This window comes from Poecilia latipinna, unplaced genomic scaffold (assembly GCF_001443285.1).
Source record: "Poecilia latipinna isolate Pla-1442-1.1 unplaced genomic scaffold, P_latipinna-1.0 Scaffold338, whole genome shotgun sequence".
Taxonomy (NCBI): Eukaryota; Metazoa; Chordata; class Actinopteri; order Cyprinodontiformes; family Poeciliidae; genus Poecilia; species Poecilia latipinna.
Genome location: NW_015112954.1, coordinates 305,552 through 356,823, shown reverse-complemented (window position 1 = coordinate 356,823; position 51,272 = coordinate 305,552). Strand labels below are relative to the sequence as shown.

The following is a 51,272-nucleotide window of genomic DNA, read 5'->3' as shown; positions in this document are numbered from 1 at the left end:
GTCTCGATACACTCTGGTCTTGGTCTCGGGTTGGGTGGTCTTGAACACAACACTGGGTGGTTTTGAATTCATTGCCCAATCTGAGTTTAAATATTTTAGGAAGATTCCCACTTTCCTAAATCCTACATTGTTTTCTCTTTTCTTTTTACACAAAATCAAATTGATTGTAATATTCCTGCAGCACTGGCAGGCAAATTAACTTGTTTTTTTGTTTGTATCCCCTTAAATCATGTCATTGTTTCTCAAAGTTTTGCAGTGTCCAGTATTAACACAGCTGTCAGGTACTTTCAAATTAAAAACACACAGCTAATCCATCCTGAAATTATTCTCTCACTTTTAATTAATGTAAAACTTCGAACACTTTAATAAGGCTTAACAAAAGTCCACTTCCACCTCCGACTATTTTAACAATCAGAAGTTCAGCCAGAGCTTGTCTCCTTTTGTCTGAGGGCAGCAAACACAAAGTCTCTGCGGTCAGGACCTGAAGGGCAGATTCATTTTTAACAAAATGCTTTTTAGTAATTTATTACAATCATAAGCTACAGGAGATAACAAATAAATCTTCTTATTTATTACGAAACTTTTACTTTATATGTTCAACAGATTATCAGAATGCAACAGGAGACTTATGAATAAAACATCCAACAAAATACATGTGATTTGAACATAGTTTTCTGACATGACTGTTTATTCTGGATGAAAGAATTTTAGAATAAATAATGTGGTGTGTTTTGACAGGTGTAGTGCAATCAAGCAGTTTGTGATTAAATGTAGATTTAAGAAATGCAAATTATCTCTGGTTTATTCCAATAAATCATACTTGAAAAACATCACTTTTTCTATGAGCTTACATTGTAAGCAGAAAATGATGATGATAACGTGTGAACATAAGAAAGATGAAGCCATGGTCAGTGGTTGCCATGGTGATTCCCGCCTTTTCTGAAAACACAGTTATCAATTGCTCTGCATAAAATGTGACACATAAACTTTGTTTTTTCTAGAAAATAATGTGAACAACTTTCTAAAGTTGTCTTAGAAAAAACTTAAGGAAAAAATCAGCAGGCAAACAAAGAGTTTCATGTTTTTTTTCTTAAAAAAATTAAACGTTTTCACCAGCGTGGTTTGGCCCACATAAGTCTCCCTGTGATGAATCAGAACTGGGTGTAAAGGACATTTAGACATTTTGCAGTCAAACCAAAAGGTCATTCTTGTTTCTGACGGATGTGTGTTGACTGATGGACATGTGAAACTTTGTTGTTGCTGACCTCGTATCATCTGTCGCCGCTGCTAAGTTCTTTCAATCTCAGTTTTCCCATTTCCTGTTTCTGACCTCTGAAATGTCATTTCCTGTAAATTCACACATCTCATCTCGTTTTCAGCAGTTTTAGTTCTGCTTGTGATTCAGCAAATAAAAACTTCCCCTTTTCTGTGCCTAACCCAGGAAACTCCAGAAAGTTTTGTGCATCTGTGCCCAAAACTTTCGCGACGAGCTTGACGATGCATTTTCATCTCTGAGAAATGTTCACTGTAATGGAGGCAGCGATCTGTACATTTCTGGAGAGTTTCTCTAATTCATCTGTATTGGATGGAAATCCCATAGGCAGGAGTGGAGGAAATGGTTGTTCCAAATGAATAGTTTCTATTTATTTCCACTGAAAGCAAAACCCATCTCTAGACTTACACACATGGTTGGTAAAGATGCAAAAAGCCCTAAAATTAAATCCATATTTAACTGCAGAAGAACAATATCCTGCTGGGGAATGTAGAAAATCCAACCTTTAATTTGCTTACATTAACATTTCCATGTGAGTAAACAACATATTTATGCAGGGAACATTTGCAGCACCTGGACTGATTATTCACATCGTCCCCAAAAACAATTCATAAATAAATTAGGACAAGACTACGACTTTTAAATCAAAATGTTAGATGCAACACAAAGTGGTCATGTTTTCTAAACTTTCTGGTTTCCTCCACATTTACTAATCGACTACACAAATAATGTGTTTAGTTCATGCTTAGTTTAGCAGGTAAAAAAAGTTATTTTAGTTTTTGAAAACGATATTTTCATTCAGTCTCGATGTTTGTCTCTTCCAACCAAAGCATTGTTCAACACATTTCTGTCTCATGTTAATGATTCGTTCTCTTGTCTTTCCCATTTTGAAAAGTGTTGTGTTATAAAACATGACCATGTTTATAGTTGGAATACCGTCAGTGATTAGTGAATAAATATTTATAGACACTTGGATCAACTTATAAAAGTATAAATAAAACATGAGTTACATTTATTTCAGAGGAAACACCGTTGCTAAAAACTAGATCTGGGACTTTAAGGCATTAATTTTGATTAATTAGCTCCATTGATTTTATTGATATTACACATTAAAATAATTGTGTTGTATTTAGAAACCCAATGCAGTAACTATGTTTACCGTTTCACCTCAGATCATGTTTTTCAGAATTTTGAGAATAAGTCAAAATTATTTTTGGCAATAATCCTCTTCCATAGAAAACTTGAATAACTGATTAAAAATAAGAAAAATTACATTTTTATTGATATGTAATTTTCACTTAACTATAGTCCCATAACTAATTTTCTCCTTGATTTGGGATTTTTTCACCCTTCAAATTAATTTTTCTAAATTTCTCACAGAGGGATTAAGCTGCTACAGAAATAGGAATTTGTTTTAAAGCTTTTCTTTCTTACAGCCAATAACTGTGAATGTAAACATTCAGGAAGTTGTAACATCTCCTCTTCACACTTGGAAATGGTGAAATGAATAAATCCCCCACAGCGATACAATGGCCACAATAATAAGGAAGGAAGAACAGCAGACCGACATAAAGCACGTTTATATTTAGAGGGACAATCAGAGCGAAATCCTGCAGCAGGAGAGTCTGTCCCTGTCTCCTGCAGAACAATCTGGGAAATGCTGCTTCACATTCTAATAGAAATGAATAATTCATTCAGATTTCAGGAGGAGAGATGTGAAAAGTTGCATCACTGTGGAAATTAAAACGTGGCAGTGGAGGTGGATCCGGATGATCACCATCAGCCTCAGAAATGAGGTGAGCTGGTTTTGTCTTCCTGGATCCGGCTGCGTTGGACGAGCTCTCTGCAGGATGATTTGTACAAAAAACACTTACAGCTCAGACATAAGAGGAAAAACACAACACTGTTGATTTGACGGCCAAAATACACACTTTAAAAAATCACTTCAAAACACGCTGCTCAGTTTATCGGAGTCAGAAGTTGGTAAACAACCCGAGAGGGAATTTCAAGGACCTCCTTCAGATTCCTTCGCTCCCGGTTGGACGTCTCTTAAGGTTTTAATCACGGTGCTGGGAAAGTTTACACATAACAAGACTTTTGAACACTGCAAACGATCTAAATCTATAATCCTACTTTAGCTTCCTGTTTTTGATGGTTGTACAAATGAATGCTTCTACATTTCTTGCATAAATGAGAGAAGTTTGCATATTTTAAATCTGGATCTTCTTGTGTTTCATTCTTTCATTTTATCTTTAAAGTTTATCTGGTTTCTGATAAAAGCAGAAAGAAATTTCTGAGCTCAAAAAGTCAAAAGTTTGTGAGAAAAAAATTCATACATTTTTAGATTAAGCTCAGTGATTTTCTAGAAAAAAACTAAGAAATTTCTGAGCTCAAAATGTTGCAAAATTGGCAGAATAAATTTTGAGATTAATCTCAGGGGGAAAAAATATGGAAAGTCCTAGAAGATAATTTTCTACTTTTGAAACTCAGACAATTTACAAAAGTAAAAAATTTATGACCTTACGAAAAGTTTTTTTTTTCTAGAAAATGTGTGAAATTGTTATTAAAAAGTCTAAGGTTTTTGACTTTTCAGGATAAAGTGGCAAAACCAGCTGACCAATCATTATGGAGCTCTGCTTTGGTTGCTAGGTAACGGGCTGGGGTTGCTAGGTAACAACGCAGCACCAGGTTGTGATTCAACAATTGGAAGATTTTTCAAACGTCTCATTTTCCAGACAACAACATGTAATAATTGCCAAAAAACGTCTGGTGATGTTTTTTAAGCGTTTTTAGAAGCAATTGAGACTCAAACTGAAGAACAGAAACGTACAAAACCTGATTTTCTCACAAAGCGATGACCCATTTAAAAATCAAATGGCTCTAATCAAGTTTTCCATCTTGTGTGAAACTGCAGTTCCAGCTGCACACAGCAATGATCACCAGCTGAAGTTTATGGGGTTTAATTTTGCGTTCATTTCGCCTCACTTCCCAAAATTCATTTGGCATGAAAACAATAAACATTTGCATCTCAACAGGTTCTTCAAATTGCCTCCAGTGTCTGGGTGAAATTAAAGTGCCAGAAAAACAAACAGCACGGTTGATACTTGATTGGATATTTTCACATTATGCATAATAAGGTAGAAAGTTTGTCTCCAATGATTTAAAAACAAAAAAGTTGATTGTGAACATTTTCTCCTTGTTTTGATCAAGAATTCAATATGAAAAAGATTTCAGTCATCGAGATATGAAACAATAAACATGTTTTCATCTCAGCAGAAAGACGACGCAGACCAGCAGCTGTTCATCTGTGACTTCGCCCGTTAATCCACAGGAAGTAAAGACGAGACCAATCATCACAGAGGCAGGTCTCACTTCATTTCGTGGCCTGACCTCCTTTAGCTGTGGAGCGTCAGCTGGTGGGACGGCAGGTGTGTGAGGAGCTAAAATGAGCTCTGAAAACAAAACCGACTCACTGCGAGTCGCTGCTTTTCCATTAGAAATCTCAACAAATCTTCATCTTTAGTCCTTAACTTTATATTTTGGTCCATCTGATGACATAATTTTTAAATAGCCAATGATTGATTATTTGATCAGTTACTCAGTACTTTAGTTGACTTTTTACCAAACACTTTTTACTTTTACTTGAGTAAAAATATTTTGAAGTATTGCTGCACTGTAAAAACTCAGAATCTTACCAAGTATTTTTGTTTTAGTTTCTAGTGCAAATATCTTAGTTCTCCTGAAAGAAGACAAAACTAACTTAAAACTAACTCATCAGCAAGATATAAGCGCTTATTTAAGTAAATGTTTTTAATATTGATGAAAAAGTTCTGGTTCCGATGGTAGATTATTTCACTTATAAGACATGTTTCCATGTTATCAGTTGAATAATTTGACATTTGAACGAGAACGTTTTCATCAATATTAAGAAACTATTTCCTTCAAACAAACCTTTATGTCTTGCTGAAAAGTTACCTTTCAGTTAGTTTGTCTTACTTCAAGTCTGCTGCAATATTTTCAGTAGAAACTGAACCAAACTTACTTGGTAGATTTTGTTTTTGTACTTTTCTTACTTGATTATAACTTTCTNGTTGCTAAAAACTAGATCTGGGACTTTAAGGCATTAATTTTGATTAATTAGCTCCATTGATTTTATTGATATTACACATTAAAATAATTGTGTTGTATTTAGAAACCCAATGCAGTAACTATGTTTACCGTTTCACCTCAGATCATGTTTTTCAGAATTTTGAGAATAAGTCAAAATTATTTTTGGCAATAATCCTCTTCCATAGAAAACTTGAATAACTGATTAAAAATAAGAAAAATTACATTTTTATTGATATGTAATTTTCACTTAACTATAGTCCCATAACTAATTTTCTCCTTGATTTGGGATTTTTTCACCCTTCAAATTAATTTTTCTAAATTTCTCACAGAGGGATTAAGCTGCTACAGAAATAGGAATTTGTTTTAAAGCTTTTCTTTCTTACAGCCAATAACTGTGAATGTAAACATTCAGGAAGTTGTAACATCTCCTCTTCACACTTGGAAATGGTGAAATGAATAAATCCCCCACAGCGATACAATGGCCACAATAATAAGGAAGGAAGAACAGCAGACCGACATAAAGCACGTTTATATTTAGAGGGACAATCAGAGCGAAATCCTGCAGCAGGAGAGTCTGTCCCTGTCTCCTGCAGAACAATCTGGGAAATGCTGCTTCACATTCTAATAGAAATGAATAATTCATTCAGATTTCAGGAGGAGAGATGTGAAAAGTTGCATCACTGTGGAAATTAAAACGTGGCAGTGGAGGTGGATCCGGATGATCACCATCAGCCTCAGAAATGAGGTGAGCTGGTTTTGTCTTCCTGGATCCGGCTGCGTTGGACGAGCTCTCTGCAGGATGATTTGTACAAAAAACACTTACAGCTCAGACATAAGAGGAAAAACACAACACTGTTGATTTGACGGCCAAAATACACACTTTAAAAAATCACTTCAAAACACGCTGCTCAGTTTATCGGAGTCAGAAGTTGGTAAACAACCCGAGAGGGAATTTCAAGGACCTCCTTCAGATTCCTTCGCTCCCGGTTGGACGTCTCTTAAGGTTTTAATCACGGTGCTGGGAAAGTTTACACATAACAAGACTTTTGAACACTGCAAACGATCTAAATCTATAATCCTACTTTAGCTTCCTGTTTTTGATGGTTGTACAAATGAATGCTTCTACATTTCTTGCATAAATGAGAGAAGTTTGCATATTTTAAATCTGGATCTTCTTGTGTTTCATTCTTTCATTTTATCTTTAAAGTTTATCTGGTTTCTGATAAAAGCAGAAAGAAATTTCTGAGCTCAAAAAGTCAAAAGTTTGTGAGAAAAAAATTCATACATTTTTAGATTAAGCTCAGTGATTTTCTAGAAAAAAACTAAGAAATTTCTGAGCTCAAAATGTTGCAAAATTGGCAGAATAAATTTTGAGATTAATCTCAGGGGGAAAAAATATGGAAAGTCCTAGAAGATAATTTTCTACTTTTGAAACTCAGACAATTTACAAAAGTAAAAAATTTATGACCTTACGAAAAGTTTTTTTTTTCTAGAAAATGTGTGAAATTGTTATTAAAAAGTCTAAGGTTTTTGACTTTTCAGGATAAAGTGGCAAAACCAGCTGACCAATCATTATGGAGCTCTGCTTTGGTTGCTAGGTAACGGGCGGGGCTGGCGTTGCTAGGTAACGGGCTGGGGTTGCTAGGTAACAACGCAGCACCAGGTTGTGATTCAACAATTGGAAGATTTTTCAAACGTCTCATTTTCCAGACAACAACATGTAATAATTGCCAAAAAACGTCTGGTGATGTTTTTTAAGCGTTTTTAGAAGCAATTGAGACTCAAACTGAAGAACAGAAACGTACAAAACCTGATTTTCTCACAAAGCGATGACCCATTTAAAAATCAAATGGCTCTAATCAAGTTTTCCATCTTGTGTGAAACTGCAGTTCCAGCTGCACACAGCAATGATCACCAGCTGAAGTTTATGGGGTTTAATTTTGCGTTCATTTCGCCTCACTTCCCAAAATTCATTTGGCATGAAAACAATAAACATTTGCATCTCAACAGGTTCTTCAAATTGCCTCCAGTGTCTGGGTGAAATTAAAGTGCCAGAAAAACAAACAGCACGGTTGATACTTGATTGGATATTTTCACATTATGCATAATAAGGTAGAAAGTTTGTCTCCAATGATTTAAAAACAAAAAAGTTGATTGTGAACATTTTCTCCTTGTTTTGATCAAGAATTCAATATGAAAAAGATTTCAGTCATCGAGATATGAAACAATAAACATGTTTTCATCTCAGCAGAAAGACGACGCAGACCAGCAGCTGTTCATCTGTGACTTCGCCCGTTAATCCACAGGAAGTAAAGACGAGACCAATCATCACAGAGGCAGGTCTCACTTCATTTCGTGGCCTGACCTCCTTTAGCTGTGGAGCGTCAGCTGGTGGGACGGCAGGTGTGTGAGGAGCTAAAATGAGCTCTGAAAACAAAACCGACTCACTGCGAGTCGCTGCTTTTCCATTAGAAATCTCAACAAATCTTCATCTTTAGTCCTTAACTTTATATTTTGGTCCATCTGATGACATAATTTTTAAATAGCCAATGATTGATTATTTGATCAGTTACTCAGTACTTTAGTTGACTTTTTACCAAACACTTTTTACTTTTACTTGAGTAAAAATATTTTGAAGTATTGCTGCACTGTAAAAACTCAGAATCTTACCAAGTATTTTTGTTTTAGTTTCTAGTGCAAATATCTTAGTTCTCCTGAAAGAAGACAAAACTAACTTAAAACTAACTCATCAGCAAGATATAAGCGCTTATTTAAGTAAATGTTTTTAATATTGATGAAAAAGTTCTGGTTCCGATGGTAGATTATTTCACTTATAAGACATGTTTCCATGTTATCAGTTGAATAATTTGACATTTGAACGAGAACGTTTTCATCAATATTAAGAAACTATTTCCTTCAAACAAACCTTTATGTCTTGCTGAAAAGTTACCTTTCAGTTAGTTTGTCTTACTTCAAGTCTGCTGCAATATTTTCAGTAGAAACTGAACCAAACTTACTTGGTAGATTTTGTTTTTGTACTTTTCTTACTTGATTATAACTTTCTTTAACCAGAAGTAACTTTATTTCTCACCACTGGAAGAAGACAATACTTTTAAAATATCAGCTTATTAACAACACATTCAGTAGATTATTTTGTCCCTTGTTTATGTTTCAAAGTCAAAGTCTGCAGTTGAGACTGATGACGTTATTATATCTGACATTCTGATACACATATAGCAGCTCAGACCATAACATCTATCAGTAGACTTATTTGTTTAGGTCCAGACTCAACATTATAAATTACAGTCCGTCTGGACTGGGAACGACTCCAGGAAGCCAGCTCTGAAATGGAACGGGGCGAAGTAAATGAATGGATGGAGATTAAATTTGAATTCAATAAATCAAATCTGTTTTGCCAGCAAAGAGAAAAAAATGGCATCAAAACGGAGCAAAAGATGAATCTGAATGTCACTGCCGGAGAATAATGAAGCATTACGCACAATAAACGCAGCTTCAATTTATTTTAATACATTTCCAACATGATTGCTGTTCCAGTGCAGCTTCATGTTTCAAGCCGGCAGAGGATTAATGCAATTTTCAATTTAAGGGCTATTTTTCAGGGCAGTAATGGATGCCGTCAGAGAAATCACGACCTCATTAGGAGAAAACAAAACGCAGCTGAGATCCGGCTGCAGCGCCGCACAACCCGCCACCTCTGGGACCAAAACTCTGCCGGCCGCACGCACACGCACACACACGCACGCACGCACACACACACACACAGGGTTTGTGAGGAAGGAACAATGTCAGGAAATGTGAGTGACGCCGCTGCGTGAAATCCTTTATAAGGGTCGGTTTCCAGGTCAGGAGTGAAAATGTTATTAGTACATAAGGTGGAAAATGAAAGAGTAAACTGTTAATTCATGAATTATTTATCAAACAATGATGATCAACAGATCTACAAAAATCAGACCTGCATCGCAGTATGAGAAACTATTATAAAGAAAGTGTGGTCAGAAATTTACATACACTCATCCCAGACATCAGTATTATTGATTTATGTATTATTGATTTATGGGTTTAATTGTTGCTACAAACATCAGGATGGATTTCCAGGCAGCGCAGGGCGCAACACAAGATGTGTAAAAATAAATGTAGGAACAACAGAACCCAGCTGAAAGAGCTAAAGGGATTTACAAACTCAGAGTTTCACGTTTGGGACGTTTGACGTTATTGCCCAACATCAGCGTCTGACCTCACAAAGCTCATCTCCACAGGAAGAGTAGAAGCTTTTATTATAGTTTCCAGCTGCGCTTTGGGAGTAAAAACATTTCTGGACTTAATTACATTTTTTTCTGGCTCCTGATTGATAATCTGGGGATAAAATGTGAGAGGAATCTGTTTTCCTGCCAGGCGTTCTCTAGTTTTGCTCAGTTTCTGTTTGAAGTTTGCTCCTATTTTTCTGTCATCTTCATATCTCACCGTTGCTGTAAATGCTTTTATTTCTACAGTAAGTTCTTCATCATCTGCCTCCAGTTGATTTGCATCTGGGACCTAATTTTCCTCTTCACGTAGCACAAGCAAGTGACACACGATTAAAGTGATGCGGCTTGAACTTTAATTCCCGGGAGAATGAAGCCTGTCTCCTCTGAAACTACATGACAGGATCCCAAACACACAGCATATCCACTCAAAATCCACTTTACTTATTGCACTCATTAACGTTAGTGACTATTCATCTTTGCTTTTGGAGCTAAAAAGTTTACTTATTTGGTATCTAACTAGTTTTGAATTCGTTTAGTCTCCATGGAAACAGGATGTGTGTTTTTAGAGGCAGGAGTGTGTCTGCATGTAAACAAGCCTGTGTTTTTACTGTCACTTCTCAAAGCGTCTGCTCTGCTTTCTCATGATTCTTTTTTTTTCAGTGATTCTGCGGCGCCGTCTTCCTCGCTGCCTTTTTATATCTGGAATAAAAAAGTTTTTCTGAAGTTTGTCGGCACAGCAGGAAGAAAGTTTTGGGTTTGAATCTCAGCAGGAATTTGCATGAGTTGGTTTTCTCTTACAATCAAAACAATGAATTCAGTTAAATAAATGGAGCGATGCCCAAATTAATTAACATATATGTGAGCTGGACTTTCAGACAAAGCTCACTTTATAAGTTTAACTTACATGTTTCAGTTAAAATATACTTTACTGATCCCAAACAGAAATCAAATTTATTAAATTTACCTTAAATTTTTGGCTTGTTGGGGCAGAGTTTCCAAGGGCAGCAATACTTCAACATATCTTAGTAAAAGTAAAAGCCCTCCAATAAATTACTCAGGAGTAAAACAGTATTTGGTAAAAAAGTTTACTCAAGTACTGAGTAACTGATCAAATTATCAATCATTTAATATTTAAAAATTTCATCATCAGATGGACCAAAATGTAAAGTTAAGTGGAAATTTTGGTATTTAAAGGACCAAAATGACAATAATTCATATAAGTAACAAAAAGAAAATAACAAAATGCATTAAAATCAGTTTCTTTCAATAAAAACTGATGAAACTTTAATATAAACTGCAGGTGTGTTTCTGAATCTGGTGGATTTTTGGTTTAAATGTGTTTGTTTTTCATTCAGTGGGTAGAAACTCCAGAAATTTTACTCAAGTAAGAGTAGAAATACTTTATAGTAAAATAACTCAAGCAAAAGTAAAAAATGCAGAGTAGTACAAATACTCCTACAAGTTACTCAAGTAAATGTAACTAGTTACTACACAGTTCAGTCAAAAACACTTTTTTAAAATAAAATATAACAAAGCTGAGTGAATTCAACAACCCAAAGTTTGGTCTGATTTTGTGTTAAGAAGATAAAAGCTCATTCTGTAAAGTAATTTAGTGGTGAAACCGATTTTATGAAAGTATTTGTGGATTGTAACTGAAGTTAAAGTTGTAGAGAAAAATCCTGGAGTTTTGTATTTTTCTGTATTTCACAATTACAAAACAGCAGTTACACCCCTTCAAATTTCTAAGTACAAGACTTTTTTTTAAACTGCTGGTTTGGATGGTTGTTTAAACATTTCAAATTAAAAATCTTCTGCTAATCTGCTCGTTGTTTCTGTGTTTTCAGCGCACATCGTGTTTGAAGTTGCAGGAAACTGGACGCTGGTGATTCTGGGCCTTCACGGTCGATGAACGTGTGCGAATAAAAGCGTCTTCCTCTGAAACAGACGAAACGAGAACAAAGCCTTCGCCAACTTCAAAGATGAAAGAACAAACTGATGTGTTTGATTTTTCCGCATGATGAAATCAGCAGGAAGGACTGCCGACGGGTCGCCGTCCGTCACGCAGCGCGGTCCAGACTTTTAGCTAACGTTTTCCATACCGGCTGGCTTGGAGGGATTTTTTCATCCTTAAAAGAAACCATCAGTGTTTTTTCATCCACACTCGCTATTTTTGTCTCATTTTATCGTTTCTCATCTGTTTATTACATTTCTTTACAGGGACCTACTTCATGCTGTCACACCGGTTCTGTTTAGGTGATCTGTGAAGCTGCTGGAACAGAAACATAATAAATCACATTTTATTCATGATTTAACTGTCCCAGGATGCACATTCTAACCATTTTACCCGTTTTACAACATTTTATAATAAAATCCTTTAATGTCAAAATAATCTTTAACTAATAATGACAATTAAATAAATTGATGTAACATAAAACAACTGATTGCATAAATATTCAACCCCTTCCAGTTAGTACTTGTTGTATTTACTCAACAAAATTAGTTTTTTTCACTAAAATTTACTAAAGTTTACAATAAAATTCTTTAGTCTCAAACTGAAAACATATTTCTGTCAAATAATGACAATGAAATAAAAATAACATAACATAATACATATTAATTGTATACATAATCTCTCCATTCCAGTCAGTATTTGTCATATTTAGTCGTCAAAATTTGACTTTTTTGACAAAAATGTGCAATAAAATTAATTGCAATTAAATACTTGCAGTCAGTATAAATGAGGCGTTGATGAAATTGATTTTCACTTTAGTGTCAAAATGAAAATTAAATTCTGCTTAATGTCAATTAAATAAAAATAAATTACATAAAATAATTGATTGCACAAATTTTCACTCCATTCCAGTCAATATTAGTTTTATTTACTTAACAAAATTTGAAAATAATGACAATTAAAAATATGTAACATAAAAATCTAATGGTATAAACATATCTGAGTCTGTGGATCAGTTAGGCTGCACATCAGGTCTTGCCTTTGACTAGGCCACTTCATCAAAACATAAAAATTACTCAACAACCGATTTAATACTTTTTTGATCACCGACTGGCTAATCATGGAGTTAAGTCTCTATAAACTATTTGTGAGGAAGTGATTTGCTGTCATTTTTCAGGTTTGTGATTGGATTTTATAGGCAGCAGCGTGGAGAGGACATCTGTAATCTGTAGCTCCATAAAGAGTCTGTGCTGATGGTTTTTAATCATCCCAGCCTTTCCCTCTATTGTCCTGATTATAATGAGGCTTTAATTTGAAACGACTGTTTCTGTGCAAATCAATCCGGTGAGCAGCTTCCAGCCAAACTCGTTCATTTCTGAGCCGCCAACAAAACGAGTCGCATATTTAAACTGCAGACAGAGAGGAGATGAGGACAGATCCACAGGAGACTGGATAATTAGCAAGCTTGGGTTTTCTTCAAACTTTTTGTCATAAAAACAAAATAAAATAAAATAAAATAAAATCAAAGCCAGAAAATCGTCTGATTGTATTTTATTTTTTGTAGAAAATGGATGTTATTCATCAAAGGTCCAACACTTAAAAAGGATTTTGCAAATTTGCTGCATTAAAGAAAATATATCTAGTTTTCAAGCTGTTTTGGGCTTTAACAGATGCAAGTCATTTAGCCAAGTTTAATAAAGTACATAAAGGCTGATTTGGGTGCAGAAAAGTCGGATTTTCAGCGAAAGTCTCTGCATAAACATCACTTTGCTTTTCATAAAGCTGAGTTATAAAAAGACAAATACTTTGTGTTTTTCTTTACAACGGGTCAAAAAAAAGAAAAACTAAATAAAGTCAAAATGTGATCAGAATAAAGTCATTATATCTTTATTGTAATATGGCTGCTACAACCTGTGTAAAAATAGATGAAAGTGTTGCTATGGCTGTTGAGCCTCTGTGTTTGTTTTTTGGTGAATTTGAATAAGAGATTAAGAAAATTACTTAACAGATTAAAACATTGGTTCCACATTTTGACAGGCTTTCCGTGTCAGTGACTTATAACCATTTTCTTTCTTTTGCTGGTTGTGTTTTGCAGCTATAGAAACAGAAATAGATGCACAAAACACGCTCCGGACTGGAACCAGGATCTCTGACTCTCCATGAAGATTCATCCATGATTCTCTGAAAGGTGACCTGCTGTGCTTCCTTGAACAGGCTAGCATAGCTCTCTGTATGCTGCAGAACGTGTTCAGTACATTTATGCACAAAGTCGTTCTTAGTTGAGTTCTGCCCTTTCTGAGCTCCTTTCTGAATGGACTGTTTTAGGGTCTCTGTCACTTTAAATCTCCCCCCAACTCAAAGTTTACACTCACACCTGAAAAGGGCTGCAAACAGAAGTGAAATTACACAACCCCACATCTTTGAAAAGCATTAGTGGAGCCTCCTGTACAACTATCAAGAATGCAGCAAGTTGTTTCTGGATGGGAAAGCAACAAGAATGTTTTCCAGCAGGCATTGTGCAGCGCAAACAGCAGTAAAACTAGCTGACCAAATGTGCTGGAGCTCAGCTTGGGTTGCTATGTAACGACTGGCACCTGCTGATTTGTGACATTACATTCTGAACGTTTTTGAAACAGAACATTTCTTCATGAGGGTTGCTAAGTAAGGGACAGTGCTCCTTCCGGGTTGCTAGGTAACAGTGCAGTGCATGTTGAATGTGACTTAAAAACTGGGAGGTTTTTAAAAAGGCTCATTTTCCAAACATCAAAAACCCATTAACTTACTGCCAGTAAATGGCTGAGTGGTTTTATTTAAATGCTTGGGTTTCTTAGAAGCAGTAGAAACCCAAATGAAAGCATAAAATCATGCAAAAGTACATTTTGCATAATATGTCCCCTTTAATAAAACTGACTACTCAGAATTCCTCACATCAGATAATTAAAATACATGAAAATAAAAGCGTTTGGAGAAGTCATCATCATGGAGGAAGCAGTAATTTTGGGTTTGGTTGTTTCTCTGAACACTTGGGCTTCAAAGCGCCAGTGATTAGAAGAGCCGGCCTCCTGCTGCGGTGCTTCAGCAGGAGTCTAAAGGTGAAGATGAGTGATACCCACTTTGGATTCTGACCCACACCTCGGAGAAACACTTGGACCTCTACTGTCAGACAAACATGCCGTTTTCTCCGTCTAAGCCCTCCGCTGGTTGTGTCATCCTGTGAAACTGTTGTCTTTCCTCATCTATCTGTTCTTTTATCTCCACCATATTTTTTTCCAACTCATCAAAAACACTTAAGCAGGAACTTTTTGTACTTTTCAGTGACTTGCAGTCAGTATTTACCAGTAAATGAGGCTTTGATGAAAAGATGCAGTCAGATTTGAGGGTTTTCTGAATGTACACTGACTCAATCATGAGGCGATTCTCTGCTGCTCGTTTTCTTTCATCAAACGTTCAAACCCGTAACGTTGCATCCTTGGAAAATCAGCATCTTTGCATGGTTCCCTCTCCTACTCAGGGCTCATTCATCATGAAAAGGTTCATTTATTTCCACTTCTGTGCTTGTTGTATCAAACGAAATGAGTCAGAGGGATGTCTGCAGAGTTACTGTGTTTCTAATCTAAAAACCTGCAAGCAAACATTTAATAAAGTCACGTTGACAAAACAGGAAATTATTTATTCAGACAACTTGAACTTCCTCTGGCGTGATCAGAGGGATTTATTGATCTTAAATTGTAAATAGCATCTCGTTATGATGAGAAAACATTTTAAAAACAGCAGGATACAGCAAATTATTTCTGTTTTATACTAAACTCGTTTAAAAATAGTCTTTTCCTAGTTAGAGGCATCAGTAAACCAGCAAGCAACTATCCGTTTGTTTTATTTGTTCAGTTATTTCATTGTAAAATTTTATTTATTCATCATAAAATCAAGTATGCGTTAAGGCCACTCTGAAAAATGTATGGTTCTCGCCAATGTCAACAATTGTCATTTGCTAATTGTCCACTTGGAAGACAGTTATAATCCAGAACTTTAACCTCTTTTAATCCCATTTCAAAATGCACCATTAAAAAGGTTACATATAACTTACTCAAGTTAATTTTATGGTCTGCAATTAATTAATCGCATTTTAATCAAAAACTGTACATTTTCAATTAAAAAAACATTTTTGAAAAGATACAAGCATGAGCTCAACAACAAACATATTTATTGTCTTGTGCGTCAGATATATGACAGATATATGAAATATGTACTTACAAAGGTTCCTACTGGAACCTTCATATGTAAAAAAAAATATATAAATAAATAAATATATATATATATATATATATATATATATATATATAAATTCAGTTAAACTTTTGAACGTGTTAAAATCTATGTATTTAATTAATCAAAATTAACATTTTAGAATATTACTTTCTTGTTGGATTAATTAAAGATTTGGACGTAGCTAACTGCTGGATGCCTGATAAAATCATCAGTGGTCTGAGTGAAAACAGATACTATATGTGCAAAATATTTACTTTTATCTCTAGACATGTAAAGATATTATTATGGAATTCTGGTCATATTTAAAAGTTTTCCAGGGAAGCGTTGGTTTGTTTTAGTTGACCATATGTGTTGAGTTTGGTTAAGTTTCTAGAGTTAAAGGTTGTCATAAAACACAATTTAGGACAGAAAACTGCAATAAAACCATAAAGCCGAGGAGAGAAATGAGAACTGCACAACTTAAATTTACTGATGGACAAAATGGACCAGAAGAGCTAATCAAAGGTGAGTAGATGCAGCTGGGAAGAAAGAAGAGGAAAACCAAAGAGAATGAAAAGGAAAATTCCAAATATTTTAAAAGTCAAAAATAGGTTAATTGCTCTCTCTACATTGCTGCTAGTTTGTGGATGTTTGTGTTGTGACGGACTGTTTATCCTCCAGAATAAGACTCTGGTTTAAGACATTGTTGTGGTTTGCAGCGGTGAGGTTTCTCCTAATTTAAAGCACAGCAGCTGCTGTCTGCTGAAGGAGCCTTCGTTAATGAGTTACCTCATATTGACTAAATGTCTTCCCAAAGTTTGACCAAATTAAACAAAGTCTTTTCTGTTTGTGAGACCAAATATTACTGTTAAATGATTCATTTACCGCCTCCAGGGAGACTCAAACTGTCTTTGGTGAGTTTATTGATCAGGTCAACAGAGGGACTCAGTAATTTGGTTAAAACATCTATCAGCTGAAAACTCGCTCTGTCCTTCTCTGTGTTGCTAAATGTGAATCAAGTTCCTGATTCTCAGCTCTGGCTTATGATTCATGTTCCTTTTTTTTTTGTCTCCGTTTAATGTTCTCATGATTTTCCAAACCTGTCGACACTTTTACTGCTCTGAGTGCAGTTTGGGTTCACATGATTGGTGCTGTTGTGCAATTCTGCGGTCTCATGTTGCTGTGAAAGCTTTCATTATGATAGAAAACAAATGCAAGTCACTGTCACACTGTATCAGACATCTTTGATGAGTCACTTTTTACAGTTTGTCTTTTTCCTTTCAGACTGTTGCCCTGTTGTTCCAGTTTGACAGTATATTAAAACCAACTTTAAGCATCTTATTTACATAAGACGCTTCATACTTTGCAAATTGTTTCAATAATCATTTAGCTACAACTATAACACTGAAACATTAAGCTAAATGTTTAAATACTTAGCTAACAATTAGCTACCAGTTAGCTAACTATTTAGCTACAGCTTTAACACCGAAATGTTAAGCTAAATGTGCAAATATTTAGCTAAATAAATGGTGAACATTTAGCTAATCATTTAGCTACAGCTAAAACATTTAACACAGCATTTTCTAAACTCATTTAAACAGAACTCCTTCATCTACATCTACAGTTATGTTTTGCTTTGTGTTCAATGAAGTTTTCTGAATTTTCACTGATACTGTTGCATCAACTCCAGCAGATACAAGTGATGGATGGCCGCTAAATGATACAGTAGCTAATATTCTTTTAAATACCTGGGTGTCTTTTTAATATTACAGAAAGATTCTGTAATGCATAAGAAACCATTCAAGCAATCAGATGATTTTGACACTATACAATGAGATGTATCTGTAGGGCGAGGCAGCCACTCGCTGTTCAGTCCACAGCATTACAAGGCAACAGCTTCACTCTGAAAAAACTGCAGCTTCAGCAGTGCTGGTTAGTGATTTACATCCCTGCTGATAATTTCACCCCAAAGTGCTTGAGATAAAATGTTTAAAATAGAAAAGGTAGGTCAAGGATTAATTTTTTGCACCAAACAACCCGTTTGCTCATCTTACTATAAAAATGCAGCAGAAAATGATTCAACAGTAAAACAGACAAGACCTTACTGAATAAAACATGAAGTTATCTTTGTCTTTGTTTATGATAATTCTTGATCCTAAACCTAATTCTGCAGCTCTTTTTATCTTGAAAAGACAATCCTACCAGATATGTATTGGCTGTTTAAATAAATAATTGGAAAAGAAAAGAAAAGCAGCATGAGACATTACTGCTTTGTCTCATGCACACATGCCTTTTTCTATGTCTGCATATAATTTCCCATATTGTTGGTATTTCTCTGGAGGAATTCGCTGCAAACATGTCAGATATAATATATCATGTCTTTTATAGGTAAATGAATTTTTTTACCATGCTTTCCCACATATTGCTGATTTTTTAAATTAACCAAATATTTGAGTTTTATCTTAGTGACATTTTGTGACATATTCTGATTGTTTACAATCAGAAAGTCTTAATAGAAAAACAAAATTAGTTGAATTTGGCAAATCGCATATTTTTTATAGTTCACTTCAAGAAAAAAATTGTTCTACGGGGTAAAACAAATTCCCAAAAAACTTTTAAATATTTTCATTTACAATTTTCTTTTTCATTTATGTCATGTGTCATGATATTGAGAGAAACAGAAAATTTGGTCAGGCTAAGAAAATGAGACTTCAAATAAAACAAATACAATATTTAAAAAAAGCCTTCTCATTTATTTTTGCCTTTCAGGGCTTCCACAGTTTTCATAACTTATGTTGAAAAAAATTGGTTTGGAAACAAGTTTCTTCCCTGAAGTAGTTATTTTGTAATTATTTTATTTGCATCTTTTTTATTTTACTCTCTAAATTTTTAATTTGCACATAATTTTAAATGTTTTCATTTGATTATTTTGTACAAATAAAGTGTCATTAGCTAACGAGTACTTAACTAGTTTCTTTAGAAAATACTTTACTGTGCTACTCTTACTTGAGTAAAATGTTGGGGTACTTTACCCAATTGAGGATTATGTTGCGAAATTGGGGTGCTAATTCCTGGCGATACAATGTGGTGTCAAAGGTCATTGCAGTTAATCTTTCTAACTTGGAAGTTGGAAATATTCTCTCTCAAGAATATTTCCAAATTTGGAAAACGGCATTTTTATTTTGTGCCTGTATTTTCGCTAATTCTGTTTACTGTTTTCATACAAACAAATAGAATTAATTTGTTTTAGCTGTTACTTTGTTAGTTCGATTGTGTTATATTCTAAATCACATAATTTTGTATGTTTTTTTACCCGTCCTGTTGGCTTTTCCCAGGTTTTTTTCCTTAGCTTAAAACAGGAAGTAAAAAAAAGGGAGAAGGACCGTTAGTGACGTCACCGCCGTGCTGTTCCGGAGGCACGTGACGCTGACTGGGTCAGCTGATAAAAGTCGGCTGTTTGTCGACAACAAGCTCGAAGTGCTCAGTCATTGTGGTTCTGCTGGTCCCGGTTCTGGCACAATGAGGAGCCTGGTCGTGTTGGTGTTGGCGGCGTTAGCCTTGACGAATGACGCCCTGGTTCGGTAAGAAAACAAACAAACAAACAAAGAAACATTTAATCCGTTTAGTCTATCAGTTTAAAACGACCTTAAAACCTATAAAGTTAGAGCTAACAGCGTTAGCAGCAACTTACACAAGGTTAACTGTGTTGTTAACCTTGTGTAACGGTCACGCTGGTGGTTTTAAAGCTTTATTTGGAGAAGGGTTGTCTGCTAATGTCTCCCTCTGTGATCACCTGACCTGCTGTTTGTCTCAACTAGCCCAGCTAATCTTGTGACATGAAGCCGTTAGCTGACACTTTGTCTCACAGTTTCAACAACGAAACTCATAAAGTAGATTAAATAACATCAAGCAGGTGTGATTCTTTAAGGGGAGAGTCTGTTTCGGTTTATTTAACTAAATATGGTTTTCAATTTACAATAACGGGCGCATAGGGTGTTTATTTTCAATCTAGAGCTGCAAAACACCCACAAGAAGGTGTTATCGGTCCATTCTCTGCGTCATTTACGGTTGTCTAGTTACTGAAGTACCGGGTCCAAATGGGAATCTCCAACATCCCTCTCCATGGTACCAGCCTCTAACCCATCTTTCCAGGAAATTCAGTGCCTGCATCTTGGGTTATTCCCAGTTGGACCTACTTAGAAATGGATCTCTTGGCAAAATTTGCTAAAACGATTATGTTGGTACACAAGTTTTAATCTGAAAGGGCATTAACAGATCTTGTGTGCTGATTAAAAATGTGTTTCTGTGACTAATAATGAGAATAAACTGTAACCAGGGACACACCAAGGCTTGTAGGGGCTCAGGGCCCCATGTCCTGTTAAAACCAACACCACAAATGTTGTTCAATTCATCTTTGGTGTAATCTGGAAGAGGAGTCTGAGTTTAATTGGCTAAGCCTAAAATAATCAATAATTGGTTATTTGGCTGAGATGTAACTGCAAACCAACTGAAGTTCAAACACAAAGAAAAGGTTAAACTCATATTAGATTGTAACTATGGAAACAACAAATTAAGTGAAGTTTAGACAATTATTGTAATCCACACTGAAAACAAATTAAGTTGCAGATTCTGATTCTCAATAAACACATTTCTTTTGTGTGTCCTCTTTATGGTAATAAAAGTGACAATATTCTGCCTTGAAACTAAAGGCTTTCAGCTTATGTTTTTCCAAACATCCATTATCTCATTTTTAAATTAAGATGAATGCTATTTCCATTTTTTGATTAATTTCAAATACTCATAATCTTTGGTGTGTACATGGCTACTTTTAAGTTATTAAAATGTATTTCTGCCCCTCCTGCGGTAAAGTAAAATTATTCTTGTCAAACCAAAAGTTGCAATAAAGCAATAAAATGAGTAACATGACTGATTTAGCAAGTAGATATGGACTTCTCTGCACATTTATCTTGGCAGGAAGTCTCAAAACCACGAACTGCAGCAGCTACTAAAAACAGTTTGCTTGAAGCGACTGTGCAGCCGGTGACTGAATCCACCAATACGAGCAGAAATGGCTGCAGTCCCACTGATCCAAGCTATTCCTAATTCAGAATAAATAATTTATATACTTCTTTGTTTCTGCTGGGGTTTAGTTCGGTGCGCCTTCGAAACCTTTTGGTGCAGAGAAGCAGCAGCTCTACTCTGGAAAAATACCTCACATTTCTAAACCTTTCCTGGTTTAAGGTCTTTCCAAACTGTTTTATACGTTGCCATTTCTTATCAGAGTGGCCGACTTTTAAAACATGAACCCGAACAATAAAATGGCTTTAGGCTGATCTCATGATGATTACATCATCTTTATTGTTGAACACCTGACTGAGGAAGCTAAAGTTTCAGCTGACTGTTTATAGACGTGTAGTAACTGGGTCAGCTGTGAAAATGGGGGCAAATGGCAGTCAGGTCAGAGGTGGGGACTCGAGTCACATGACTTGGACTCGAGTCATTAAAATCAAGACTTGACTTGAAAAAATTCTCAAACTTGACTGACTTTCACACCAGTGGTTTCTGGATGGTAATGCAGCACATTATTTTGTGTCTTGGTTAGTGATTCTGGCAAGCTTGATTTACGCAACGTGTTTTTATCAATACTGAGATGTGAAATTAGCTGTAGCCTTTTTTTTTTCCCCCCGTTATTTTTAAATCCTGTTTTGAGACTTGCAAAACAGTGACTTGGTCCCACCTCTGAGTCAGGTTATCATGTTGTTTTTCTATTTATGACACCATGTTTAGTTTCTCAGTCAGGTTTGACTGTTTTTGTGACGAGTTATAACCTGAAACAAAAGAAGAGATGTGATGGTGGTTTTCTCAAAAAGCTTCTCTAAGCAACTCTACACATGAAGATCTGTCAAAATGTTGTTACAGAATATGCACTCTAACACATCCACTCAAAATGTTAAACAAATCGCCTAGTTTTGACCAATTCTAATCTCTGGAATGGTGCAGCTCTAGTTTTGTTTTATCCTGGTTTTTATGGAGCCTGGTTCATTTTGAACGCAGTAACATTGATCACAGCTGTCAATTTAAAATCGCAAATGCCTTTAAAAAAACCTCAACGAAAATGTTTTTATGCTTTCTCAACTCTACGAAAAATTGAAGATCAATCAATTAACTCTGTTCATGTTTGTTTGGGACTGCACATGAAAACGGACCTTTATTAACCAGATTACCAACAAAAGACACAATCAAAGCTGTCGGATGATTTTTATTCTGTGAAAATGACTCAAATTGTACGAGTAGATTTTTATTTTCCAAAGTTTTCGTTTGTCTTGGGGAAGCCCACATTTGACCTTTTTGCTCTTGCATTTTGCAGTTAAGTTTGTGATGCATTTGTGTCCTAAAGAAAAAGATGAAAACCTAAGATTTCTCACCGTGTCGCAATAAATCGATCGCATAAATTAATAAAGGTTCATTTGCATGGTTTATCGTTTTTCTTTCTACCAAAAACTGGATGACTAAAGTCCTCTGTCTGGTGAATTTGTCTGAACTAAACCTTTATTATTTTGAAGGACAACTTTGATTAGAGACTTCATAATCTATTTTGTCGTTTCTGTTTTGTTTTGGGTATGTAAAATGTTTTTCAGTTCCAGTGTTAAATGTTCATCAGAATTTAGTTTGTTCTTTAGAATTTGCTCTTATCCTGCCATTACATTACTTGAAAAAGTTATTGCAATGACGTCCACAAGGGGGCAGTGCAGGTTGCACCATGGGGATAAAGTGGGAGGAAGTAAATCAGATCTTTGGTTTTCTTGGGCATAAATGTTGCCGTCTGTTCAGCTTTTGCTTCATTGTGGAAACTGGAGTAAAACGTGACTGTTTAAATTGTCTAAATTAAACTTTTAACCTGTTTTTTTTTTTTTTTTTTTTTTTGGTTTTTTTTAAAATTCCCTTAAAGAAATTCCGTTCAATCCGACGTGAACTGACCGACTCGGGAAGAAGAGCCGATGAGCTGCTGGCTGACAGACACTCCCTGAAGTACAACCTGGGCTTCCCGTCCAGTAATGGACCCACTCCAGAAACGCTGAAGAACTACCTGGATGTAAGCATGTCTGCCTCTCTAAAGCTGCGGCCCGAAAAGACTTCAGCCGTTTAGTTTTAGCCGAGTTGCAGGAGGAAAGAACAACGGCTCGGTTGTTGTTGTTGCAGAATTATGCAACGTTTCCAGAAAGCCCGATAAAGTGTTGAAACTCTGGGAAAGTGTGACGGCTTCTGATCTCCATCAGCGGGTTGGTTGTTTACTCTGAGGCTGCAGAGCAATAGGTGATCACAACTTGTAGATAAGTTGTGTCCAAAGTGTGGCTCGGGGGCAGTTTGTGGCCCCTGAAAGTATTTTGTTTGGCCCACAAGTCGATAATGGTTTAAAAAAAATTGGCCACAAAAAGAGTTGAGCCAAAAAAATTGGAAATTCTTTTTTTCTTTTAATAAGGTAACAATCTGAAGCCATTTTCATGTTTTGGGTTTTTAATGATGCACAGATTTTCATAAAAGATAAAAAAATTGAGCAGGTAAAACAAAAAGTCACAATAACGTTTCCATTTTCTCCTTAATGAATTTTATGGCCTGTCAGCATTTTAAAGCTGCCAGTTTTGTCTCCCAGGATAAAATGCTGAGGTAGATCATTGATAATAAAGACTAATATATTGAAAATTATCTAAAAATATCAAGTGATCAGAATGATTGTTTACATGATCAATTTTAAGTTTCTGCAATGTATAAACTTTTTTGTCCGTTGAATTTTTCTTTATACATAACTATTTTCTACAAATGTATTTATTTACAAGAGATTATTATAAATCTCTCGGTTTATAAGTCCTCATGTTCCACCTTTAAGAAAATCGAAATTGTATTTATTGTAGAAGTAATGCAACTAATTCTAAAGTTTTTTATTTTAAATGTTCAACTCTAAACTAAAATTTGTAATTTTTTTAACTTTACATTAATATCTTATTAAATGACTAAAGTTGCACAACTTTATTATTTTAAGCTCATCTTGAAGTTATTCTCACTTATTAAAATATTCATTATGAAGCTTGGTTAGTATTTTACCATAAAGTGTTAGAACTTCATGCATGTTTAGCCTTAAGCTTGCTATTTAAACATCATTTTTACTTTCAGATTATCTCCATATAAGCCGTTTCAGGGTAATTCTGCAGAGAAACTTTTCTTGTTTTTTTCCCCAGACTGAGTTGCATCCTCTGCTCTCTGGGAAACTTAAGCAGAAGTGAAAACTAATCGTACAATAAATCCGAATCCACTTCTGCATTTTGCGTTTGAGAAACTCTGAGCGTGACTCGACAGAAACGCAGCGTTTGGTCACATGAAGCAGAAATCTGATGGCGGTCATGAGTAATCGTTTCCTTTCTGTAGTTTCTCTTCATGTTGTAACGGTTTGACCCGCGTCGTCTGAAAATGGGTCAAACTGGCTGATTGGTTATTAAACCTGCTCCGTTTGTCCTTGACTGACCTTGTTTTCCCCGACCAGGCTCAGTATTACGGGGAGATCAGTCTGGGCACGCCTCCCCAGCCGTTCACGGTGGTGTTTGACACCGGCTCGTCCAACCTGTGGGTCCCCTCCGTTCACTGCTCCCTGCTGGACATCGCCTGCCGTGAGTCCGTCTCCTCCGACTCCAAACCCGGAACAAACCGGGAATTTAACCGTCTGTTTTCCTTTCAGTGCTTCACCACAAATATAACTCCGCTAAATCCACCACATACGTGAAGAACGGCACCTCCTTCGCCATCCAGTATGGATCCGGCAGTTTGTCCGGATACCTCAGCCAGGATACCTGCACCGTAAGCTCCACCCACTGCGGATCGGATCAGTACAGCGAGTATCAGGGCCTCGCTACGAAAATATGAGAATGCACTCATGCGAGAGTAAAGTTGTACCATTTCGTAACACTACAACTTCTCGTAAAACTAATGCTTCTTGTAATTGGATCATATTTTCGTCGCGTGGCCCTGTTACTTGGCCGTAGATCAGAGTCGAGCCGTTGCCGTGTGAAACCCGCTGACTCGGCTCTCCCCTCAGATCGGCAACATCGCCGTGGAAAACCAGCTGTTCGGCGAAGCCATCAAGCAGCCCGGCATCGCCTTCATCGCAGCCAAGTTCGACGGGATCCTGGGCATGGCATACCCCCGGATCTCTGTGGACGGCGTGGTTCCTGTGTTCGATAACATCATGAGCCAGAAGAAGGTGGAGCAGAACGTCTTCTCCTTCTACCTGAACAGGTGAGACGGATGGTTTTCTTCACAGGAATCAAACATCTTGATGTGCAAATGATGAATTTGGTATGCGAGCTGGTCAGTAATGTAAAGTACAGACTTGGTTGGAGATCGATCTTTTCAGAGTCTCTTATTAAACCGTCATGGTGACAATTTTAACAAATATGAAAAAACATTTTTTTCATATCGGTTACATACTGAAAAACAAACTCTAAACATCGGAACTGAATCTCTGGACACTGAAAGATTTGCATCTCTAGTAATAATTTCCAAACTAATAGGTTGTCTGTTGTCCTGTGAAATGTTACTTTAAAGCAGGGGTACCCAAAGTGGGTCCTGGAGGCATCCTGCATGTTTTAGTCTCTCACTGGTTTTACACACCTGCATCAAATGATGGCTCATCAGAGGCCTAAGCAGAACACCGACATGCTGAGGAGGTTGTTACAACCACTAGGGAGAGAACTAGAACATGCAGGATGCCGGGCCTCCAGGACCCACTTTGGGTACCCCTGCTTTAAAGTCAAAAATATCAGTTAATTTCTACTGATTCTTACAAAGCTGCAGCCGGTGATGAAATCATGATTTAAAGATGGACAGGTTCACGTTTTAACCCCATAAAAATAAAATGAATGCAGATCTCAGGATCTTGAACTCCTTGTTCTCCAGCTTTCAGCAGGTAGATGGTGCACCAGCGCCCTCTAGTGGTGCCACAGAGATAAAAACTTTAATTTTGAGTTTAAAACCTAAACGGACAAATCTGAGCAGGTTTTTTTCATCATGTAAAATTTAGCCAAATATAACTCATCTGTTTTTTTTTTTCCCCATTTAAAAACTGGTTATATTTTTGGACAATGTTCATCTTCTTAATCATAATTATTGCAACTGTCTTAAAGTTCAAAGTAATTTCACTTTACTGAGTATCATTATTAGTGTTGATAAAATGGACGCTATTGTGTATAGAAAAGTTGTTTAAATGGCTAATTTTGATAAAAAAAAAAATTTTTTTTTTTTTTTTTTTTTTGCTCTGCTCAGGAACCCAGAAACGGAGCCGGGAGGCGAGCTGCTGCTGGGAGGAACCGACCCGAAATATTACAGCGGAGATTTCCACTATGTCAACATCAGCCGGCAGGCCTACTGGCAGGTCCACATGGACGGGTCAGAATCACACAAACCTGCACAGCAGTCCCCAAGTTAAACTAAATCAGGTTTTGTTTATGCTTCATTTAAGATGACCAGCCCAAAGGTTGGGTCCTTTAAGACAGTTATTAGTTAATTAAAGCTAACGAAAACTGAAACCCAGACAACCTTCTAACTGAAATAAAACTGAGGTTAGTAGGGAAAACTAACTGGGACTATATAATGCATTTATGAAACTAAAACATTGTGAAATTATAGAAACACCCTTCCTTTTTCTGTTTAAGAATCTTTTTTCCCCACACAAGCAGTTTACGTCGGCTGTCGGCAAATTACGGCTCCCATGCTAGGCTACAAAATGGTTACAGTAAAAGACTAAACAATATTTGACTAATAACGACCAGCAAGCACTCTAAAAACTAAGAATTAGACGAACAAAAGCTCACAACAAAATAAAACCAAACTGTTAACCCTGTCCTCTTTTAAACATTTTATTTTTTCACATAGTTGGAAGTTTGACCTCGAACCTGATCAGGAGCTGCTGCATTGTTGCTTAGTTTAAATTATGTTTAATGGCTCTTAACTGTATTATAATATTGGTATTTTTGCACTAATATTTCTTTGATCTTTTAGAAATGCAACAAAAACATTTAATATTTTATGGCACTTTATTTGCTGATGGGGAAAGTAAAGTGGTTTTAATTTTCTGTTGTTCCAGGATGGCGATCGGCAGCCAGCTGAGTTTGTGTAAAGGCGGCTGTGAGGCCATCGTGGACACCGGGACGTCTCTGATCACCGGCCCGGCCGCCGAGGTCAAAGCTCTGCAGAAAGCCATCGGCGCGCTGCCGCTCATCCAGGGAGAGGTGAGGAAACGACAAGTTAACGAAGACCGCTGCTGTTCTCTAAATTTAACTCAAGTTTCACACAATTTCACATTTTGTTGTGTTACAAGTTTCGGTGAATTTTATTGTGGTTTTTATGTGACAAACGGAGAATAATTCTTCATTTTCATGTCTGTAAAACATTTTAAGCCTCTGAGAACCTCAGAAGATGCTCTCCGTTTATTTTGGGTTTGGATTTATACTAGTGGTGTCCAATATTTTTCTCTATTGTTTTGTTTCAGAGGGCAAAACTGGCCAATTTAAACCACTGACAGGCCACAAAATTCATTAAATTAAAAATAAATGTACCTTCTGACCACTAAACATTTTTTATTTTAATGCGTTTCAGTACATGGTGCCCTGTGAAAAGGTCCCAACGCTGCCCATCATCACCTTCAACATCGGCGGACAGACCTACAGTCTGACCGGAGACCAGTACATCCTCAAGGTGAGTGAACCAGCAGGGGGCGACGGTACCAAACAAACACACTGACTCTGAATCATTAACAGCAGAACAAGCAGCTCTGAAGCTGAAAGCAGGCAGGTCTGTTAGGAGAGAGAAGTTACTCTGCTCCTTCTGTCAGATTTACTCACAGGACATTAAAGGGGACCTATTATGCAAAATTCACATTTGTACAACTTTTGTACTTCCATGTTTGTCTCCACTGCTTCTCAAACAGCCCAAATGCTTTAAAAAAAAAGCATTTTTTTTTAGCTATAAGTTGTTTTTGGTGTCTCAAATTTTTTAAAAAACCTCAAGAATGTAGCATCAAAAATCAGCAGGCACTGCCTGTTGCCTAGCAACCCCAGCCGAGTTCCGCCCGTTACCTAGCAACCCCAGCCGAGTTCCACCCCTCGCATAGCAACCCAAGCGGAGCTCAGGCATGTTTGGTCAGCTAGTTTTACAGTTCTATGTGCTGTACAATGGCTGCTGGAAAAGTCAAGTGTTGAGTTACCATCCAGAAATAACTTCCTGCATTTTTGTTTGAAAAGCAGAAGTGGAGCCATTTTAAGGTGCGAGTGTAAACATTGAGTTTAGAGGGCGTGGCCAGCAGCAGCTCATTTGGATCTAAAGTGTCAAGAGGCCCTAAAACGACTCATTCTGGAAGGAAAACCGAATTAAAATATCATCTAAAAATGAGTTTGCACAGAAAATGTTTTGTATGGATGCTAGCAGGTTCAGGGAAGCGTAACGGGTAACACGGTTAACATTTTGCCCTCCGTCCTGCAGGAGAGTCAGGCTGGGAAGACGATCTGTCTGAGCGGCTTCATGGCGTTGGACATCCCTCCCCCCGCCGGGCCGCTGTGGATCCTGGGAGACGTTTTCATCGGTCAGTACTACACCGTGTTCGACCGCCAGAACAACCGGGTCGGCTTCGCCAAATCCAAGTAAAGACGCATCCTGCACCTGCCGAACAGGACGCTTCGGATCTGAGCTGCTCGTTTCCTGTTCCTCTGATCAAAATGTACCTAACCATAGACTTTAGAGCAAACATGCACTGATGAGGAGTCTGGACCGGTTCTGATGGAGCGTGAAGCAGAACCTGGATGTGATCAGTTGTGCTACGGTATCGATTCTGCTTTTTGAGACATCCAAGTAATTTTCTTTTCCGTCTTAATCAGGGATTTGTTTTAAAATGTATTAATTGGCGTTTTAAGTAGAAGATGGTTTTACTACTGATGTTTTTGTTGAGGTGATTGGGCTCAATAAACATTTTTTAAAGGAACATCTTGTGTTCTGGTTCTGTTCAGGAGTTTAAATAACCTGGTATTTGTCCAGAGGATGAGCCGTTTCTGCTGCAGTCCACTTCCTGCTTTTGGAGCGATCTCTGGTCTGCTTGGCATTCACATGCATTCGAACCGAACCAGAGTTCACTGCAACCGAACCAAAACTCCAGATGACGAACTGGAGGTTGGTCAAACGGGTCTGCTGGGAACTCACTCCAACTCCTCTTTGGGGATTTTATTTTTATATTTTTCCTACTGATGAACTCCCAACAAAATGCCTCCCAACGTGGAATCATTTTCAGTTTCTCTGCACATTTGTTTTTAATTTTTCACTTTGGTCACTCCAAACCACTTCATTTGCTTTTAAACTTAGGAAAAAAGCATCAAATGGCATCAAATGATTTGTTCAACAATGAATTAGGAATTTATTTTCTTCTGCCTTAAAAATTGAATCAAAAGGGGGAAAAAATTACACACAAATTTATCACGCAATCAGTTTAGACTGTTAACAAGAAATGTTTAGTGTTTTTGCACCTGAGCTGCCATAAATAAATCCTTCAGCTCCTTTCTGTTTTGTTTTATTATAAAAATAGTCTCCCAACACTTTGAGGAAAGCGTCCCAGGTTATCTTGAACTCGCTAATGAGCGTTTCTGGTCGGCGACGCCGCGTTTCAGGACCTCTGGATAAAAACTCCGATCTGGGTTCCTGTTTGGAAGCAGCTCTGGGAATCCTGGGAACGCCGTCCTGGAACCAGAGTCTGAACTGTATCATAGAACCAGCAACGTTCAGCTCAGTCTGACCTCAGCGCTCCTCCTCCTGCTCCTTCTCCTTCTCCGAGCCGTCTCCCGGATCCGGCTCGTCGCTCTGGTTCTCCGTGTCCGGGTCTCTGAGCGGGGCGGCGGGGTCTCTCACCACCCCGTCCATCTCCACCTCCAGCTCCTCCTCCGTCTCCTCCTCCACCCGGCCCACCGAGTCGGGGATGATCTCCACCTCGATGTCCGAGGAATCCTCGCTCTCCTTGAACCACACCGTCTTCTGCCCCTCCTTGCGGCGCTGCTTGGACAGGATGGACCTCATGCCGTACTCGTCGCCGTCGCTCCTGCTCCGCCGCACCGACGGGCTCCCCTTGGTGACGTGGTTGGCGTAGACGCCGCAGGTGGAGCAGTGGCGGCTCCGCCTCTCCAGGGGCAGGATGCGGCTCCGGGGCTGGGGGAAGGTGCTCCGTCGGGGCACCACGTTCCAGCGTTTGCCTCGGCTCGGGTCGGCCTCGTTCTGGAATCCGTCGTTGGTGAACTGGAGGGAGTCTCTGTGGCCGGACCGAGGCCGGCCGGACCGCAGGCAGGGGCCCAGGCACTGCAGGGGTCAACACAGGGGCCCCGCGTTAACCACAATATTGGCAAAAATAAGTTCAACTTTTTAAGACAAAATTTAAAAAACCTTCAAATTCTACAACGGAGTGTTAGGGCCATACTAAGAAAAATAATTTGTATGAGAATAAAGTCAAAACCATGAGAATAAAGTCCTATTAGTCATAAAATTATGAAAATAGTCAAAATAGTACGATTAAAGTCAAAGTTTTACAAAAATAGTCGTATTACAAGAATAAAGTTGCACAATAACTAAGTCATGATATTACGGGAATAGTCAAAATAATACAATAAAGTCAAACTATAAGAATAATATGAGCACAAACTCAGAAGAATAAAGTCATGACTTTCTTCTTATGATATGACTTTGTAATTTTATAACTTGAATCTTGTATTTGTTTTACTCGCCATGCCCTATACCTCGTTGTAAAATTGGGAACATTTATTAAATGAAAGAAAAATTGCACATTTTGATTTTTTTTTCTTCTCTACAGAAATGTTTTCCACAGGATTTAGGTCCAGGGACCGCTTTATTAATTTTAATCGTTTTATTTTCTATTCTGCGAAAGTTTATATTTTGTTTCCAGAGAGCCAAATCTTTGAGTTTTAGTTTGAGGACAGAAAAAGCAAACAAAGTCCAAAGAAACTTTTCAGAAACTCTGGAGAACAAAGTCTGAAGAAAACGCCTGGGAAGATTTTTCACGGTTCTTCTGTCTTTTGGATTTTGCAAACTGACCTCACAAATTTTCTCGAGACTCGTGTTTTCCTTCCACAGGCGTGAAATCAAGAAGCCAATCACGATGAGGGAGAGAATCAGGAGAGCCGCCATGATGAGACCGAGCAGCGCCATGTCGCCGGGCCGATAGCCGATGTTCGACGGAGACGGGACGGCCACGGCTGCAGACAAACACAGCAGGGCTCAGCGATTCACTCCAGACTAAACTAGAGCTGAACTTTCGGAGCTTCTGTGTTACCAGGTATGACTTGAACAGAGAGCGCTGCCGTCCCAAACTCTCCTGTGGTCGAATCCACGGCTCTGAGCTGCAGCCACAACATTTACAACAATTACAGCAAAAAGAGTCTCCTGGCAGCAACGAGCTGGTCGGCGCCGTTACGGAGTACATTTGTACTAAAAAAAATCTTTGAGATTTTCTGGAAAAATCTCATAATCTAGAAAAAATATAGAAAGTTTTGAGTTCAAAAAGTTTAAAAATGGCTGGAAAACAGGTTTTCTAGGGAAAACTGAAATTTCCGAGTTTGAAAAGTGGTAAAGTTACTAGAAAAACAAACAAAAACTCAAGAAATTTTGAGATTAGTCTCAAATTTTCTAGAATTTTTTTATATTTCTCTGATTGAAAAGTTGCAAATGTGCCAGAAACAAAATCAAAAACATTGTAGAAAAAAAGACACAAACATTTCTGGGTTAGAAAAGTTGCAAATTTGATAGAAGAAACTGAAATTTTCTAGAAATAAAAATGGAAATTTCCAAAAAAAAATTCTAAAATATCTGAGAAAATTTTATCAAAATGTGTATTTCTAGCTTTATTATTATTACTTTTCCAGTTCAGAATTATGTTTTTTCGAGAAACTTTCTGAGATGAATCTCAAACTTTCTGACTTTTTTGGCGGGAATGTACTCCTCTACATTGGCCATCGTGGGTCACCTGAAGGGCGAAGGACTCCGTCTTCACCACTCTCTTCAGGATCACGAAGCCGTCGGGAGTCACGTTGACGTAGCTGCTGTACTGAACCTCATACTTCATGTCGGGGTTCACACCCTGAAAAACACCAAACAAAGGCGTTAATTAGCCACAAAACATGTGGATCAGGATTTAACTAGACTGTAAATTTAGTTTGTGGGCAAGAAGGATCTCCTGTAGCAGTCTGTACCACAGCGGTTTTGAAAAAGCCTCTGACTGAAGCCACTATAATACTGTGTATCAATGTCTTCTGTATCACTTTTTTAAGTTTATCAAATTGTGTCAATTTGTAAAAGGGGAATAAACAACAAATAAAGCAAAAATAAAACCAGCTACACCTGTTTTGTTTACTAGCATGAATCTATTTTGGAAGAACATTCTGTGTGTTGCTCCTTTTTTCTTTTTTAACATGTTTTGTCCAGCAGGTTAGCAGTGCTACAGCTTTCACTAATTCCCGCTGGATTTTAATGTACACCAAAACCAGACTTTACTGGACATGGCTTTTGGTTTATTTTTATTACACATCATGGCATAAAAATGCCATAAAGTGTGCACTCATTAAAACAGACTGTAAAGAGTGTGTATGAATGGGGGTCACTTACACTTGCGAAGTCTTCATCGCGGGCTCGGACCCTGAAGGGTCTGTTGGTGGTCCGGTCTCGGAGTATCATGCTCTCTGGGATGGAGTTGCTGTAGATAAATCCCTCGAATCGCTCCTTCTCAAAGCGCGGAGGGTTCCTGCTCTTCTTCATCACCTCTATGGTCACCTGCGTCACTGCAAACTGATCCCTGTTGTTCACCTGCGAAGCCTGAAACGGAGGAAAACTCCTTCAAAATCAGAGCTTCCCATTGTTGGATGTTTTTTAAACAATCCCCAGAAAAACGTTTTTCGCTGTTTTACCAGGATTGTCAGAATGATCGGGCCAACGATATCTGCAGCTTTGGTCATTGTAATGTTCCCCGTGTCTTCATCAATTTGGAATATGTTCCCTTCATTTCCTGATGATGAAAGAAAACATAAATCACTAAAAACATCTAAAACTTCCCTGAAAACTCAAATATAACAAACTAATAAAACTGATTTTTACATGCCAAAAAATAACTGAACACATATATTTATGGTAATATTGAGAAAAATAAAGATTTTGGCTAGTAGCTACTAAGCTAAAGCTAATTGTTAAAATCTGGATTCTTTTTAAAATCTTTTGAAACATTAGTGAATTTAAAAAAAAAAAACAAGTTTGTTGTTTTTCTTTAAGTAACTTTTGTCATATTTAATGAGCTGACTTAAACTGTTTTTAAATCTAGAGAAAAAGTTGATGCCAGCTAGCTTAGCATAACGAGTTAGCACCAGCTGCCACATTTTTAGCTTCTTAATTTATTTGTTTTATTTGGTTGTACTAAATCTAATTCCTAAATAAAATATATTTATGTAAAGATATTTTACTGAAATTTCTGATCAAGACAAGAAAGCAAAACTAATTTCTGTTTATTTACTCATCTGGATAGTTTTGCTTTAAAATTAGGGTTAGTTCATGGTTACCTTAAACAAATTTAAGAAGTTGGGTTAGGAATTTTAACTTATTTAATAACTTCATTTAGGTAAAATTTAACCCCATTAAATATTTTTACCATTTGATACTTTAAAGAGATGAGAGAAGATATTCAAAATGTTTATTATTATATTCACTAAGCGCCTCCAAAACAGGGAAAAAGAAAATGCTGGCATATTTTTACTTACAATTCATTGTGACACCAAGATATTCTGATGTATCTGTTTATATTATGTATAAAAAAGAAATTATATTTTGTATGTTTTTAACCTCAGAACTGTTAATTCTTAATGAATCCATATTTTTATTGAATTGTAGAAAAATAAATTAAACACTTTTTATAAAGTTATTCAGTATCAAGTCAAAAGATGAGACCTGAAAGATAAAAAATAAACCCAAGTTAGTCTCTTGCGTCTAACCTCGTAGTATCCTGTAGCTGATCGGCTCGCTGCGGTTCTTGTCTCCGTCTCTGGCGAAAACTGGACCGGGCTCCAGAACCAACGGGCCTTCCTGTTTGAAATCAGTCTGGTTTCGTTTACGATCTCAGAATTAAACCATTCAGATTCTGAACCCTAATCAAATATTGTCAGTATAATCATATTTGTTCACAGTGGATATAATTGAAAGTTAATTGAAATCATCAGTGGTGAAAACAGAACTGGACTCAAACTGATTCCAGCCAGTAGAAACCATCCAGTGGCCTTTTGCTAAAATAAACAACTTCCTGCTTCCTTTTTAGCTGGTCGCTAAAGTTAGAGTCAAACTTCATCATATTTTACAAATATTAAAAACTAAAAAACAGAAAATCACTTACCACAATATGATCTGCAGATTGAAATGAAACCATTTTAATTATAATATATGTTTCTCACATTTTGTTTCAGATTTTAGTTTTAACCCTTTCAGGTGAACTAAGTTCAAATTTGTTAGTTTTTTTTTTTATTTTTGTTTTTTTGTGTAAAGTTTTATGAAAATTTAACATTATATACAAAATTATTTAATGTTTTGTACGAGTGCTACACACATGTTCCAGACAGTACTGGTCACCCACAAAAAGACATCAGCATGGGTTTTCCAAGTTGTGATATTCCATCACCCAAACATCATATCTTAAAGTTTGGGTAAAAATCCACAAGAAAAGTCAACCTTTGTACATTTTTGTTTTAAATAGAGATGCCTAGCGTTGACATTTGCTGCACAAACTCACTTCCTTCTCGGTCAGGTTGACTTTGCCTCTGTAGCCGCCGCTGACGCAAAGCTTGGCCAGTCCTAAGTTTGTCCTGAGACACGGCTGGAACCAGGGTGGCCGGTTGTCCACGTCCCTCACCTGGACCGTGATCATGGCCACGGAGGTGAAGAACGGCTCATTGGAGGCCGAGCCGTTGAACGTGTCCTGGGAGTGGAAGGTCAACGTCAGGGAACAACAAAAAGAAAAACAGACGAGCGTCCTTCCTGTACCTGGACGTGCAACACCAGAGAGACCTTCTGCACCACATCGTAGTCCAGGAGGCTTTTCACCAGGATCTTTGGTGTGTTGATGTTCTCCAGACGGAAATATTTCTCCTGAGGAGTTTGTGTCAAATATTGTCAGTTAGAACGATAAATAAGAAAGATTAATTATTTCAAATCATTTTACACCTTAAAGGGGAATTAAAAACTACCTGAAATCTGTCAGGACCAGTAATAATAATCATCATAATAACAAATTGTTTAAACACAGTTTGATTTTCTGCAGCACTGGGAGGAAATTATCCACATCTCAACTGGATCATTTTCCAAATCTGACAGACTGTGGTAACATTTCCTGTTTTCAGAGATATTGTTACTTTACAGCATTAAAGTCACAGTATGTAACTTTTAGAGGACCAATCAGAGCCAGGAGGCGGGTCTTAGCGCTGTCAATCACTATCTTGTGTGGTGCTGCTCATCCCTCCTCCCCCTCTGCTGCTATTGCGACTAAAGTTCTACAGCTTTTTATTTCTCTTTCTCACTGTTTACGTTTTAATGATGTTTTTAAACCTCTTTCTCACATGCTGTTTTTATTTTAATTATGTAAAGCACTTTGAAATGCCTTGCTGCTGAAATGTGCTATACAAATAAAATTTGATTGATTGATTGATTGATTGATTGATTGATTGATTGATTGTGCTGTTAGCAGATCTTGTTGTCGATGCTAAGGTAGTTAGCATAGACACTGATGATGGTAGATAAATCGTTCACTTGTAACGTTAAGTTGTTTCTCTGCCATTAGCTCATTTAGCAGCGAGTACATGAGGGTGATTGATAGCACTAAGACCCTCCTACTGGCTCTGATTGGCTGTTTTTGGTCGGGAATGATGCATTGCTTGAGATGGTGATAATAACTCATGGAGAAGAGTTTGTTAAAACTGTCATGACCATTTTAACAAATATAAAACATTTTTATAAAGTTACATACTGCACCTTTAATTAGCATTTTATTTCCCTCTTCATGCAGCAAAAAATAACATGTATATATACAGCAATATGCCAGTGATTTAATCCACATTGTTGACACAAATAACCAGAAGAAGACTGAGGAAAGAGATGTAAAGGTACAAAAAACATTTTTTCTTAAATGAATAATAAAAACAGCAGTAAGAACGAGGGAAACCGTACAGTTGCAGACTCTAAGCGATAATAAAGCGGCTCTGAATCAACATCCGTTGCTTCTATGAGTCCGACGCTGGAGTTCACTGGAGCGAGCTGCAGGAAACACCAGAGTTAGAGCGGAAACGTTTCACCAACATGTCGGAGAAAAGCGCCGTCCACCTCGTTCACGTCCAGAACGTAGTGGTTCTGGGCGAAGTTCGGAGGATTATCGTTCACGTTTTCCACCAGAACCTCCACAGACTCGTTCACCTGCAGAGGAGACGAACAGCGAGTTCTGGAGGATGTAGAGTTCAGCGCTGGCTGATCCAGAACAGGGAACATTTAGCGTGTTGTTGGTTTTACTCACAGATCTGGAGCCGGCTTTGCTGCACCTCACCCAAACCACCAGAGTGGGACTGGACAGCGACTGGAACACCAGAACACCTGGTTACTGTACATTTACCAAACTGTGAAAAGGTTTTATTATTACTACCTGATAATCTGGGGGGATTATTATTGTTTTTACCTCGTAATCCAGGCCTTTCTTCACCATCAGGACGTTGCCTTTGACGTAGAACAGATCCTCCGGGTTCACCGAGACGCTCAGAGTGGCATCGCTGCTGGAGATGATCTTCACCACCTGGATGTCGGCCGTGTTGTTTTCAGGGATGGTTACCGGGCCGGGCGGCACCGTGCAGACTGGGAACGGGACCAGAACCAGTAAACAGCAGAACCAGTAAACAGCAGAACCAGTAAGCAGCAGAACCAGCATAAATCAACAGATTGAATCCAGTTGAACTTGTACAAATTTCAGTGTCTCTATGGAGCTAAATTGGAGCCATAAAATTTGTTCAGTAGGAAATAAATAATTTCTTTTAAAAAAGTTTTTAAGAAAAAAGCTGTTAGATTATTTCACTTTTAAAATGGAAAAACGGTTTTTAAATAAAATAATATAAATTAGTGCAAATATCTTACTGCACTAGAAATAAGACAAAACTAACTTACAACTGTTTTAAGTGAATAATTGCTTAATACTGATTTTAAAAATGTACTAGTTCCACTGGTAGATGACACCAGGTTAAATAATAACTAGTCTGTTTTTTAAAATCAATATTAATTGAATCATTTAATTTCCCATTGGGATCAAAAAAGTGTTTTGGAACTGAGCTGAATTTTGTTAATTTGCTTAAAACCAGCTCATATATTTTCCAGAATACTTACTTTTGTCGTATTTACAGTGAAATCAGATATAGGCAGAAAATACTTGGTAAGGTTTTGTGTTTTTGCAGTGAACCATATACACTAAAAAAGAGAATCCAGCTCCAACAATTTAAAAGAAAAGTGAATTAATCCGAATTTAACTGAACTCAGACAAAAAATAGCAAAGTAAATTTGGTGTTTCGCTTCATCCGAGAAGGTTTTGGTTTTTAGAAGACTTGCTCTGTAGAGCAGTTTTAAAGGTCAGAGGTCGTCGGTACTCACGTCTCTGAGCCCAGCACGGCGTGGAGAAGCAGAAGGCGACGATGCATCCGAGCAGAACGTCCGCAGGTTGCTTCTTGGATTTCAGTTCCATGTTCCAGAGGCAGCGGCGAATGAAGCCCAGAGCAGGACGAGGCGGCCGTGGTACCAGCTGGTACCGGGCCACATAATGGCCCGTCTGTGCTGCCGGGGGGAGTGGGAGTCGACTACAGTCGCGATGTTTGTGACTTCATCTCAGGGCCGCTCTCTGCCAGCAGCAGGCTCCCAGCCTCCCACTGGAATAGCTGCATCTCCTTTAGCCTGCAGAGGAATGGAAACATTCCTGACGCGCTGAAGTATTGTCTGCTTTCACAGACATTTTCTTAGCTCCCTCTTTTATTTTGAAACCCTGGTGACAATTTGGCCAAGTTTCCTGTTAGTTTAAAGATCCCAACATCACACCAGTCCAGTTGGACAAAGCCTTACTTAAAGGGGCAATGTCACGTAAAATCATGTAATTCTCTCATTAAAAGTACACCTGGAGTATTGCCTTGAATCTTTCATGCATGTTTGAGAAATCCTTTAATCTCCATGGCAACCATTCAGCTGTGCAAAACACCTGGTTGAACTAAGCTCCGCCTTTGAGACGCAGCTCCTCCCCCTTTCCATCAGCTGTGTTGTTTACCATCCTCATGTTGATTTTATTACACTTTGCCTCTTCTTAGTGCAGGGGTCACCAACTCCAGTCCTCCAGGGCTTCCAGTCCTCCAGGGCTACCAGTCCTCCAGGGCTACTAGTCCTCCAGGGCTACCAGTCCTCCAGGGTTACCAGTCCACCATCCTGCAACTTTTAGATTCACCTCTGCTCCAAAATGTCTGACTTCCATCACCAGCATTCATTCCTCTCTGCAATAGGCTGGAAACGAGCAGTTTATTTGATCCAGGTGTGTTTGAGCAGAGACGCATCTGAAAGTTACAGGATGGTGGGACTGGAGGACTGGAGTTGGTGACCCCTGTCCTAGAGACACATATTCTCACCACATCATTCATTAATTTATAAAGGCCACAGTTCCAAACTAAATGTTGAATTAGCAAGCTAAATATTTAGCTTGGAACCTAAATATTTATTTGTGCGTGAGATGTAGCTTTCTAACTAAATGTTTTGTCTCAAGCTAAACATTTATCTGGAAAGCTCAACATTTTTGGCTGATTCTAAATATTTAGCTTCAACCAAAGCATTTAGTTTTTAAACAGAATATTAATTAATACTAAATAAATAGTTATTAATCTAAATATTTACTTTGCAGCTAAATATTTAGTCAGGAAACTAAATATTTTGCTTCACACTAATTATTTAGCGTGAAGCTAAATTTTTAGCTTGCTAAATATGTACCCTCAACTTAAATATTTAGCTTCAAGTTATTTATTCAGTTTAATAACTGAATATTTATTTAGCAAGTTAAATATTTACTTTCAAGCTAAATATTTAACTTTCTTGCTAACTAAACATTTAGCTTCAAGCTTAATATTCAGTTTAAAAACTAAATGTTTACTTACTAAGTTAAGTATTTACTGTGAAGCTAAATATTTAGTTTTCTTGCTAACTAAATATTTAGATTGGAAGTAAATATCTATTTTAGAAACTAAATATTTAGTTGGTGAGCTAGGTATTTAATTTGAAGGTAAATATTTAGGTTTCTAGCTCAATACTTAGCTTCAAATTATATATTTAGGCAAACTCAATAACTAAATATTTCCTTATGTTCTTTTTTATATTTTGTAGTTTAAAGGGCAACTAAAATAAACTTCTCCAACTGTAAAGCACGGTGGTGGAACTATCATACTTTGGGCTCATTTTGCAACCAGGAAAATCCTTTCCATCCTTCACAGTGTGCAGAAAATTCACCTTCAAGCAGCTTCAGCATGAAATTTAGATCGATTTTGCAAACAAAATGAAGCATCTGAACAAAAACAAAACCACTTCCTGTTGATCCGACCCATCTTCCTTATTCTGGTTCTGACATAAACAGAGTAAACAGCCGGAGCGGTTTTCCTCTCTGCCCTCCCGGTCTGGTACCTGGCAGTAATAATAAGGCGGCACAAAGCGGAACGCTAACGGCTTCACATGTGGACAAGGCAGCTCTGTCCCCATCTGTGTGGGAACAACAAGCTCATAGAGCCACATGAAGCTCATTCATTATGAACATGCAACACTCGGCCCGAGGCTGCTGGGAAATTTTTCCGGACTTATTGTTTCACAGGTTGGAGAACGAGCGCTGCAGTTTGGGTTTCCGACCAGCAGGCGGCGCCAGAGCCTCTCAGATCAGCCGAGAAAATGAACGTAACAGGAAAAACTGATGAGTTTTTAACTCAACTCTGCTTAACTTTGATTTTACACCAGAAGAAAATTAAAACTGGGTTCTGACATAAGTTTCAACACACACTGTAAAAAATATACAAAAAAATATGCCATAGAAATATGAATAAACTTTCCTTTAAAACTTTTAAAGAGTGTTTTCCTAAATTTTCTTCTTCCCATTAATGTTTTTGAATGTTTTCGAACTTTCTGTAGGAATACAAAAAGTTTCAGTTTTGTATTAACAGAAAAGTGAATAAATTTAACATCATAAACTGTTAAATTATGGTGAAAATCCATTTTTTGTTCTGCTAATTTTCTGCCAGTATTTTCTGTATTTTTTTTAAACACATTTGCTTAATCAAATTTAACTGTTTGATTTGTAGCTCTGTTTGTTTGGATGTCCCTTAAATTATTTCTGCAAAACAAATCACTTAAACCATAAACTTATCAATTTAAGTGACATCCATGTTTTTTATGAACTGCAAAAACGAAACTTAAAAAAGTTTACAAATATAACTAAACATTAGTTTTTAACTGAATTTTAAGCTTGAAGCTAAATGTTTAGTTAGCAAGAAATACATTTTCTATTTTAAATAGAAAATGAAATGTTTTCTGCCAAACTGTCAATATAGATACTAATTTTTGTCAATATTAGAAAATGATTGACTCAAAACACACCTTCAACATAATTCTGTCCTACTTTAGATTTTTCTGACTCAAAATCAGAATGAATTATTAAAATCTGTGTTTTATCTGAAAGGTTTTATTTCATTAAAAGCGTCGTTTACCTAAAGCTGCAAATCTTACGATAAAATCCCTGGAGAAGATAAAAAACTGCTCAGATTTGAAGCTGCTCCAAAAAAACGTACAAAAAGTCAGGAGGGAACAAAGATTTACAGCTGCAATAAACATATTTTATGATGTTTGGTTTCAACTTTTTCTCCTTTTTGTGGGAGTTCTTGCTTGTTTATGCAGATTTCGTCCTAATCTCTTCATACACGCAGTGAGAAACTTCAAGAAGCAGTTTCCAGTCTGACCTCATTCCCATCAGCAGGATGAATTTTTAGAGTTTCTCACCACACATTCAAAGCGATGGTTTCCTGTCCGACGTTTTTATGGCATGTTTATGGTGAAATGTTGCTGCTGACGATGTAACTGAAACTTTGTGTTTAGCAGAAAACTGTATGTTTATTACAGACCTACTTATTAGCATCTTTAATCCGCCTGCAGCCACAACGCAGTCACTTCTTAATTTTCCCGCTTTATCGTGACTTATTGGGGGAAAATGCTCAGATGCAGGAAGTTACAATGGATTAAAATTCCTGAGCTCTCAGATTTTTTCCTGTAAGCAGAGCTTCCAGTCCTCAGGCCGCCCTGTTCTGCATATTCTAGATGTGTTTCTATTCCAGAACAGCTGATTCAAATTATTACATGACGGTGATTAACAGGCAGATGTTAATTAACAGATGCCTGTTAATCACCCACATATTCAATCCAGGTGTGTGGCAGAAGGGAAACATCTAAAACATGTTTTGGATGGGAAACATGAGGACCAGGACTGAGAAACATTTCTGTAAAGCCAGAAACAAATCCACCAGGACAGGAAAAATCTGAGAAATTCTTCTTCTTCTGGTAAATTGCAGCAGTGAACCAGGCTAGTTGCTGGTGGTTCAGGTTCCTCATCCTGTTAGAAACCTGCTGAGATTCTGCTGCGTTTTCACATAATCCAGTGATAATTTCTGGACGTAGAGACGACTGAAATGCTGAAATCAGTCACATCCCACAGGCAGGACCAGCTCTGGAGCCCTACTCTTCCAGGAAACATATGAAACATATGTTATACAAATCGCAGAACATTAATCGGTAGACCTTAAATTGAAGCTATAATGCAAAATTCACATTTTGAGCATTTTTGTACATTTTGGTCTAAACTGCTTCTAAAGACAAACCAAGCACTTAAAACACACCCAACTGTTTTTTGGCACTAATTGAATGTTTTTTTGGTTTGACAAACGTTTCAAAAATCTCCAGAGTTTAACATCGCAAATCAGCAGGCACTGCCCCGTTGCCTAGCAACCAAAGCAGAATTCTGCCCGTTGCCTAGCAACCCAAATGGAGCTCCAGCACGTTTCACCGCTGTATGAGTTGTACTGGAAAAAAACAAAAGTTTGTTTTCCTGTTGACTTACCGTCCAGAAATCACTTGGTGCATTTTTGTTGGTTGTGCACAAGGCTCCACTAATGCTTCTCAAAGATGTATGGTTGTATAATTGCCCTTCTGTCTGCAGCCATTTTCAGTGCGACTGTAAACATGTAGTGGAGTGGGCGGGGGGGGCAACAGCAGCTATTTTGGACTTAAAGTGACACAGGCCCTTAAAAGGCTCATTATGAAAAAAAACTGACTAAAATCTCATTATCTAAGAATGATTTTTGAAAAACTAACTTAGAAATAACTTTTTAGAAAAATATACCAGCTTGTTTTAAGTAAATGATTTCTGAAAACTGACTAAATGTTTTAGTTCCACTGGCAGATTATTTCACTTCTAACACAGGAAAAATGTCTTGTTGTAAGTGGAATAATCTGCCAGTTGAACTAGAACTTTTTCATCAATATTAATAAATTATTTACTTAAAACAAACTCCTGTATTTTGCAGAGAAGTTACTTCTGAGTTTTTGTCTTATTTCAAGTGCACTGAGATATTTGTACTAGAAATACTTGGTAGGATTTTGTGTTTTTGCAGTGCAGGGTGTTGTTTTCTTCTAGTTTTTCTCCCGTTTTAAGATTTTCTGTCACTTCTTGAACATCCTAAATTTAAATCTATGTTTCTGGTCTCTGTTTTGCCTCTGAGGGTCAGTAGTGATCATTACCAGCAGCAGAAGCAGATTCCTGGAAGCCGCTCAGTAATTTATCTCATCAGTCCGCTCTGCACCCTGCGGCTCTCCGCTCTCCTTTTTTATGAATATTTTAAAGCAACTCCAGAGAAAATCTTCCCCCTTTGTGGAATCTGAAATCAAGAGAAGCAAACCTTTAATCCTGCAGCTTTACAAGGAGTTCACAGAAACCACCTGTAGCATCAAACAGCTCCAGTCACGGCAGCAACCACTGCAGCTAATGTTGGCGTAAAAGATTTTCTTTGGCTACAACAAATTCTTAAAAAAAAAAAAAAACTTAATTAGGGAGTATGTTGTAGTGAATGGTCTTTTCTTCACATCAGGTTTAAAAAATACAGTCATATTCTTGAGTTTCCTGTACTAAAACAAGCAGATTTAGTTCATTGTTCAGTATTTTCATGTTTAAAGTCGTCTAAAAAGCTGTGAAACTGGCCTTAAATATCTTTGGAATGACTTAAGAACTGAAGGTTATGACGTTAAAATCAAATTGTGAGGAGTTCTAACAGTTACACAACTGGTAGAACTTCTTGTATTTTTAAATACACAGTTTCATATTTTTCATACTTTTCCGGACTTGAAAAATGCTCAAAGCAAATTTCATCTCTAATGAGGTCAGAAAAAGTTGTTTTAAAAAATTAACCTTCGTAAGCTAAGTAAGAAATTAATTAATTAAAATATTTTAACTGCTGAAAAAAAAAAAAAAAAGATGTTTATTTTTCCAGCTTATTACATTCAGACTGACAGACGGTGTATTATAGGGCGATTGTACAAAGAAAACAAAAAAGAATAATTTGCACACAAAAAAAAACTCAAAAATTGTGAAATTAATCTCTGAAAAATTCTAGGAAAAGCACATTTGAAAAGTAAAAAAATGGTTATAGAAAAAATCTGTATTTTTTAGGTTAAACTCAAACTTTCAAAAGTGTCAATTTTTTAAAATGTTGGGATTTTTTTCTACTTTTGAAACTCAGAAAATATTTTTCTAGAAAATTTTAAGATTAATCTCAAAATTAGTGAGTTTTCAGACTTACTCAGATTTTATGCATATAATTATGCGGATATGGTTAAAATGTGTCAGTGACGTCACATCTTTGTGCGTCGTGAAGAAAAGGACTCGGGGTGAATTTAGCATCTGCGCTGTGTTTTCCAAAGCATGTGCGCTTTTCTCCAAGTTCTTCTTCTTCCTCCTCAGGCTCTTCCACGACGTGTGAAAAGCTAATTGCTGCTGACTTTATTCTAATGATATTCACGCCACAGGAGCTGCTGCGACCCGAACACCTTTAATCAGAAGTAAGAGTCGCCTGTCAGCTGTTTGCAGCATGTGACGGCTGAAAACCTGAAATTAAAGCGAATATTTAAAACAACACATTCAGGGGGAGAGTAACAGACAAATCGCTGACATATAATAATTAGTGTTCAATGAGATTTTGTTTTTCTGAGTTAATTACTGAAATATTTATTTGCTAAGAACCTCAGCAAATGGGGTAAAATAAATATTAGATTATTGCGAAATCGGAGGATCCTAATTACTGTTAAGAGTCATTATAGGAGAAACCTTATTTTAAAACAGATCATGTTCAGTGAAGCTACTTGGGGTCAAACAGAAGGCTTGTATATTGCAGCTATCAGTTTAGTGGGAATTTTAAGTAGTAAAGTTGTATATTATTCTTTTTATCACAAGTTAGCTCGTTAGCTTCTGGATTAGCTTCTGAATCGTCACTGATGTTTAGAAACAGATTAGTACAGAAATTAGAATATGGTTGTTTTACAATGTTGTTTAACAGTCAGTGTTTTTATTTTTTATTTTTAAAATTGAAAATATGTAAAAGAAAAGCTGACTAAACAATTTTCTACAAAATAATTAAGCTAATGTTAACTTCGGCTAACGGTACCGATGCAATATTCTGTGGATTAATATGGAAATTAGAATATGGCTGATTTTATAACATTTGAATTATCTGCTAATTTTATTCATCCATCCATTCATTCATTCATTCATCCACTCATCCATCCATCCATCCATCCACTCATTCATTCATTCATTTTCTAACACCTTGTCCCAGTGGGATCAGGTGGTGCTGGTGCCGCTCCAGCTAACGTTCCTGGCGGGAGGCGGGGTCACCTGGACAGGTCGCCAGTCTGTCACAGCGCTAATTTTATTCAAATTAAATATATTTAAAAGAAAACGCACCATTTTCTTCAAAGTAATTATGCCGACCTTGTGACGATCTGTGTTTTCTGTGTAGTTATTTGTGAGGTTTTTCTGTGTTTATTTAGTTCTGTTTCCCCTGTGAGGCTCAGTGTCTGTCCTGATTGACCCCAGCTGTGTCTTGTTCCTGTTTTTAGCCTCCCTGTGTATTTAGTTCCACCTGTTGTCTGTGTTCCTTATCGGGTCCACGTCTAACCACGTCGTTCGTCTATGGTTCGTCAGTCTGTCGCTGTACATCTTGTTTCCTCGGTGCTCCCAGTTGTTACTCGTGTTTTTGGATTCTGTTACTTGTTGGACTTATCATTAAACACCTTAAAATGTCAGCCTGGGCCTACAAGCGTCTTCCTCACCGCCACCAACACCAAATCATGACGGACCTAAGCTAACTTGTTAGCTAATGGAAACGGATAAAAATTAGCTTCAGATTCATCGCAGCTGTTTAGAAGCAAATGTAATATCCAAAACAGGATATAGTTGTTTAGTATTGCCTTTTAGTGGTCCATGTTTTCTTTTGTCAACTAAGGACACTAGTTAATGTTATCATATATAATTAAAATCATTATTTTCATTGGTTTTAAGTGAAATTGGTTGAATTATTTCAAACAGTTCCTCTACCAATTAAACGCCTACATCTGCCAAAATAAAACTAACTTGTTCTTTTGTAAATGTTCCAATAGAAATTAATGTATGATGATAGTGCATGCAAATACTGGAAACTAAATTGGTTTCTGACCTAAAAATTCATCATAAATTCAATTTATAAATGAGAATTCCTCCTATAGGGAGACTAATTCATCATTCATGCACATGATTACCCCAAGGGAGTGACAGTCGTTTCAATAAAATATTCAACTCCTCCAAAGTACAGAAGTATCTGGGAGACTCAGGTAAAATGATATTAATGAGCGGGCCATACATCAGTCTCCTCAGAAACACACTTCATGGATGGTCATTATCTCAGTAGATTTTTGCATTTCCCAGTTATTTTAGCAACGTTTTGACTTGATTCCCTCCCGGCTCTGCACTCGCTTCAAAGTTCGGAGTCCCAAACTTGATAAAAGTTGTAACTTTTACTGATGGTGCATTCAATTATAGACTGAAAAAAGTATGACTCTGTACATGTGAACTTCAAAGTGTTCTCCCTCAAAAACATTTCATTTTCTGCTTCTAATTTTCCAGAGGTTGAGGAACATCCAGAAGGAAAGCTGTTAAAGCAAAAACTTGGAGAAAAATTGATTCATTTCCAGAACTTGCAGGACTGAGACTCCCAGACCTGAGACTAAAAGCAGAGTTACAGAAGCAGACCGTACATACAGAAACTAAACTTAAAATAAAGGATAAATACAACAGCATGTACGAAAGAAAAAAGAAAGTCAGGTTGTGGCAGTGCAAATAAGTTTATTTAGTTTTACATCAAAGTAGCTGATCACTACAACCTGAAGGCAAAAGTTGAAACAGTTTGTGTCCAGAATGTGCGGGATCTGCAAAACTAGCATCTCTAAAGAGAACAAAAACTGGTCAGACTATTTTTTTATTCTCCAAGATACATTTTTTAAATCCTGTGTTTGTAAAGATATTGTGAATATTTTTTTCACTTGTGTGCAAACGGCATAAACTGTTGTTGTAAAGCTAATTTACATTTTCTGTTTTTTTATTTATGCTATTGACCAGCATCACTTGGCTGCTACTTACCCTCTGCTTAGTTTCTGAGTTTTCTTGGGAATGTGTTGATTTGAGGCTAAATTGTTTTATGTATTTTAGCTTCTCATATATTCAGGGTTTATTTACCAATTACCAATTTATTGATTTACTTTGGCCATTTTAACCTTTCTATACACAAGTACAAAATGCTGAAAAAGTACAACAAAACTAACCAAAACAAAACAAGAAAAGAATAAATTATGAAAAAACTGAAATACATCAACAATATCTGTTATTTGTTCCAGCATCTTGTCTAATTGTTTTGTGATTTATTTTGTATTAATTATTTGTATATTTGTTACTGTAAAAGCAAAATCTTATTAGGTATATATATTATATTGTTTTGTTTCTCCAGTTTCAAGGTTTTTTTTCTTGTGAACAAAATTTCTGGCTTCAATTTAGCTCCATAGCGATTATTTAAAGTAAATAATTCCTTAATATCGATTTAATGAAGTTCTTGTTCCTGGCAGATTATTTCACTTTTACCAAGACATTTTGTCCATGTTACAAGTGAAATAATCTACCAATTTTATAATCAATAATCAATTTTAAGAATTTATTGGCTTAAAACAAGCTCCCATTTCTTACTGAAAAGGCTGTACTTTAGCTTTGTTGTATTTCAAGAGTACTGAGATATTTGCACTAGAAACTAGGGAAAAATACTTCGCGGTATTTTTTTGTTTTTGCAGTGAATCGTTTAGTCAGTTTAACTCTGTTGTCTGCCCGATGCATGGAGAGGTGAAATGTTATATTCTCCCAGTTTTTGTCTTCATCTGCTATAATTACATCCATTCCTTTAATAAACTATTAAGTCTCCTGTCAGACTTGGAGACTAAAGTGTTTTACTTCCAGTTTAGTCGGCCGCTCTGATGCTGATTCGTCACCCTGCGCAGATTGGTCACACACACCGAGCAGAGCCGCAGTAAGAAGATTTACGCGCACGGATTTGCTCTTGGCTTCTGATTCGCTAAATTGTTCCTGCATGAGCAGGTTGCAAGACGACAGGAGGAAACAGATCCTACAGGAATCTGTCGGGAACAACCGTGGAAAAAAAAGTTGAAACTGCGATCGGATGAAGTCTGCGGCTGCAGCGCGGAGGTTTTTGCGCACGGACAGCGTTGCGCACCGGAGGAACTCGCTTGGAAAGCCGCCGTTTGCTGCGTAGCTGCCGGGTTTCTGCCTCATAGATGAAAACCCCACCGGAGAGACCTGGGGGCCCCTCAGTCTTCCACCGCCGGGGACCATGGCGGACAACTTCTCGGATCTGATCAACGAGTCGCTGCCGGCGGCTCCGGTCGCACACTACAACTTCCCGGCGCTCATATTCGGGATTTTACTGATCATCACCGTCACTGCGGGAAACGTGCTGGTGTGCCTCAGTGTTTACTTGGAGAAGGCTTTGAAAACTACCACCAACTACTTCATAGTGAGTCTGGCGTTTGCGGATTTGCTGCTGGCGGTTCTGGTTCTGCCGCTCTTCGTTTACGCAGAGGTGAGGTGGTTTTTGCTTGAAGAGAAGCAAAAATTATTTAGTTTTTTTATTGTGAGTGCCCCTTCACTCTGTTACCTCTAAATAAATTCCTGTACAATTTAAAAGCAGTTCAACTGGTAGCAAGTTAATCTCAGTGCAAAGATCTTAGAGGTGGAGTAAAAAAAATAAAAAATACATGGAAAAGTCGTTTTTTTTATTATTACTTTTTGAGTTCAGAAATTTCCAAGTTTTTTCTAGAAAAATTATTAGATTAATCTTAAACTTTCAGATTTTTTTCTTGAAAATTTTCAATTTTTTGAACTCAGAAATTTCAATTATTTCTGTCAGATTTTTGACTTCTTGAGTTTAAAAGAAAATGAAAGAGTTTTCTACAAATTAGAAACTACAGACTAGATGCACATAGTTCACCAGCTGGCTAACTTATTAGCTAGCTGGCTAACAGAGCTGTTAATGAAAAATCATGAAAATTAAAAAATGGTGATTTCCACTACTTATTAACTAACACGTTTTATCTAAATTAGCTAAATGTATTTAAAAGAAAAAGGTTTTCTACAAAGAAATGCTTGTAAGCTAAATTGTTAGCATCAGTGAATACCGTGATGTGCTCAGGCTAGTGACCTTTCACCCCAGCCTCGGCTCTTCTGCAGCCTCTAGCCAGTTTTCTTCCAGGATTGTTCTGGATTTATTTCCATCCATCCCATGAAGCCTGACCAGCTCCCACTGCATGAGCACTTTTTATTTTATTTTTTTACACTGGATTTAAAAAATGACACTTCAGTTTGAGTCAGATACAACAATTACTATTGTTTCATCATAACTTGAAAAAAATCAAAAGCAAGTAATTTCTGATATGTAAAAATAAGTTTACTAAGTTAAGCAAAAATAAAACAAGAAATCCACAGTTTTTAGAGCTGGTGACAAACTGCTAAAGACAAATTGCCTAGCTATTTTTATTTTATTTTATTTTATTTATTTTAACTAAAATGAGACTTGATTAGCAAGCTTTTTCAATAAATATGTGAAAAGAAAAAACCCACTTAAAAATCTAAAGCTCAGTTTGGAGCTAAAAAAAAAAGTCCCATTACATAAAAGCCTTATGCCATTGGAGTCCTTATGTTGTAGATATTATTGCTGTAGATCACATCGTAAGACTACAAAGTAACAAAATAACAGACAAATGAGGCGTGTGGGCTGGAGAGTGATCCAAAATATACAAATGGATTCAAATTGCAAAATGAGGTGGAAATGCTGCAAATAAATAAATAAATAACTACACATTTGGAGTTCATTTCCAGGCAGAAACTCAACAGAAATACAAAATAAACATAAAAGCATTCAGAAAATACATCTGGTGTTTTGGATGCAAACATCCTGACGGAGATTATCGACATGAGGAGCACAGGAGCTTCTCTACTGGGTAAATGAGTGGCTATAATTCATATTTCCCAGGTTATCCAGGTGATAAAGGTGTAATCTAACCGTTGTTTGAAAGCTTCCTGCTTGGTTCTCTTCCCTGGCAACAGGGCCGGTCCAAGCCTTTTTGGGGCCCAAACAGATTTTTATTTCAGGCCCCATGTGCCTTCTTGATGCTTTATTATTACTAAACTATCATTAGCATTATTTGTAATTAGCTTACATCATGCCAGATTTATTATGGCTATTTTAACCTAATATGAGTAACAAATATGAAAATATTACTTATATTTTGAAATGCAGATTGGTATTTATGTGTCCCATATTTGAAAGTAGCGTCAGCTGATAAAAACTAAATTTACAGTAAACATGCTTGATATGTTTTATTTCCCCAACAGCAGAAATCATCACAGATGAACCATTATTTCTGTAATATCTATAAAAAAAACAATGCAGGAATAGTTTGTCAATGTGTAATCACATTTAGTTTGTGTTATTCAATAGTATATTTTAAATATATATGGGCTTGGTGCCCATGGGCGCCCCCTGGTGGTGTGGGGGTCATAAGCAGATGCCTTGGGCCGGCTCTGCCTGTAAGTCTCCGTTGAAGAGCCCAGTTTGTGATCCTGTTACCTCGCAGTGAGCCGTCACACCGCTGGCATGCAGTCCCTGGATTAGAGACGTCAGCGTGCGCTCACCTGCAGACGGCGGGGGGAAAGTGGGCGGGGCCTGAGTGTTTGTGTTCAGGATTACACATTTTCTCACTGGGATTTGGGTCAGCTAATGACGGGTTGCATGTGTGTTCTGGAGCAGTTTCAGGGTGGAGTTTGGACCCTGAACATGACGATATGTGACGGTCTGATGACCATGGACGTGATGCTGTGCACCGCGTCGATCTTCAACCTGTGTGCCATCAGCGTGGACCGGTGGGTTTCCCCTTACTGTGGTCCAGATCACTGGTTCTACTGGGTCTGTCTGGATTTCAGCCACTTTTTCAGTCAATCAAGGCTGTTAACTCTGTGTTCTGCTAATCACCCAACAAAACAAACTTTTTACAGACTGAGTTCATTTAAAAGTTTTAGAAAGAAGAAATCTTCACCTGTCAGATGTTCAGTTAATAACGCTGCTGTAATTTCATTGACGGTCCGGTTGGCTCAGTTTGATTAGAGAACAAAATGGCAACGTTTGTTACATTTTCAAAATCTTTCCCAGGATAAAATGTTCCAGATGTTTTTGCAGTAAACGATAACATTGTTGTTTTGAGACCATTTTCAAGTAATATAATGGTGAAAGTAATGCAAGAACAAATCCTCAAAGCTCAATAAACTTTAAATTCTAAAGACTGAACTGGAAACATTTTAAATATGCAAATAAAACAACAAATAAAATGAATCATGGAGTCTCTGTAAACAAAACTGTCCTTCAAAAGAAGGGCTAGTTGAGACCAAAGGACCCGGCTGGAGACTTTTGTCATCCAGTTTTTGGCAGAAGGAGGAAAAAAAATGATTCAAATGGAAATTATTGAATTTTTTTAATTTATCACATGATTAATTGATTAATTGATTTATTGATTATTGCCACAGGCCTATTTTCAACCGCTGCGGTTTTCTTTCACACTGTTCTGTGTCAAATGATCCAAACTAGTTGAAAAA

General features: G+C 37.2%; 3 protein-coding genes and 1 long non-coding RNA gene across 5 annotated transcripts in view; 3 read left to right on the top strand and 1 right to left on the bottom strand.

Moving 5' to 3' along the window:
- The first annotated feature begins 19,235 nt into the window (after positions 1–19,235).
- On the top strand, positions 19,236–28,865 carry ctsd (cathepsin D). The gene is made up of 9 exons (XM_015035554.1): positions 19,236–19,425; positions 22,781–22,937; positions 24,381–24,504; positions 24,573–24,691; positions 24,930–25,129; positions 26,156–26,278; positions 26,976–27,120; positions 27,488–27,586; positions 28,370–28,865. The coding sequence occupies exons 1-9, from the start codon at positions 19,364–19,366 to the stop codon at positions 28,529–28,531; spliced, it is 1,191 nt and encodes a 396-aa protein (XP_014891040.1). The 5' UTR covers positions 19,236–19,363; the 3' UTR covers positions 28,532–28,865.
- LOC106949365 (uncharacterized) lies at positions 20,576–21,756 on the top strand. The gene is made up of 2 exons (XR_001425362.1): positions 20,576–21,301; positions 21,593–21,756. It is a non-coding gene; the product is annotated as an uncharacterized LOC106949365 (long non-coding RNA).
- A 577-nt stretch (positions 28,866–29,442) lies between the features above and the next one.
- On the bottom strand, positions 29,443–37,780 carry cdhr5a (cadherin-related family member 5a). Its single transcript, XM_015035552.1, has 14 exons — positions 37,580–37,780; positions 36,624–36,796; positions 36,465–36,524; positions 36,278–36,367; positions 36,125–36,211; positions 34,946–35,050; positions 34,695–34,880; positions 33,907–33,997; positions 32,836–32,933; positions 32,537–32,743; positions 31,899–32,012; positions 31,209–31,275; positions 30,971–31,131; positions 29,443–30,220 (listed from the first exon to the last, which is right to left on the bottom strand). The coding sequence occupies exons 1-14, from the start codon at positions 37,668–37,670 to the stop codon at positions 29,669–29,671; spliced, it is 2,082 nt and encodes a 693-aa protein (XP_014891038.1). The 5' UTR covers positions 37,671–37,780; the 3' UTR covers positions 29,443–29,668.
- A 9,875-nt stretch (positions 37,781–47,655) lies between these two features.
- Positions 47,656–51,272, top strand: part of drd4b (dopamine receptor D4b) — a 17,225-nt gene continuing 13,608 nt past the window's right edge. Inside the window, exons 1-2 of one of the 2 annotated variants that reach the window (XM_015035546.1) lie at positions 47,656–48,207; positions 50,434–50,546. In XM_015035546.1, the coding sequence (XP_014891032.1) occupies positions 47,959–48,207; positions 50,434–50,546 (362 nt within the window). In that variant the 5' untranslated portion in view covers positions 47,656–47,958. The remainder of the gene's footprint in view (positions 48,208–50,433; positions 50,547–51,272) is intronic. The other variant, XM_015035545.1, reaches the window with a different exon arrangement.

Excerpts from the sequence above, each read along its gene's own strand:
- cdhr5a (XM_015035552.1), bottom strand. The coding sequence starts at position 37,670 with ATGGAACTGAAATCCAAGAAGCAACCTGCGGACGTTCTGCTCGGATGC. Across the intron at positions 34,881-34,945 it reads CTCTGGTGTTGCACGTCCAG|GACACGTTCAACGGCTCGGC; the intron begins GTACAGGAAGGA and ends TTCCACTCCCAG. Across the intron at positions 30,221-30,970 it reads GTCTCGAGAAAATTTGTGAG|TGCCTGGGCCCCTGCCTGCG; the intron begins GTCAGTTTGCAA and ends TGACCCCTGCAG.
- ctsd (XM_015035554.1), top strand. The coding sequence starts at position 19,364 with ATGAGGAGCCTGGTCGTGTTGGTGTTGGCGGCGTTAGCCTTGACGAAT. Across the intron at positions 24,505-24,572 it reads CCTGCTGGACATCGCCTGCC|TGCTTCACCACAAATATAAC; the intron begins GTGAGTCCGTCT and ends TTTTCCTTTCAG. Across the intron at positions 26,279-26,975 it reads TGGCAGGTCCACATGGACGG|GATGGCGATCGGCAGCCAGC; the intron begins GTCAGAATCACA and ends CTGTTGTTCCAG.